Raw genomic sequence first — 60,948 nt, 5'->3', positions numbered from 1 at the left:
TGAGACACTTTGAAAAACAACCCCCTATCGCTAGCATTTCTAGCAGCATCCATCTAGAGTAAGGGTAGAGTCATGTATCATTTACTTCCTGGAATCCATCTACCCTTAGCTCAGGCAGGAGGGTGTGCTTAGCTGAGAAAGCCCCCTTCTCCAAATTAAGTAAACAAAAATGTTCTTGAAGAGTTCCGGGATGTAGGACACCATTTTAAAAGTTGAAAACAAGTAAATATAAAATATACCTTACTATCTATTTACTAAGGCTAGCTGCATAAGGATTAAAAATAGTTCACATTGATGGATGAAGAGTAAAGTTCCGCTTTAAAAGCTATTCATTGCCTTACCTTGGAATACAAATTTACAAGACAAAGAAAAAAAACAAACTCTTTTCCACTGAAAATATTAAATAATGACAACGTTGATTTGATTATTCAAGTTTTTAATTATTAGTTACTATGGGAGCCATCAACATACTGCATTAGCATTGGGCTTCCTCCAGCTACTCAGAAACCACCAGTGTTATAACATATGTTGCACCCTGATGTTTAGGCAGGGTTGCTATTAAATTTATTTGCCAAGCGATAGTTGCCTTGGCCAATTGTTAGGAGATCAATTGATTTCAACATAATTCTGGAATTGCTGCACTTCTCACTTCTGTCGCTAGATGGCCAGGTATCTGGTGACATTAGATAAGACAAGGGCATAGCAAGGACAGATTAGGAATGCATGGGGTGTCTCAGTCAATGGGCAGGGGTTTTCTTGGGTCCCTTGGCCTGCTGGGAGAACTTATTTATTTGGGTGGAATCAGGTGATTGGGGTTCGGTGCCACCTGGACGGCTGTCTGGGTGGACGTGTGTCGTATTGCCCCGGGCTGCTAGGCCAGAAATCCAAGGCCTATCCCAGGGACATCTGGCTGCTAGGCTATCTGAGAGCATATCCAGAAGTAGTTCAGTGTTGGGACTGCAGAGTTGTAGTCCAACCAGAAGTAACGGTTCCACCGGCCGGGGAACCAGTCGTGGTCGGAGGTAGAGGGGAAGCTGTCACCACAAAGGGACCATCCACCTTGCTACCGGAGAGAATTGTGAGTAAGCTGAGGGCCGTACCATAGCAGACTTCTCGCCAGCCGGGGACGGTGAAGAAGTGGGAAAATTTCAGCCAAGTGCCAAGTCAGCGACCCAGCGGGACAGCAGAGGTGACGCTTGTGGAGTGCCAAGTCAGGGACCTAATGTGTCAGCAGGGGTGAAGCTTGAGGAGTATCTGTGAGTGCCAAGCCAGGGACCCAGTAGTGAAGCGGGGGTGCTGCTGGTTGATCTCTGAATAACTGAGCGTGTGAGATACACTTAGGCCAATACCATAATCACTGATCTTGTGATTTGTGCGATTCACATGTGTCTGATCATAATTATCAATGTACATTTCCCATTTTTTTCTGACCACCCATTTTTGTCTTTTAGATGTCTTTACTTAAAGGTCAGCCACCTTTTGGGATTCTCCAGTAGAATCTTGTCTACACTTTCCTGGGATATGCCTCTCAGCAACATTTTAGGAACAATGTTATTGAGGATATGCGAGTAGCCATGACCGCCATATTTCACCAGTCGGTTCTTAGTGTGTATGTCATGGGAAATAACAATTCTGTCTTCGTAACCGTGATTGATCAGAGACCTCAACCTGGGAAAAAAATTGAACAATTTCATTAAAAAAAATAAAAATAAATTAGGTTAAAATGAAAAAAATATTTTATAGAATTTTTTTTAAATGTAAAGTTCTACTCCAGGAAAAGTAAAACTCCTACCTTGCAGTGGGGTTGGAACCCACCACAAGTACAGGGAGAACATTGACACTTCATGCAGAGACCCATAAATACACAACTTTAAATAAAAGCAAAACTAAACTTTATCTGAGCACCACAAATGGAAAAAACTATTTAATTCATTTTTTAATATTCAAAAGAAAACACACCCATCCATGTCTCAATGCTTTATTTTGTTGAGAAATCACTCCTACCATTTCTAGCCAGGGCCATCTTGAGTAAGGACAGATGATTAATGTAGCATTTACTTCATGGAATCAGTCTGCCCTTAGCTCAGGCATGCAGGCAAGAGGGTGGGCTTGGCTGAGAAAGCCCCTCCTCCCAGTGAAGACCAGAAGCAGTCGTGGTTGATTCTAAAAAATTTTTTTGGGGGGGACACAAACAGAAAAGCCCCCCCCATCACCGGCTGTGCTGAGAAGGAATGAGGCTCACACAGCCCGGAGCTGTACACATCTCCCCATTCCATTCCAAGACAGCTTTCCCCTGCCTGCCCTGTATAACCACATCCTCCGTACAACCCCCGACCTCCCGAGACCCCCCTTACCCGCCCCACACCTGGACACTCACCATGCTCCCAGCCCATAAATAATCATCTTCCAGGGGATGGAGGAGGGTGGGGCTGGGCTGGCTCTGGAGCTATGGGGCTGAGGATGACGTCACAGCCTGAGGAGGAGGCGTCCACTACTGGGGGGGTGGGGGGGGAACGAGCTTCATCACTATCAACGGGGCCCCGGGAGACTGGAGATCAGCCGGATACATGGCGGAGGAGACCGCCACCATACACACCCAACAGCTCTACTGCCATCTCTATCATACAATTCACCGGGAGGAGAGCTGGGGCTTCTCCTCCTGCCCGAAAAGGAAATGGGTCCTAAGACTCCCTGGCCAATAGGGTCTCAGGACCCGCTTCCCGATTGGCCAGGAGGAGAATCAGGAAGACGATAGCGAATATTAATGTACTTAATAAAAATAAATAAATGCGTCTGAAGTCCTGCATGTAGATTAGGGGCTGGGTGCATGGAGTGGGGTGGGGGGGGGGGGGGGGCGGCCGCCACTGACAAGAAGGCCAGAAATCAGGAAGCAACTGAAGAAATGTAAAAAACAAAAAAAACTTTTACACCATATAGTATATTGTGCCTTTCTATCTATTTTCTAATGCCAACAGCATAAGGATTAAAAAAAAGTTCATGTTGATTGAGAGAGTTTAGTTCCGCTTTGAGAAATACAAAAAAAAAAAAAAAGGAACTTTTTTTGTTTCTCAGAAATTTCACCTAAGCAGCTCATTGAGTTAAAGTAAGAGTTTACACTTTGACAACATTTCATGGGGAAATCAATATCACCGAGATCATTCTCTAGCTGCTACACATAATGGAAGCACTTTTCTTTGTAACACTTTCACACATAAGGGCCGCTGTGTTCATAAATACCAGTAACTACGCTACAAGATAATACCAATGGGCAGGAGAACAGAGTATCAATAGGAGACTTTACCATTAATCAAGTTAATTAGCAGAATAAGTACCGCTATCGACTGTCATGCAATGTGTAATTGATCAACATCACGCGACCGTCTTCAATTAACTGAGGGACTCAATACAGCTAAACGGCACACAATCCTGTTGTGTTATTAAGGTTCCAGCACGCAATATTAGATCAGCAGCTGGGTAGTGAGAGCTGCATCCAGCTTTATAATGGTAATGTACGGTATAAGGTTTGTGGCAGAATGCTATCTGTGCTCAGCTCCGGAAAAGGCAAAGGAAAAGGTCAAGCCACCTAAAACTGATATTCTGGTTATACAAGACATAAAAGTATCAAAAATAGTTACCATATGCTAAACTTTGAAATGGACAGTGAAAAGAGAACCAAAAACGAATGAAATCACTGCAGCCCAACTGATTGGCTCCTTGTGCTGCTTATGGCCATAATTAATCAATGATGTCACCACTATCCCTGCCCCATCCCTTATATAGCTAATGAGAACTTGAAGAAGCCAACGTTACAATCGGGATTCATCGGGTGCGCCAAGTCTGGGTTTTTTCTGAGTCAGCGGATGGCAGCCATTATGATTGACTATGGAGGAACAGGTTTTGGAGGTATTTAATTTTTTAAATAAAGTACATGTCAAAAGTTTGGGTCCCTCTACTTTTAGGTTAGAACTCTTTCTTGTGGATGAGTTGGGGTATTACTACCCCATAGTAATCGATGATGGAATCGTGGCCCATCATTGGTGTCATTGGGAGGAATTGTGCCCCATCATTGATGTCATTGGGCCCCATCACTGGTGTCATTGGGAGGAACTGTGTCCCATCGTTGGTGTCATTGGGAGGAATTGTGCCCCATCATTGATGTCATTTGGCCCCATCTCTGGTGTCATTGGAAGGAACTGTGCCTCATCATTGGTGTCATTGGGAGGAATTGTGCCACATCATTGATGTCATTGGGCCCTATCGTTGGTGTCATTGGGAGGAACTGTGCCCCATCTGTGTCATTGGGAGGAATTAAGCACCATCATTGATGTCATTTGGCCCCATCTCTGGTGTCATTGGGAGGAACTGTGCCCCATCATTGGTGTCATTGGGAGGAATTGTGCCACATCATTGATGTCATTGGGCCCCATCATTGGTGTCATTGGGAGGAACTGTGCTGCATCATTGGTGTCATTGGGAGGAATAGTGCCCCATCATTGGTGTCATTGGGCCCCATCGTTGGTGTCATTGGGAGGAACTGTGCCCCATCGTTGGTGTCATTGGGAGGAATTGTGCTCCATCATTGATGCCATTGGGCCCCATCGCTGGTGTCATTGGGCGGAACTGTGCCCCATCATTGGTGTCATTGGGAGGAATAGTGCCTCGTCATTGGTGTCATTGGGTCCCATCATTGGTGTCATTGGGAGGAACTGTGCCCCATCGTTGGTGTCATTAGGAGGGATTGTGCCCTTCATTGGTGTCAGTGAATAAAGTAGCACCCCAATGGCCGGATAAATGCAAGCAAAGGGCCACATCTGGCCCCCAGACCACATTTTGGAGACCACTGCCTTAAAAGGTGAAAAAAAATGTTTTAACTTTAGAACCACTTTAACTGTAATATTATAAAGATTAAAATCATGTCAAAATGGACATACAATTATCTGATATTGCATCAAAATCTCACAACCAAATTCACATTGTCCAAAAATAAATGCCAACGTGTTCAATGGCATCTGTGTTCCCTTTACTGCAAATAGATGAAGGAATTGTAACATTATGAGTGGAGGTGAAGACTTAGGGGGGTCTCACCACCTCTAGTTCATCAACAAAAATGCATTAAAAAATTGGGCAAAAAATGGCTAAACCTTTTTATAGCTCATGATGCAACCTAAAGCCTCCCAACCGATAATGGAATAATTGTGGCATAAGAGAATAAGCACATATTTGCAATAAAAATTAACTATTATACTGCTCCTCATACCCGATCGATTCTCAGCAACTTCTAGTCCTAAAATAAACATTTTTCTAGTTCAGCTCTTCCTTAGCAGTAGATGACTGTGCAGTTAATCAGAAAATAATCCTTAGGGAAGGGCGGGCAGATATTCTGTGTGTCATTGCTAGAAATGCTATAGACCCCGTTCACACTTGTACCCTTCTGGTCTAATATTGTTAATTACCCCACAAACTAATGCAGCCACCCCATCTGATCGGTAAGCTGCAATATATTACATTTTTGGGTTTAATACCAATTTTTAAAGTGTATTCCGTGTACTTTTTCTCTTCTCTGGTAACTACAAGTCAGGAGACCCCATTCCAAAGTTCTGATAGGGCCTCCTTGCAACCTTTCTCTGTGACACCTGGCAGTGTCAAGTAAGACAATAATCTAATTGATTTAGTCATTAAGTATGCCTAAATCCAGGGCAGGTATCGGGGTAACTGTCATCATAGTCCGTACAGTATTAGGAATGAGTTCTGGGGATAGAAGTTACTAGAGAAGAGAAAAAGTACACGGAATGCACTTTAAAAATTGGTATTAAACCCAAAAATGTAATATATTGCAGCTTACCAATCAGATGGGGTGGCTGCATTAGTTTTCTTTTCTTTGGCTTTTTTACCTCTGTTTTCACCTAATGATCTAACCAGTAACACACCACCTGCATTAGTGAGCCAACTGTGGATGAATGAACACGGGAGGCCCAGCAGACAGCAGCAATGTCAGTCTGTGGGGATGGTAGTGTTAAATGTATTAGCAGATTTAAATACACTAAACAGATTAAAGTAAAACTCCAGCTCACACTTTATAATCCATTACAGCAAACAGTGTTTTTTTCCCTTTTGGGATACATTTTTTAGGTGAATATATAAAAGCTGATCATTTGGCTCACCCCTGGCAGTGTCAAAGTGGTTGCAAAGGCAGAAGGCTTTATCTTAATGCATTCTATGTATTAAGATACAAAAAACCTGTGTGCAGCAGCCCCCCTAATACTTACCAGAGCCCCATCTAGATCCAGCGATGTTGCACGAGAGACTCAGCTGTCCATAACTCCCCTCCTCATTGGCCGAGATAGCAGCGCGACGCCATTGGCTCCCACTGCTGTCAAAGTCAGTGAGCCAATGAGGAGAGAAAGGGGGCTGGGCCGAGTCACGCCTCCCTGTCTGAATGGACACAGGGAGCTGTGGCATGGCTCGGTGCCCCCATAGCAAGCTGCTTGCTGTGGGGGCACTCAACGGGAGGGAGGGGCCAGGAGAGCAGAAGAGGGACCCGGGAAGAGGAGGATCTGGGCTGCTCTGTGCAAAACCATTACACGGAGCAGGTAAGTATGGAAATGCTTGTTTTTAAAAAAAAAAAAGACTTTAGTATCACTTTAAAGGATCACTAAAGATTATTATTTTTTTTTTTTTAAATAACAAACATGTTATACTTACCTCCACTGTGCAGCTCGTTTTGCACAGAGTGGCCCCGAACCTGGTCTTCTGGAGTCCCTCGGCAGCTGTCTCGCCCCCCTCCGCAAGGACTGAACACCTTCATGCGAGCTCCCTCGATGGTGTTGAGTGCTTGCGGGCGCGCTCCCATGATACATCCGGCGGCCGTAGCTCACTGTATCACTCGGCCCCACCCCCCGACGCGCCGCATCATTGGATGATGATTGACAGCAGCGCGAGCCAATGATGCTCATGGGAAATGTAGTTCCAAAAGATCTGGGGTGCCAAGGTTTGCCATCACTGTTCTAGGGGCTTATACGATGCAAGGAGGAGCTGATGGCGCTGCATGGGGACCCCAGAAGAGGATGTTCAGGGCTACTCTGTGCAAAACGAACTGCACAGTGGAGGTAAGTATGACATGTTTTTTTTTTTTTTTTTTTTAAATAACAGAGCCTTTACAAGTCACTTTTAAATGAAAAAATGGCTTTATAGCTATTTTATGTTATGACACTATAACAGGGGTTCGCCAAACTTTATAAACAAAGGACCAGTTTACTGTCCTTCAAACTTTAGCGGGGGCCAGACTATGGCCAGTGGGAGAAGTAAATGTGCTGCCGTCTGTGGGAATAAACAATGCCCCATCATTGGTATTGGGGGGAGTAATCGTGCCCCATCGTTGGCATCAATGGGAAGAATAGTGCACTATCACTAGTGTCACTGGGAGGAATAAGATCCCATTGTCGGTGTCAGTGGCAGGAATTATGCCCCACTGTTGCTGATGGTAGGGGAAAAAAAAAATGAACCAAGGGCTGGATAAAGGCAAGCAAAGGGCTGCATCTGACCCCCCAGGGCGCAGTTTAAAGACCACTGCCCTATAACTAAAGAGCTTTTCTTTTAAAGTGCTGTCATAGGTCAGAGAAATTACAGTACCTTGACATTTTTCACATTTTGTCATGTTAGAACCAAAAACGTAAATGTATTTTATTGGGATTTTATGTCATAGACCAACACAAAGTGCACATACTTGTGAAGTGGAAGGAATATAATAAATGGTTTTCAAAATTTTCGACAAAATGTGAAACATTTTAAAGGGGTATGAATACTTTTTCAAGGCACTGTACATCTCAAATAGAGGCATTTTAATGAGTGGTGTTCACATGCACACAAATGAATAGTCAATCCTTAACTACTTTTCATGTAACTTTAGAAATGAACCTCAAGCAAAATTATCGGCACTGTGTTGGCATTATTCTGCTAGGTACCAATAAACACAAATGAGTGCTGATGGAACTGACACGATAAAAATACCACATATCGATTGGTTAGCAGAACTCCAGCCAGCAGCACTTCTCACTTAAAATACTTCAGAAGTTCCAAACCTGACAAACTTTTTTTTTAACTTTCTTCTGTCTGCCAAAAAGATTGGAACCAAAGCTAGGACTTACTGTACTAAGAAACACAGAGGCAGGAGAGTAGTTCTTGTATGAATCAGATTACGTGAGAATAAAAAATGAAAGCATTTTGTCTGCTATAGGCGACAGTTCCAGCTTTCATACAGTGTAAAAACCCAAAAAGCATCAAATCATGGGCAGCCAGTTGCCTAGAGAACTCAATGAGGATTATGTAATCTCACTGGATGAGGTTTATTTTGCTAAAAGCACTGTGTATTAAAAATTGATATGTTCCTTTTTTATACACACAGCGGGTAAAAAAAGGAATTGAACACGTCACCATTTTTTTGGCTGAATATATTTCTAAAGGTGCTATTGACATGAAATGTTCACCACATATCAGTAACAACCCATGCAATCCATACATACAAAGAAACCAAAACCAATACACTCAGAAATTAAGTTATGTGTGATAAAATGGAATGACACAGGGAAAAAAAGTATTGAACACATGAAGAAACAGAGGTGCAAAAAGGTGCGGAAAGCCAAGACACCAGCAGAAATCTATCAGTAATTAGGAAGCAATCCTGCCCTTTGTCATTGCAAATTAATATCAGACGGTTCAGTCTCAACTGATAGCCCAATAAAAAGGTGTCTCATTACCAAGATGTCACAAAAAAAAAATCTCATGATAGGTAAACGCAAAAAGGTCAAGACCTTCGCAACCTTATTCTTGCAAAACATACTGATGGCATTGGTTACAGAAAGATTTCTAAACTTCTGACTGTTCCAGTGAGTACCTTTGGGGCCATAATCTGGAAGTGGAAAAAACATCATAAACCGGCCACAACCAGGTACTCCTCGCAAGATTTCTGACAGAGGAGTGAAAAGAATTAATCGGGAGAGTAGTCCAAGAGCCAAGGACCACTTGTGGAGAGCTTCAGAAAGACCTGGAATTAGCAGGTACAATTGTTTCAAAGAAAACAATAAGTAATGCACTCATCTGCCATGACCTGTATGCACACTCACCATGCAAGACTCCATTGCTGAAGAGAAAGCATGTTGAAGCTCATTTAAAGTTTGCTGCACAACATTTAGACAAGCCTGTGAAATCCTGGGAGAATGTAGTCTGGTCAGATGAGACCAACATTTAACTCTTTGGATGCCAAAATACACATCATGTTTGGAGGTCAAATGGCACTGCACATCACCCCAAAAACAACCCCCATACCAACAGTGAAGTTTGGAGGTGGGAACAGCATGGTGTGGGGCTGTTTTTCAGCATTCGATACTGGAAAACTTCATATCATTGATGGAGGGATGAATGGAAAAATGTACCAAGACTTTATAAAAATCTGCTGTCATCTACCAGGATGATGAAGATGAAACGAGGGTGGACATTTCAGGAAGACAATGATCCCAAACACAAAGCCAAGGAAACTCTCAACTGGTTTCAAAAAAAGAAAATAAAGCTGCTAGAATGGCCCAGCCGATCACTTGACTTGAATCCAATAAAACATTTATGGAAAGAATTAAAGATCAGAGTTCATAGAAGAGGCCCATGGAACCTTCAAGATTTGAAGACGGTTTGTGTGGAAGAATGGGCCAAAATCACCCCTTGAGCAATGCATGCAACTAGTTTCTCTATACAGGAGCCTGCATCTTGAAGCTATCATTACCAACACAGGATTTTGTATGAAGTATAGAAATAAATTTCAGTTAGGGTGTTTTTTCCCTGTGTCATTCCATTTTATTACACATAACTTAATTTCTGAACGTATTTGTTTTAGTTTCTTTGTATGTATAAATTGCATGGGTTGTTACCTACATGTGGTTAAAATTTAGCACCTTTAGAAATATATTTACCTAGAAAAATGATGACGTGTTCAATACTTATTTTACCTGCTGTGTGTATATATGTGGTGCTCATAAGTTTACATACCCTGGCAGAATTTGTGATTTCTTGGTCATATTTCAGAGAATATGAATGATAACACAAAAACATCTTTCACTCATGGTTAGGGTTTGACTGAAGCCATTTATTATCAATCAACTGTGTTTACTCTTTTTAAGTCATAATGGCAACAGAAACGACACAAATGACCCTGATCAAAAGTTTACATACCCTGGTGATTTTGGTCTGATAACATGCACACAAGTTGACACAAAGGGGTTTGAATGGCTATTAAAGGTAACCATCCTCACCTGTGATCTGTTTGCTTGTAATTAGTGTGTGTGTATAAAAGGTCAACGAGTTTCTGGACTCCTGACAGACCCTTGCATCTTTCATCCAGCGCTACAGTGAAATTTCTGGATTCTGAGTCATGGGGAAAGCAAAATAATTGTCAAAGGATCTGTGGGAAAAGATAGTTGAACTGTATAAAACAGGAAAGGGATATAAAAAGGTATCCAAAGAATTGAGAATGCCAATCAGCAGTGTTCAAACTCTAATCAAGAATGAATATGTTGAAACCAAACCACGGTCAGGTAGACAAACTAAAATTTCAGCCACAACTGCCAGGAAAATTGTTTGGGATAGAAAGAAAAATCCACAAATAACTTCAGGTGAAATACAGGACTCTCTGAAAATATATGGTGTGGCTGTTTCAAGATGCACAATAAGGAGGCACTTGAAGAAAGATGGGCTGCATGGTCGAGTCGCCAGAAGAAAGTCATTACTACGCAAATACCACAAAGTATCCCACTTACAATACGCCTAACAGCACAGAGACAAGCCTCAAACCTTCTGTCACAAAATCATTTGGACTGATGAGACAAAAATTTAGCTTTTTGGCCACAGCCATAAACGCTACATTTGGAGAGGAGTCTACAAAACCTATGATGAAAAGTACACCATTCCTACTGTGAAACACGGAGGTGGATCGCTGATGTTTTGGGGATGGGTGAGCTACAAAAGCACAGGAAATTTGGTTAAAATTGATGGCAAGATGAATGCAGTATGTTATCAAAAAAATACTGGAGGAACATTTGCATTCATCAGCCAGGAAGCTGAACATGGGACGTACTTGGACATTCCAACATGACAATGATCCAAAACACAAGGCCAAGTCGACCTGTCATTGGCTACAGCAGAATAAAGTGAAGGTTCTGGAGTGGCTATCTCAGTCTCCTGACCTCAATAACATTGAGCCACTCTGGGGAGATCTCAAACGTGCAGTTCATGCAAGACAGCCCAAGAATTTACAGGAACTGGAGGCTTTTTTGCCAATAGGAATGGGCAGCTTTACCATCTGAGAAGATAAAGAGCCTCATCCACAAATACCATAAAAGACTTCAAGCTGTCATTGATGTTAAAGGGGGCAATACACGGTATTAAGAACTGGGGTATGTAAACTTTTGATCAGGGTCATTTGGGTATTTTGATTGATGATAAATGGCTTCAGCCAAGCACTAACTGTGAGTGAAAGAAAAGTGTTTGTGTTATCATTCATGTTCTCTGAAAAATGGCCAAGAAATCATAAAATTCTGCCAGGGTATGTAAACATATGAGCACAACTGTATATTATATATATATATATCTTAGTACTGCTGATCTCCTGCAGCCTCTTTCAGACACTTCCTAACTGCATGCACTCGCTCCAGAATCAGCTGCACATTATTGATATGGACCTGCTTCCTGATAGTGACAATGGTGGAATATGCCTGTGCAATGTGGGTTGAAACGGTCACTTGTAGTTCTCGCCAGTGGTGCTTGTAGTACATTATTGATGCACAAGCATAATTAGGAGGCTGTTGTAGAACAGAGTTGTAAGTCAGTCTTTTTAAAAAAAATAAAATTCGTACGGTTGGGGGCACTTACAAAATACAAGTCTTGCACGAAGCATTCCTACATGGATGGATTAAATACATAAATATTATGCATACCAAACTGACATGTAGAGCTACCCCACGTAGAAGCCGGTGGCTAAGGCGGGTTCTTTGCCTCAACCTCCATAAGAACTTCAGCCCCTCTAACACACTAAGTTAAGTGTACAAAGCATGCAATACCACAGAAAATCAGTGAAAGTAATATCTAGTAACCAGTAATAATACCATATCCAAGAAACAAGCATTGAACCAATTAGTTAAAGCGGAGATCCACCCAAAAATGTAACTTCTGCTTTTCGGATTCCTCCCCCCGTCCGGTGTCACATTTGGCACCTTGCAGGGGGGGAGGAGGGGAACAGATACCTGTCTAATACAGGTATTTTGCTCCCACTTCCTGGCATAGATACCCAAGCCACCCGCAGGTATCTACGCCACTTCCTGTCCCTCCCCGCTGTCTTCTGGGAGACATACAGGTCCCAGGAGACAGCAGGGACCAGTAGAATAGCGCAGCACGAGTCGCGCATGCTTCACTTCCTGATTCCCTTACCGAAGATGGCGGCGGCAGCACCCGAGGGCCGAGGGACAGATTGGCTTCGGGTGCGACATCGCGGGCGCCCCGGACAGGTAAGTGTCCTTATTTTAAAAGTCAGCAGCTGCAGTCTTTGTAGCTGCTGACTAAAAAAATAAAAATAAAAAAAATGGCGGAACTCCGCTTTAAGCCAAACGTAATATATTGTCAACAGATGTGGTCGGTAAAGAGGTAAGCATGAAAATGGATTAACAAAGGCAGTAACAAAATTTAGCATACGGAGTGATTATTAATGGGAGCCAAGCATAAGATGACACTTGACATCTGGTTCGGCATAAACAATAGCAATGTCACCTAAAGTGCAGCAGTGGGCAGTAATAAAGCTTAATTTAGGAATACAGGAGGCTATGATGCTGAAGTGGATGAATCCAACTATACTAGGCCTGCACCAACAAGCTGAGTACTGTCCGTAAAAATGAAAAAAAGGGGAGAAGGGATCAGAAGGCACTGGCAGGATGGTTTTTCTGGAAGGACAGTCCTTTATGTTGTTCTTATGCCGTGTCACGTAACTGGTTGGAGGCCGAAGTGCTGAGAAGGGTCTCATTGTGGGCGGCTAAGTGCAGAACACCCCTGGAGGTGGTACAGGGAATGCAGTACCCAAAAAAGCATAGGTTGCCAGTAGTAGTAGTCTGCAGAGCTGATCACCGAATGGCAGCAGGAACAGGCAGGATGCGCTGGAGGGCAGGTGTCCTTAGCAGTTCCGGGCGTACTTGGCAGCAGGGCAAAGCAGGAAGCAGAACCAGAAGCCAGGCCAAGGGTCATACACGATGAATCAGTCAGTAGCACAGGCAGGTAGCATAAACTGGAAGCCAAGGTCATACACGGGTAAACGGGTAATAGAGTCGGTGAGCCAAGCCGAGGTCAAACACAGTGGATTAAGCAGATACAAGTCAGAAATTCAAGCCAGGGGGTCAGAGCCAGGAATCAAGGTGAATCAGGTCAAAAGGCAAGTCAGGTTTGTAACAGGAGGTCCAAGATCAGGATACATAAGGCACAGGAACATGGGGGGGGGGGGCTTACAATCATCCAGCAATTAGTGGTTGCTGCTGCTGGCCTTAAATAAGCCACTGGGCACCACAACCTGTCATGCATTGCGTGCACACTGGCACATATATCTTCTTGACCCTTTCTGACCGTGTGCGCATGCGCATTAGCAAATTTCTATTTACCAATCCGCGATTCTGCTGGCCGTTGACAGATATGCCAGTTCTTCTGCAGATTTTTCTCTGACAGTGGCCCCCCCCCCCCCCAAAAGGGGCAGCCTCTGGATGCCCAAGTATGCTTGCTTCTCAGGGAACTTATTGAAAAACTCACAAAGAAGTCTGGGGGCATGTACATTACTTGCAGGTTCCCAAGAGCTCTCTTCAAGCGAGTAACCTTTCTATTTTATTAGGTACTAAAACTGTCTTCCCCTTTTTGGGCAATCCAGGATGGCTTCCACCTCAAAACACTGTTTCTTCACCTACCATGATTGGAGGGTGAGGTTGATCTTCTCTTCCAGAAAAAGGGGCCAGACGTGGCTGGTTTAAACAGAAAAACATGGAAGACCAGGTGAATCTTTTAAGTACTTGGCAGGGACAATTTGAAGGCCAAAGGGTTACTCTCTTTCTTGATCGCAAAGGGGGCGATGAACCTTCCACTCACCTTCGGAGAAGGGCAAGACAGTTTAAGGTTAGCTGTGGAGAGCCACACTTTGTCCTTTGACCTTCAAAACTGGATTTCTTTTCTTCCTTTTGTCGTAATGTTTCTGGTAGTCCTCCTGCATTTTTTGCATGGTTTCCTGTAGAACCTGAAAATTTTCCTGGATGAAGGTAATTCTATTCTGTACGGCAGGTACTACTGCTGCCGGAATGGTATTAGGCAAAAATTACAGATAGAATCCATAGTTTGCCAAGAATGTATGCAAATTCAGCACACAGGTGTAAGGCTACCCAGTTATCTTGAGCAAAGGTAGAAGAACAATGGAGATGTTGCTCTAAAGTCTGATTTGTCCTCTCCGCTTAGCCATTACTCTGCGAATGATAGGCGGAAAACAAGAAGACTTCAATGTTCAAAGCTTTGCAGAGAGCCCTCCAGAACCTGGAGGTGAATTGCACCCCTCTGTCAGACACATTGCTGTTCGGCAGACCGTGCAACCTTACAATCTCTTATAGAGATTAAAGAAATTTAAGATAGATATTTTTTTTTTTTTTTTTTTTTTTTTGATATAGTAAGTAAGAAGCTCAGGAACAGGACTCAGGAGGTAAAGAAATTAGAATGGGTGACACACACATGAAATTACTCTCACAGTGACACTGCCAGCAGTGTGCAGCAGCACAGATGACGACACCTCACCGACACGTCCCCTCCTGAGTCACAGTGACAGTCTCTCTCCACGCCAGGTGGTCTCTTCAGTCCACTCTAGTCCAAACAGTCCAGACAGTCCTGTTCCCGGCTTGCCTTGCTCCCACCCTGCAGACTCGCACATGAGGCTCTGGCCGGTCCGATCGGCTCCCTTGCACCATGACATCACATGACACACTCAGGCACTGCCTCCACCAGACCCGCCCCCTGCCAGCACCACCTGAACACACTGTAGCAGGCACTCGATAGGTCTTAGCCAGATGGTCAGCATCACCATATTGTTTTACTGGCAACCTTTTCCTTTCACTGGCATTCACTGGCAGGAGAATGTTTGCAAAAGGGGCCAGCCTGAAGTGATCTAGAAGGACGTCAAGTATAACTAAAAGGAAAACTTTTTTTTTAGTTTTGGATAGAGTGGAGATTAATTAGAACATTAGGTTCTTATTGGTATCTGTGCCCCCGTTAGGGGATTAACCCTATTTGTCCTGTTTACCATTATCATTGAATGAGAATGGGGGAACTTTAAAATTTATTTACATTTATATATATATATATATATATTTTTTTTTAACACGGTTTTTAATTTTATTTTTGGATCAAATATATTGTTGTTACAAGGGATGTACGACATCCCTTGTGATAGCTGGGCAGTGACAGGTACTCTATTGAGAGATCAGGGGTCTATGAGACCCCTGATCCCTCCTCTGCCCGCTAAGGCATCTTAGAAAACTGAGACTGGTTTGATCAGATGCTTGTCTTTCCCTGAATGGCCAAAGCCAGAGAACCAAAGCAAGAAGTGACGTAGGGGGAGGGACAGACGTCCCTCTTTCTCCTCTGTCTGCAGCCGAGAGAGAGAGAGAGAGAGAGAGAGAGAGAGAGAGAGAGAGAGAGAGAGAGAGAGAGAGAGAGAGAAGTCACAAAGGGGTAAGCTACTATTGTGCTTTTTTCAGAAAACCCAGAATGCTTTGCAAAACCAGTATCATGGCTGAACTAAATGCATAAATAAATTTAAAAACGTATAAAACTAACCAAAAAAAAAAGGATTCTACATAAGTAAATTTATTTTCCATCTACTTGGCATGACTTGTGGTATCTGTAGTTCCTTGGCAGTATGGAGGCTATCCATGCTTGACCTAGACATGCCATAGACTTACATTTTGATCCTGTCATTATCACTGGGCATATCGACAGCGGTGTTAAACTGATAATTCAGCAGCTCCGTTCCAAACAAATCATATTCCACATACGATCCGAGCTCCGCAAACTCCAGCAGTTTTTTCTCATCAAAGATGGTCCTAGAACAGAAAGACGATTGTTTTATTGCATAAATGTTGACATTAGAGGTTTTCTATTAAAAGGGATTAAGGAGCTCAGTGTCATCTGATTACACAAAGTAGTTGCTTTCCTAACACATTTTTTATTAGACCCAGATTAATTATGGAGATATCTTTACTCAGACAGATCAAGCCTCATCCGAGCTCCTAAGGGTCTGAAATGTCCTTACAGTGACCACATACAGTAAGTATTGAGATATTGGGTTCAAATCCCATTAGGACTCTGTGTATGAAATTGGTATGCTCTCCCTATGATTGTGTGGTTTTCCCCTAGAGCATACCCACACTTATACCTGCCTGCAATTCTCCTCCACGTCACTGCAACAGTGATACAAAAAGCATGCATATATCTTGTGATCTTGACACTCCAGGTGATCTAAAATAAATGAGTATAACAGGTTGCCTGTAATCTTAAGATCGCTTGCGACAATTATCACTGTTGCAGTTACAATCTTTCAGAGAAGTGCTAGTCATAGTACAGATGAAAAAAAACTATAAAATAAGGTATATTCAGTGCAATAAAACAAAACTTGGTGCAAAAAGAAAAATCCTGTGTAAATAGAAAATCAATCGCCTTATATAAGGCTAATTGTGATTGCTACCAACACCTTTCAGAGTGTGTCCAAATGTGACTCTGAAACAAAATTCAATAAAATGCAATATAACATAACCATAAAAAGTGGAGGCAACAAGTGGGAGGAGCAGTGTTTCAGGATGTTTTTTCCTTGTGTGTCAGCGTAGAGAGCTGATGATGATGTGCTTGTTTTACACATATTTATGTGAGCATTTTAAATCCCTGTACATAGTTTTATAATACATTTTGATAGCAGAGAGCACTATGGTCTCCCCTTATTATTTTTTGGTTATATACGACTGATTGAGATCCCAAGATGGAGATCTCAATCAGTAATGGGGATCATAGTTTGGAGGTGAGCAGACATTTCAGCTAGATTTGGTGGTCAATGAAGTCACTGCATTATATGAACCATTTCAAATATTTACTTTGAGTCACACCACGGTGGAAATTTTACTAAAAACTGGGACTTTATATTTAATACATCATGGATTGTATAACTACACTGGTTATGTTATATTGCATAGTACAGATGAAGCTCCAAAATGCAGGTGTGGGTCTGTGAGGGCTCGTTTTGCTGTGCATAGCTGTGCACATGCGCACCTGTCTCTGAAACTGGTGCCGAATTGACTGTTTAAGCTCAGCAGCTGTACTAGTCAGTGTTCGTACTAGTCAGTGTTGTCTGATTTATAGCGTTTTCTGTGTTCCTGTACTTTACTCTGGGGACAAACTTGGCTTGTCTTGACCATACTTCAACGCTACCTGCCCTGACCTCAGCTTGTCTCTGGACCCTGCTCTGCCATCTACTCATCTGCCTGCTCTTATGACACTTACCTTGGCCTGTACTTTCACCACTCTCCTGCCTGCTCTGACCGTCTGTTACTGACCCGGCTTGCCTGACCACACATCCTGTCTGCTTAGCATCCCCTTGATAGCATGCTACCTACCTGGTCCTTGCTGCCAGCAAGTTGCTGGTCATCTGACAATATGTGCTCACCAGCCTGCCTTGCACCAGTGGCCAGTCAATTGCCAGCCAAGCAACTGCCAATCTGCCATTTGCCAGCTCAGGGTCTGCTGCACCTGTTGCCATCCTCAGTCCTGGCCATCTGATCCATCCCTGGCGAAGCACCACCCACTTACCTGTGGAGTCTGCTGAACACCTCACAGGCACTCGTACCTCACCACACTCTAACGATCACTGTCTTACTACCAGTGATCCCTGAGCTGGAGCTGTAAGAGGCCTCCCTCTTTCTTTATGTCAGGCTCTACAATCAGGTACATGACAATCCTTGCTATCTCTTTAACTGTTGGGGAGTTTAATATTGTGTTATAGACAACAAAGACTGTGCTGTCATAAGGGAGACAGTCTTACATACCCCACACTTTCAGGCTTTGCCTGCTCCTGGTTTATTTTAATGTTTAATATTGCATTCCTTGTATTAATGTTGGGGTTTCCTCCGGTGGTAGAAGTGTCACGAGACCGTGTGCCTGATTAACTTTAAACTTTAGAAGGGACAGGGATTGACTGGAACATTTGTTTCCTGTTTACGATTTTCATGTTACTTATGTGTACCTACACTGAAGGGTTAATAAAACGAATTGCATTATATGTGATAAGCATCGTCCTCGTGTAGCGCTACCCTCGTAGGAGCCGCTAATTTTAACTGGTTCTTCCCCTAACAGTGAAGAGGCAACCAGACACACAAAAACAGTCCATCCACGCCGAGTCCAATAAACAGTCTAGGGGTTGTCTTTTTAGGATTGTTGGTAGAACTTGTAACAAGAACGGGTTTGGGGTGGTATGGGATAGTCCAAAAATGCTGACTTGTGACAGGAGGACACACTTCCCTAGATGAAACGTCTCTGAGCGGTCCTTAAGCCAGAAACAAACTGGAAGGCCAGAACCGAGGCCCTGTAAGAGCTGTCTAGCGGGGGCAACCGCTGGCACCCTGAAAGCAGAACGCAGCCACTAGGCCCCTGAGCTCAGGTCAGTACTCACAATGTCCCAGGGCAGCTACGCACCTTCCAGCCTCCACCAGGCTCCACCCTGAGTCCTCCAGAGCAGTTTCTTACTTGACACTGCTTCGTTAGCTACAAAGGTAATTAGGATTATAGCTCTGCTATAGTTGGGACCTTGATAAACATCAGAAGACTCCATCAGAACCACCCCCCCAGGATTGGCTGCACTACATTATTCAAGCTGCCCATTTGACTCTCCCAGCCCTCTATGTTCTAAAAGCCTCCAGAATGCAGGGAGGAGCAATCAAACCTGCAGCCTGTGAAATTTAGAACAGGCCAAAGAAATCAATAGTTGCTCCAATGATTCCAGAGGAGCCAAAGACAACTAAATTTACCTATCATCCTAGCAAGCTATCTGGGAGGGTGCTACACTTGGATTACTCCATTCAACCATCATGGACCTGTTCTTGTGCCAAAAAATACTAACCTAACAGTAAGCCTGGCCATAGTGCTAACTAGTGGCTGCTCGTGCTCCATTTTTTTTGGAGGGGGGGGTCCACACTTATCCCATCCAGGTCGCGGGCTTTTCCTTCCGGCCAATCTGGTCTTAAGACCCGCTTCCTGTCCTGATTTGCCGGGAGGAGAAGCAGGAAGACAATAGCCAATGTTGGTTCACCTAAGTCACAAGTGTGAGGGCTCGGGGAGCAGTGCTATGCGCCCCGAGCCCAACCTTTTTGAAGCCAATTTGAGCCTCAGGCTGTAATCATGTGCTTCAAAAAAAAAAAAAAAAAAAAAAAAACTTGTAGAAATCTATGCGTCTGACGCCACCCCGCATAGAGATTAGGGGCCGGCACATGGAGATTAGAGGGGTGGCCCTTTTGGACCGGCCACTGCTGTTGCTAACCCGAATGACCAAAAAAAACAAAACTTAACCATTTCTTTAGCAACAAAGCCATGTGATCACCATGTCAGTGCCTTGAATATAAACAAAGCCATGCTACAAAGCAACACAGTCCTACAGTTAGGAGCACTGTATTTTCCTAGCTTTAAACAGGAACATTTTTTTTTAAATCCAATTTTTCCTAGCAGTGTTGTATGACAAAATTAGAGGCTAATTTGAGTCAAAATCAAGTTCAAGATTGCCCTCCCATCCTAATATCTATCTATACACACACTAGAAAAAGATGGCGGGGTCACAGTAAGATAAAAAGTTCTCTGTTTTCTCCTAAAGTGTTTATTTATAATGCTGAGTTCGTTTTTCTGTGTCAAATCATTTGGAAAATTGTTTGTATTTTTCAAAGAGTAGATTTCAAAGTGTACATTGGCTTGTGAAGTGCAGGAAAGCCGCCAGTTTGCTTATTAAAATGTAAAACAAGTAAAAGTGTTAATTAGCTGTATTCTGTGATTTCAACAGCTCCGGGTCTTGGAATAACATCTTGAGGTTTAATTGGAGTTAAAGGGAACGCATAATGCTTTTTCCATCAGTACATATTATGAGTGGTCAACTCAGTGTTCTTTTTTTACATGACTATTAACATTTTACTTGCTTTTTTTTTTCGTGTTTTCTTAATTGTTTATTGAACCTAGAGATTTGTAGTTTCACCCCTGGAGGGAGCTCTCAGTGGCTCAGTGCTCTTATTTTGTTTCTCTCAGTGCTGCTATGGTTATCGTGTTGCTTTGTTAGAAAACTAAGCCACGTGATTATTTTTTTTCAAACAACTTCTGTGTTATATTTGCTTACTTTGAATGAACCTGATACTTTAGTTGTATTGTTAGGGGCTCGTCTGAAATGTAAAAGTTGCTGATTTTCAACTGTCTGACCTAACATACTGCACTTTCAGAAGATAGGAAACCTGATTACCTCAGCAAAAGTAGCTGTCAGATGGTGAGCACTAGACATGTGCATTCGTTTTCGTTCGAATGCATATTCGTCCGAATTTCAGGTATTTTCGTTATCGTTTTAACAAACGATAACGAAAGTGCAGAATCCGAAAAACGAAAGATCCGACATATGCAAATGCTTTATTTTCGTTGCTAAAACAGTTTGATATAGATAGGAGATTGGACATGATGATAATAACAACAATCTGTGTCCATCAAACCTGTGGTGAAATGTGCCTAACCTTAACTCTATTAGTCCAAGATTATTCTACATAGAGAGAAAAGATTCGACGTCGGGGAGAAAAGATTCGACGTCGGGGAGAAAAGATTCGACGTCGGGGAGAAAAGATAAATAAAAATAATGATGATGATGAATGTTATTGGCTGACTGTAACCAAAGAGGAGGAGCAGTAAAATAGCTAGAACTAAGTACACACGTACTTTGGCTTATGGTGTCTGTTGAAAGTTCTAAGAAGATTCAACGGAGCAGGTAAACTATACGGCGTCGTACAGTTTAGCTGCTCCGTCGAATCTTCTTTGAACATTCGACAGACACCATAAGCCTTCAATGACAAATTCGACCTTAATTTGGATTTTCGGACGAATGCAATTTTTAACGAAAAACGAAATAAATAAAAATGAATTTCGGGAGTAACTAAATAAATGTATTTTTCGGACGAAAACTAAATTCCGAAACAAAATATTTCAGTGTGCACATGTCTAGTGAGCACTTCATTCTGCGCCACTTCTAATAACCGTGACCTGAATATCCTAACATATGACAGCTGCAGGCAGATTAGGGTGTGAAATGGTTTGGGGTCACAGTGATGTTCTGGGTTGCTGAAAAGTCTGGCCACACTGAAATCTGAAATTGTATTTAATGTTTTTCTTACATGTGTTTTTGCACATTTTTATGCATGCCAGTACAATGTATTAGGTCTTAATCTGGTTGCTATCAGGGCCAGATCCAGGGGGGTGCTGTGGGCTATGCGCCCCTAGATTTTAACTAAGTCCCGCCAGGTCTCAGAGTATATACACTGATCCCTCAGCCAGTCTTATGCAGACATTTGATGTAAGGGGGCATGGTGATGGGGGCACCTAACGTAAGAGGGCATGGTGATGGGGAGAACAGATCATATGTAATGGGCATTCTTATTGTGACACAGATTTAAGGGGGCGCTCTGATGGGGACACCGATGTATGGGGGGTGCCCTGATGGGGACACCAATGTAAGGGATAATCCATATTCAGATTGAACATATTCCTGGGGAAAGCTCTAGGATACTGGGCGCTGTAGCAACCACCAGCTGAAGACTGGATCATGAAAGCCGCAATTAATATATTTGCCAACACACAAAGGATCTTCAGTCCAAACATGTTTTATTTCAGCATGATCACAGTCTCTAACAGCCTGTCACAGTGTCACACAACCTGGGAAATACTTGTATGTATTAGGTGGTCATTAGATTAGGGTGATCAAACAGAACCTGTGCCCCCTTATATCAGATGTCCCTATCAGAGTCCCACTTTATATCAGGGTTCCCACCCGAGTGTCTGTTTACATCAGGGTCCCCAGAGTGTCCTTTTACATCAGATGTCCCCATCAGAGTATCCCCCTACTTTAGATGTCCCCTTACATCAGGTGTCCCCATCAGTGTCCCCTTACATCAAGTAAGCCACAATGAATATATTTGGCAGCACACCCCGGATCTTCAGTCCAAACCCACGGATCTTCAGTCCAAACGTTTTTTATTTTATCATGATCACATCACAAGCAAGAGTGCAACGTTTCGGCATCTCGCAGGACCCCTTAGCCACACATCACTTGCCTGATGAAGGGGTCCTGCGTGCAGTTGCCCCCTTCTGTGAACTTGCACAATGTGCTGTACCACAATGGTAGGTTCCCAGTCGTTACTACTTTTCAAGTAAGGCCGTTCCATCCCTCTATCATCACATGGAAGGGAATGTTCTGGCATCGTTGGGCAAGGCTGTCAGCTGTAAAATCCACCTTACTGCTGACATGTGGTCCAGAAAGCATGGGCAGGGACGATATATTTCATTAACAGCACACTGGGTATCGCTACTTGCAACTCAAAAGGATGCAGGACAGGGCTCGGTGCTGCAGCTGGTTGTGCCCCCACATCTCTATACAGCTGGTAGTGATGATGCCAGACCTGTGAGCTCTACCCCCTCCTCTGCGACCTCCATGCCCTCCTCTGCAGAATTGTTCTATGAACATCAGGTACCCCCTAAGCGTTCAAAGGGCTATTCCTAGAGTCAGGCTAAAAGGTGCCATGCAGTTCTTCAGCTGGTGTGTTTAGGGGACAGGAACCACACCAGAGCAGAGATTCTTGCAGGTCTCCAGGGACAGGCTCAGAGGTGGTTCACACCACGCCAGCTGGAGCCAGGAATGGTGGTGTCCAATAATGGCTCAAAACTCCTGTCTGCCCTTAGACAAGGAAAGTTGACACATGGGCCATGCCTGGCACATGTCCTCAATTTGGTGGCGTAGCATTTCCTAAGTACGTACCCAGGGTTGCAAGATGTACTAAAGCAGGCCAGAAGAGTCTGTAGCCATTTCAGGCGGTCATACACAGCCAGTGCTCGGTTGGCTGAAATTCAGAGGGAATTCCACCTGTCCGTAAACCGCCTGATTTGTGACATGCAGCGGCTATAAATGCAGCAGAGGGCCGTCAATGAGTACCTGCGCCAGTAAGGCATGAAGACAGGCTCAGGCCGCCTTGACTTTTTTTTATCCACGCCAATGGCTGATCATTCCAGATGCTGTCATCCTGAGTGACCCCGAGGAGTCTGCTTCTCAAGCCTCTGCAAATTTTAAGCGCATGGGCAATCTCATGCTTTAAAGCCTGCGAAAGGACCCAAGAATACGTGGCATAAAGGAGAAGGATGATTACTGGTTGGCAACCCTCCTCAGAACTCATTCCATCCCAACAGAGTGCAGAAGATAAAATCTCTTGAGGACATGTTAAAAAGGATTTTATTGAACGTTCATCTTGACTCCAGTAGGTTACAGTGTAGTGGAAAACTTAGTCTTCTGTTGGTCAAGAGGGGAGCGTTGCAGAAGGCGTCCGCCTAAGTGAGGCATTTCGGAATTTTTTTAGTCCTCAAAGCCCAGGGCTGTCAGCTTCCACATCCCATCGGCTGTGCCTGCATCACATGTTGGATGATTACCTCAGGGCAAAACAGAGATGGAGAGCTTTCCACTGACTTACTGGGTCATGAGAATAGACCACTGGCCAGAACTTGCCCAGTATGCTATTGAGTTGTTGGGCTGCCCTGCATCCAGCGTGCTTTCAGAACGAGCATTCAGTGCTGCAGGAGGTTTCGTAACTGATAGTTACATAGTAAGTCAGGTTGAAAAAAGACACAAGTCCATCTAGTTCAACCATAAAAATAAATACAATAAAAAAAATATATCATACAATCCCATATACCCAATCCTATACCCACAGTTGATCCCCCCCCCCCGAAAAGCAGGATCCAATTTGCTTATGTTAGGCCTTAAAGCAAGCTACTGAGCTGGCCAGAACCACCTCTGGAGGGAGTCTATTCTACATTTTCAAAGCTCTTACTGTGAAGAAACCTTTCCGTATTTGGAGATGAAATCTCTTTTCCTCTAGACATAAAGAGTGCCCCCTTGTCCTCAGTGTTGACCGATGGAGCCTTATATAGTTATACAAGGTGCATATCAATGCAGTGTTTTACAGCAAGGCCAATTCTTGCTTTCATCAAGAGTACCTCTATAGGGTTACGGTGGGAAGGCGCCACCGACCCCCAAAGACCAATTTTTCTGCTCCTGTTACTTCTATCCAAAGTTAACTTGACACCAGAATGTATCCAAATAATCTCTAATCTTGTTCCCAGTGCACAACATTGTGGCCTCATCATACACACTGGCTCCGCAACTGTTGCTGACCAAAATAAAGGCAGCTTGCAGGGAAAATTTCATTTTTTGGCTTTATAAATGCAATTATTGCTGCAGCAGATTCTAGACATGGTACAGATCTGCCACTTTACAGGTAGACTAAGGGGACCCCCCAGGCACTACATTGGAAGGAATTTTTCATTTTTATGCTTTCACTTTAAAAATCAAAAACTCACTGCTCATTTAACAATGATGTTTTTCACAAACTTTTTTGTTATTGATACATGTCCCCCCAGGGCAGGACCCCTATAACCATTGTATGCCCAATTACTTGCATATAAGCCTTCAAAATGGGCACTTTTGATTTTATGACGTTCGGGGACCACTGACTTTATTGGGGTTCGTTATTCCGGTCCGAACTTTCGCAGTGTTCGAAAGTTCTGTTGCGAACCGCACAGGGGTCCGTTCGGCCCATCCCTAATAGGGACACAGTCAGCAAAAAAAAAAAAACCTGAAAGAGGCTCTATCCCTACACTGGTTCTACTCAAAACTAATAAATATGTTTTGAATCTAGTTGTCCTTCAAACTAATGTGCTTCTAACATCCTGCAATGCTGAAATACAGGTGCTCTTGAAGTGGAGAGAATCAATGGAAAATTTCTGCTCTGGGCTGGTAGCAGTACCTATCAAGGTGAGACATCACAGTTTTGGACACATCGGCTCCAGCCTCCTGCAAAATTTGCACAATCTGGAAGGGAGCATCACTATTTCTGCCAGGATGGATATTGACTGGGCATCCGAGCTGTTTCTGAGCCTCAGCTGTTGCTTGAAGAACTCGCTTTTCACTATCAGTCAATGGCCATGAGCATCCAATCTCTCCAATGATCCCACATTTTATGTCTGTTCCATCTGCCCCTTGGAGAACTTCATCCATCAGAACCTGGGTCAGCTAACAAGGAGAGAAGGATAAAGACAAGTGTGTATTAATCAACACTCTATTGTTAAAACCCAATTCCAGGAATTTTACAAATGCTACCCTTCCAGTGCCCCCCCCCCCCCCGCACTGCAAAGGTTTACTGCTTGTTCAGAATTATATCTTGTTTACCTTATTCCGTGTTTCAACAGGGTCCCTCCAGTGGTGCACCAGGTCCTGCGAAGAACCCTCTCTAAGAAGCTCCTGCCTGCAGTCACACTCCTGCCTTCTCAACATATAATGCAGGATTAATAGCCCTGCGTTGAGCATGATGATGCTGAGGGACTGACCATAGAATGGAGTTCTGGAGGCAAAGAAGAAGAGCGCTGGAGCCCTTTGGAACAAGAGTAGGCTATGCTATTGTGGTCAGACAGTGCACTCCGGTCAGCGCTCTCAGCTTTTGGCTGATAGTGCAGATCAGGAGCCGGTCGGCAGGGCCGGATTAACATAGGGGCTATTGGAGCTGCAGCTCCAGGCCCCTCCCTCAATATAGGCCCATGCCAGTGGCTTATCTGTGTTCTGTCCTGAAGGAAGAGGAGCCCTCTGTGCACTGCACACATGGAGGAGACAAGTGTCAGCCGCTGTAGACGAGTCTGCTCTCTGCCGATACCTCCTATCACAGGATCTGTTCCACTCACACAGATCCTCAGTGTCCCGGAGCTGCAGGCAGCTGTCTGGGGGTGGGGCGCTGATATCATCCTAACCAGCAGGAGGAAGGACATCTGCCATGCTGTTGAGATGAGATCAGTAAACTTATTAGGGAGGATTGTGTAGGAACTGACCTGGGGGGGTGTAATGATTGTGCTAGGGCACAGACTGCCGCTCCCCCCATGTAATGTGCTCTCTTGTGCCCACTATGTTATGTGCTGTGTCATGCAGTGCCCACCATGTCATGTGCAGTGCCCACCGTGTCATGTGCAGTGCCCACCGTGTCATGTGCAGTGCCCACCGTGTCATGTGCAGTGCCCACTGTGTCATGTGCAGTGCCATGAAGTGCCCACCAAGTCATGTGCTGTGCCATGCAGTGCCCACTATGTAATGTGTCGTGCAGTGCCCACCATGTGATGTGCTATGAAGTGCCCACCAAGTCATGTGCTGGGCCATGCAGTGCCCACTATGTAATGTGTCGTGCAGTGCCCACCATGTAATGTGCCATGCAGTGCCCACCATGTAATGTTCAGTACCCACCATGTCATGTGCTATGCCCACTATGTCGTGCTGTGCCTTGCAGTGCCCACCATGTAATGTGCAGTGTCCACCATGTTGTGCGGTGCCTTGCAGTGCCAACCATGTCATGTGCCATGCAGTGCCCACCATGTAATGTGTCGCGCAGTGCCCACCATGTAATGTGTCGCGCAGTGCCCACCATGTAATGTTCAGTGCCCATGTCATGTGCTATGCCCACTATGTCGTGCTGTGTCTTGCAGTGCCCACCATGTAATGTGCAGTGTCCACCATGTTGTGCTGTGCCTTGCAGTGCCAACCATGTCATGTTTTGTGTCATGCAGTTCCCAAAATGCCATGTGTAGTGCCCACAATGTCACGTGCTGTGCCTTGCAGTGCCCACTATGTAATATGCAGTGCCCACCATGTCATGTAGTGTGCCTTGCAGTGCCCACTATGTAATGTGCAGTGCCCACCATGTCATGTACTGTGCCATGCAGTGCCCACCATGTTATGTGCTGTGCCCACCATATCATGTGCAGTGCCCAGCATGTCATGTGCTGTGCTTACCGTGTAATGTGCTGTGCCCTGCAGCAGTGCCCACCATGTCATGTGCAGTTCCTACCATGTAATGTGCAGCGCCCCATTGCCATGTGCATTGCCCACCATGTTATGTACTGTACCATGAAGTGCCCACTATGTCATGTGCAGTGCCCACCATGTCATGTGCAGGGCCCACCATGTCATGTGCAGTGCCATGAAAAGCCCACCATGTCATGTGCTGTGCCATGCAGTGCCCACTATGTAATGTGCAGTGCCCACCAGGTCATGTCCAGTGCCCACCATGTCATGCTGTGCCATGCAGTGCCCACCATGTGATGTGCTGTGCCATGCAGTGCCCACCATGTAATGTGTCGTGCAGTGCCCACCATGTAATGTGCAATGCAGTGCCCACCATGTCGTGCTGTGCCTTGCAGTGCCCACCATGTAATGTGCAGTGTCCACCATGTTGTGCTGTGTCATGCAGTTCCCAACATGCCATGTGTAGTGCCCACCCACAATGTCACGTGCTGTGCCATGCAGTGCCCACTATGTAATGTGCAGTGCCCACCAGGTCATGTCCAGTGCCCACCATGTCATGCTGTGCCATGCAGTGCCCACCATGTGATGTGCTGTGCCATGCAGTGCCCACCATGTAATGTGTCGTGCAGTGCCCACCATGTAATGTGCAATGCAGTGCCCACCATGTCGTGCTGTGCCTTGCAGTGCCCACCATGTAATGTGCAGTGTCCACCATGTTGTGCTGTGTCATGCAGTTCCCAACATGCCATGTGTAGTGCCCACCCACAATGTCACGTGCTGTGCCTTGCAGTGCCCATTATGTAATATGCAGTGCCCACCATGTCATGTGGTGTGCCTTGCAGTGCCCACTATGTCATGTACCGTGCCATGCAGTGCCCACCATGTCATGTGCTGTGCCCAGCATGTCACGTGCTGTGCTTACCGTGTAATGTGCTGTGCCCTGCAGCAGTGCCCACCATGTCATGTGCTATGCCCACTATGTCGTGCTGTGCCTTGCAGTGCCCACCATGTAATGTGCAGTGCCAACCATGTCATGTGCTGTGTCATGCAGTTCCCACAATGTCATGTGCTGTGCCTTGCAGTGCCCACTATGTAATATGCAGTGCCCACCATGTCATGTGGTGTGCCTTGCAGTGCCCACTATGTAATGTGCAGTGCCCACCATGTCATGTACTGTGCCATGCAGTGCTCACCATGTTATGTGCTGTGCAGTGCCCACCATATCATGTGCAGTGCCCAGCATGTCATGTGCTGTGCTTACTGTGTAATGTGCTGTGCCCTGCAGCAGTGCCCACCATGTCATGTGCAGTTCCTACCATGTAATGTGCAGTGCCCCGATGTCATGTGCCTTGCCCACCATGTTATGTGTTGTGCCATGCAGTGCTCACCATGTCATGTGCTGTGCACACCATGTAATGTACTGTCCCATGCAGTGCTCACCATGTCGTGCAGTGCCCACCATGTAAATTGCTGTGCAGTGCCCACCATGTCATGTGCAGTGCATGGCCCACAATGGAACATGCTGTGCAGTGCTCACCATGTCATGTGCTGTGCCGTGTCCACCATGTCATGTGCAGTGCCCACCATGTCATGTGCTGTGCCCACCATGTCATGTGGTGTCATGCAGTGCCCACCATGTCATGTGCAGTACCCACCATATAATATGCTGTGCTGTGTAGTGCCAACTTGTAATGTGCTCAGCTGTGCCCGCCATGTCACGTGCTGTGCCCACCATTCAAAGTGATGTGCCCACCGTGTGCATGTGCTGTGTTGTGCCCACGATGTATTGTGCCATGTTGTGCAGTACCAACCATGTCATGTGCTATGCCCACCATGTAATGTGCTATGCTTTGCCCACCGTGTAAGGTGTTGTATCCACCATGTAATGTGCTGTGCCCACCATGTAATGTACTCTGCTTTGCCCCCCCACCCCCATGTAAAATACTCTGGCTATTACCCCCGCCCCCCCATGTAATGTACTATGCTGTGCCCCCCACAGACTCACCCTCTTTCTTTCACCCCTCCAGTTTTTATTGAACTGGCCGATGTCACCCTAGGCCCGTGTGTACTAGGCTTAAAGAGGAAGTAAACCCTGGTGGGTTTTACTTCCTCTTTATTCCCCTGCAAAGGTAAAGCATAATGGGCTACTATGCATTGCATAGTAGCCTATTATGTGTCACTTACCTGAAACTGAAGCGCGCAATGTCACCGCTGTCCCCACTAGCAGCGAGCGTCCATCTTCCCCCCTCTTCCTTCCGGGGGCCGCGAACTCTGGCTCTGACTGGCCGGAGTCTCGTGACGTCACTCCCGCGCATGCACATGGAAGCCGCCAGTCACAGCATGACCCCTATTAGAAACGGCACGATGTGCCCTTTCTAAAGTGTGCTTGCGCCGTAGACATCGGCGCTCGGCTTTTTTGTAAATATTGACGGTTTAGGAGATATTTCTTGCACCTACAGGTAAGCCTTAATATAGGCTTACCTGTAGGTAAAAGTGGTTGTACAGGGTGTACAACCACTTTAAGTGTTAAAGCCTTTTCACCTCCAACTAGACTTAATGAGCATTTAACCCTTGTAGTGTGAGGCACCCCACTGCAAGGGTAGTTTCTGACATAATCCTGGAATTGGGCTTTAAAGTAGGTATAAACTCTAACTGAATGATCTCTTTACCTTTCTAAAGCACTGTGTATCACTAACATTTGTAACTTTCTGAAATAAAATACAATTTTAACCTTTTTTAACACTTGTTGCAGCTTAGTGTTGCTTGTGTCCTTCAACATCTACAGGCACTACAGTGAATGAATGAGTCTGGGCATTTCCCAAGGTAGGTTTCCTTACAGTAAGAGCCGTGGACCATGTCTGTGTAATGAGTTTTGAAATAGACACTTGTAGTCTTCATTGGACATCCAGGTGACAGAGTGACAACATAGGAGCACAAATGGGAGACTGGGACAAAGTACTGTCACCAGGACGTCCCTGAACAAAGGTCCTGTGGGTCGAAAACTATGCTGTTCTTTCCCTAGGAATGCCGGAGCACATCAGAGCAGTTCAGATTCATCAGAGCCAGCACGTGACTGCGCTAACCAATCAGAATCTCTCTGATCCATCCTGGCATTCTTAGGGAAAGAATACAGGTTGTAAGGTCATCTTATCTCCTGTCTAAGGTTTGTAACGGCTGATAACAGACACTCAAAACACATAAAACTGCAGGAATGGGTTTCTGGACAGGTCTGCCGTGTCTTGTTTTGCATTTTTCTAGGTTGTCTTGCAAAACAGTGCACTCAGGGATGATGTGTTACATCACCTGATATTCAATCTGTTGAGAAGGCTCCCAAGTCCTGTGTCATGGGTGGGTACAATGAGTCTGTTTTGTCAGCTGTCCAGTCCCTGGTAAGCTTGTCACCAGTGGGTTAGTCCTAGCTTTGACAAAACAGGAGGGCAACATTCTAAAAATGGTCCTTTAGATAGAGGCTCGCCCCTTCTGGGGAGAGGAAGTCTTCTGCCTGCTCTCCTATCTTGCCAGAGGAAGTCCTCTGTTAGTTTTCCTTCTTCAGGTTTGTGTGGGTAGAGTTTCTCATGGAGTGGGCTGTCTGCCTGGTTTGAGGCCCTAGGACTGAAGCTTGGACCTGCAGGACACTATGTCTCTCTCTAAGCAGGCTGTATGCCTGGAGGCCAAGAATTTTCTGCTACAGTCATCAATGGAGCAGAGATACACACTCGAGCCTCTTGTTTTGTGATGATACTGGAATGCCGAGACTCACCCAATGATTACTAGCCAAGAAGTTGTAGGAGCCCCTTGTGAGTTTTGGGTATTCAAACTTGTCCTTCTGTCAAGTTCAAGTACCCTTATATGTAGACCTACTGTCCTTCAAGGAAATGTTACCTGTCCTGGGAAACATCCTATGAGTGAGTACCTCTTGTATTCACAAGACCTCTTTAGGCTTGGTTCACACTGCCGTGACCTGAAAGTCACGCAACTTACGGTGCGCAATCTTCCTGGCGATTTGCGTGCTACTTTGAGGAGACTTGATGCGACTTTCGGGAATGCCTGGGAAATCTTCCTGTAACGTTGGATCCAAATCACATCAAAATAGATGAGGATCTGAATTGGAGGCGACTTCCATTAATGTCTATGGGCACAAGTCAGATAAAAGTCGCCTTGAAGTAGTACAGCAAACTTTTCTGATGTCGGAGCGACTTCAGTAGTGCCAATTAAGAAAGCTCTCGTTGACTTACATGGGATTTCACATGACTTGAGGTTTCACAAGTCAGATCCTAAGTCGCAGCAGTGTGAACCGAGTCTAAGGTGGAGACACCAAAGCTCTAAGAACTCCCACTTTGTGAAGGCACATAATGCCCTGTTATTGAGGTTCTGTTACAGCATTAGGATGTAATTGTCCAAAACACTGAACTAAAGGTACTGCTGGGATTGTCAATTAATAATTCTACCCTTCTGCATTAACTTGAACAGAGTGTCAGTGCTCAGGCAGTAAACAGGTTAGCCTCTGTGTGGGTTTTACAGCCTGCTATGGCACTGATGTGTGCTCCAACAGGGATAAAAAAAAAAAAAAAAAAAACACATCCCCCTCTGGGTAATCAATGTACATTGCAGGGGTTTTAACAAACATTGTTGCAGATTCCGGTCTTTTGTTTTTCTGAAGAAATAGTGGTTTGTGTCTATGTGCAAAGTGAATCTATATGGGACTTAATTATCAATCGGGTGCTGCACCTGCAGGGCTCTAATGAGATACGTGTCAGGGTCTGCATCCCTTTGGATGCAATTTCCCTTTGGGAGTGTCTTATCAAAAATGTTTTTGTTGCAGGGGATGCTCAAAATCTGATCTGTATCTTAGTGCAGACATCTAGACATGTGCACACTGAAATATTATGTTTCGGAATTTCGTTTTCGTCCGAAAAATACATTTAGTTACTCCCGAAATTTGTTTTTATTCATTTCGTTTCATTAAAAAATGCATTCGCCCGAAAATCCGAATTAAGGTCGAATCTGTCATTGAAGGCTTATGGTGTCCGTCGAATGTTTCAAGAAGATTCGACGAAACAGCTAAACTGTACGACGCTGCAATTGTACAGTTCCGGTTGAATGCTCCGCACACAAGCTATAGTAGAATTCTAATGCTGTATGACTAGTAATAATTATATTTATTAATTATTACTAGTCAACCAACATTAGAATTCTTCTATAGCCTATGGGCGGAGCATTTGACCATAAAATCTCCGTTTGTGGCAATCGTATGTTTTTAGCTGCTTCATTGAATCTTCATGCCTCTATACTGTTGAACCTTTTCTCTCTATGTAGAATAATCTTGGACTAATAGAGTTAGGTTAGGCACATTCGACCACAGGTTCGATAAACACAGATCGTTATTGTCACCGTCATGTCGAATCTTCTATCTCTATTGAACTGTTGTCGGAACGAAGCGAAAATAAAGCAATTTTTATGTCGGATCTTTGGGATTTCGGATTCTGCATGTTCGTTATCGTTTGTTAAAACGAACACGAAAATCCCTGAAATTCGGACGAAAACGAATGCACATGTCTACAGACTTCTAGGAAAATCAGTAAGCCAGTCACACAAGTAGGAAAGGACATTTCTGGGGGGCGCTCTGTACACCATCTGTGTACAGAACAACTGGGAGCCATATTGCACTTTACAGAAATTTACAGTGCTGCAGATTGAAAAGGAAAGTTCATTTTTAAGAACGTTCAATTAAAATACAACTTGTATTGCAATTGTATACGCTATATTTTTATTTTTTTTGTAAATTTTTTCCCACACAAGTGGAGTAACCCTTTAAGAGTGGAGATACAGATGCCTACAAATCAGGGGCGGAACTACCACCATAGCGACCCATGCGGGCGCTATGGGGCCCGCAGCCGAGTGGGGCCCAGTGAGGATAAGAGCACCGCCGGCACAGTCTCCCAGCCAGGGGAAGAGAGAGGAAAGGAAGAGGCGAGCTGTCCGTATCAGCAGAAAGCTGAATTGCCCGATGTAAGAGCTTTCCTTAGAACTTCCAGTGTTCCCGGGGCTCACGTCACATAGCTCCACCTTTTGGCCCGGTGCCTTTGATAGACAGAACGCCGATCCAATGCGGTACATGTGACGTCATCAAAGGCGTTGGGCCAAGAGGTGGGGCTATGTGACGATGAGCCCCGGGAAGACAGGAAATTCAAATGAAAGTTATTACAGTGGGCAATCCCGCACTCTGCTGATCCGGGTGGCTTGCCTCTTCCTCTGCATAGGTGAGGCTGTATGGGGCACAGGCAGACCAGGCTGTATGGGGCACAGGTCACGCTGTATGGGGCACAGGTCATGCTGTATTGGGCACAGGTCACGCTGTATGTGGCACAGGTCACGCTGCATTGACAGGGCAGCTGTGGGGGGGGGGGCTGTTTGCAGGGGGGCCCCATACAACATTTTGCTATGGGGCCCTGCTATTTCTAGTTACGCCCCTGCTACAAATTCTGATTCCTTAGTGGTCCTCTAATATAAGTGTTAGCTCAATGCTCAATATATGAAAGCATGCCAATATACAATCCAGAATGGGTCCAGATAGGTAATATTTTACAAAATCACTGAAAACAGTTTTAATCACTGCTTTCCTATGAGAGCTGCACATCTATTTTTATATTAATGCGAACACTAATCGGTTCACATATCGTTATAGCGAATAGGATCTGTCATCAAAATACATACGGTAGCTAGAGTTTTGTTTAACGGCCCGCACATTACAGGCTAGAAAAGATGATTGCTTAATGTCTATAACATGAGACGTGCGCGCTTCCTTTCAGTATGCCATTGTATTCCCACTAATAAGGCAAGCATTGTATATTTGAATGAACTGCAGAAGAAAGGGCAGCCTGACACTCTGAATAAATGTCTGAAGACAGAGTGATAAGTGCTGAAAAATACAGAATACATAAATCTGTCGGAATTAAAAGAAACCAAAAATAGTTTTAATGAATGTAGCCAAGCATCAGAATCCTGGATTTAAGCAAAACCTGCATGGAAAAAAAAATGCAACACTCTATCTGTAGAATCGACATCACCACTAAAGATTTAGAAAAGAAGGTAAAGAAATATGTTGTCGGGGGGGCAGCACGATTCCCTAATCCGCTCCGCACTTTCCATCCCCTTCAGTTATGAAAACACATTTTTCGTGAAGTCCTATGGGGCTGCACAGATTGGGAGGCAACAGGAAATACACCGTCCCTCTGCAGGGTAATCAAAACATGACAGCTCCAGAATATAATTTACACAGGGATTGCCGACCATGTGTGGTTCAGATGATGGCACAAGCAGCCCTAGAATGGATTTTTTTTTTCTGCTCTCAATCTGTATCAGGTGTGCACAGCCTATTGCATTGGAGTGTGCAGCTTAATACTCAAACACATATGTGTATGTGCATTTATACTGATGGTGTCGGTAGGGCAGGGATTGGTGTCAGTTTTTTTTTTTTACTATTTATTTTAATTCGCTTTTAAAAAAAAAAAAAAAAAATTTAGGAGCTTTGGTGAAATATCGGGGGTTTTATCAGGGGGAATCTGCACCACACAGGGTGATTACGGTGTGCCCTGGCGCACCCGGCACACCCTGTGCACATGCCTATGATCTGTATATTACTGTTGCTGTGGATATGTTAACCACTTAAGCCCCGGACCATTTGGCTGGCCAAAGACCAGAGCACATTTTGCGATTCGGCACTGCGTCGCTTTAACTGACATTTGCGCGGTCGTGCGACGTGGCTCCCAAACAAAATTGACGTCCTTTTTTTCCCACAAATAGAGCTTTCTTTTGGTGGTATTTGATCACCTCTGCGGTTTTTATTTTTTGCGCTATAAACAAAAGTAGAGCGACAATTTTGAAAAAAAAAAGCATTATTTTTTTACTTTTTGCTATAATAAATATCCCCCAAAAAATATAACTATTTTTTTCCTCAGTTTCTTCTACATATTTTTTGGTAAAAAAAAAAAAAAAAAAAATCGCAATAAGCATTTATTGATTGGTTTGCGCAAAAGTTATAGCGTCTACAAAATAGGGGATAGTTTTATGGCATTTTTATAAATTTTTTTTTAACAAGTAATGGCGGCGATCTGCAATTTTTATCGTGACTGACATTATGGCGGACACATCGGACAATTTTGACACATTTTTGGGACCATTGTCATTTTTACATCGATCAGTGCTATAAAATTGCACTGATTACTGAAAAAATGACACTGGCAGTGAAGGGGTTAACCACTAGGGGGCTAGGGAGGGGTTAAGTGTGTCCTAGGGAGTGATTCTAACTGGGGGGGGGCTGTGTGTGACACATCACTGATCATAGCTCCTGATCACAGGGGAGATGCTTGTTTACATTCAGCTCCATGAGACGATCGCGGGTATCCCCGCGGACATCGACTCCGCGGGACACGCGATCCTACTCACGGAGCTCGCGGCAGGGTCGCGTGCGCGCCGCCACACAGCGGCAAATTCAAAGGGACGTACCTGTACGCCCATTTGCCCAGCCGTACCATTCTGCCGATGTAAATGTACATGCGGCGGTCAGCAAGTGGTTAATAATGAGCCACCAGCCAACATTTTGCACAGCTGGTGGCTAAATCTCAACTTTCTTACAACTGGGCCCCCAACAGTGTTGCCAACCTACCAGATTGAAATTTACTGACATGACACTCAAAATGGATTGGCACAGCCAAGTTTTCACTGGCATTTCCAAAAGTTACAAAATTACAGTTTTAAAGGGTAACTCCACTTTCATGGGAAAAAAATAGCAAGTAAAAAAATAATAATATAGCAAAAAAAAAAAAAAAATTGCGACACAAGTCATACTGTAATTGAATGTTATTAAAGAATTATTTATTTTCTCCCACTTATCCACAAGATGTCCTTAGTCTGGTCAGCCTGGTGCAGTGGCGTAGCGTGGGGGGTGCCGAGGCCCCGGGTGTGACATTTAGGGGGGCGCAATTTCGTGCCAGTAGTGTCACTACTGGCTGCCTCCTCCTAATTTTAATTTCCTGTGTTCCCCACGTTCTGGCCGCCATGTCTGGTGCCCTGTGATTGGGTGTATGGGGGTCATGTGCGGTGTGGGTCTGGCCTATCCGCGATCACGGTTGCTCCTGAAGTCCCGCCTCCGCACATGACCCCCAATCACAGTGCGCCGGGAAACAATGAATATGGCAGCCAGAGCGCGGGGGAGACAAGCACTGGAAAGTGTGAGCCGCCGGAGCCACTGTCTTCTCCTCCTCCTTCTATCCTCCGGACCGATGCAGGACAAGGTGGGGAATGGATAAACATGGGGGACGGGGGGGGTGGGGGGAAGACAAGAGAGAGGCGCCGTATATGTAGTGTCAGTATAGGAAGACTAGGCAAGACAGTATAGTGTACAGTGTAGTATTGTGGTCAGTATAGTGTAGTGGTCAGTATAGTGTAGTGGACAGTATAGTGTAGAGGACAGTATAGTGGTCAGTGTAGTATAGTGGTCAGTGTAGTGTAGTGGACAGTATATTGGTCAGTGTAGTATAGTGGACAGTATAGTATAGTGGACAGTGTAGTGGACAGTGTAGTAGTGGTCAGTATAGTGTAGTGGACAGTATAGTGGTCAGTGTAGTGGTCAGTATAGTGGACAGTAGTTCTCAGTATATAGCGGACAGTATAGTGTAGTGGTCAGTATAGCAGTTAGTGTAGTGGACAGTATAGTGGACAGTGTAGTGGTCAGTATAGTGTAGTGGACAGTATATTGGTTAGTGTAGTGGACAGTGTAGTGGTCAGTATAGTGTAGTGGACAGTATAGTATAGTGGACAGTATAGTGGTCAGTATAGTATAGTAGTCAGTGTAGTGGACAGTGTAGTACAGTGGCCAGTATAGTGTAGTGGACAGTATAGTGGTCAGTGTAGTGTAGTGGACAGTGTAGTGGTCAGTGTAGTGGACAGTGTAGTATAGTGGTCAGTGTAGTGGACAGTATATTGGTCAGTGTAGTATAGTGGACAGTATAGTATAGTGGACAGTGTAGTGGACAGTGTAGTACAGTGGTCAGTATAGTGTAGTGGACAGTATAGTGGTCAGTGTAGTGGTCAGTATAGTGGACAGTAGTTCTCAGTATATAGTGGACAGTAGAGTGTAGTGGTCAGTATAGCAGTCAGTGTAGTGGACAGTATAGTGGACAAAGTAGTGGTCAGTATAGTGGTTAGTGTAGTGGACAGTGTAGTGGTCAGTATAGTGTAGTGGACAGTATAGTATAGTGGACAGTATAGTGGTCAGTATAGTATAGTAGTCAGTGTAGTGGACAGTGTAGTACAGTGGTCAGTATAGTGTAGTGGACAGTATAGTGGTCAGTGTAGTGTAGTGGACAGTGTAGTGGTCAGTGTAGTGTAGTGGACAGTGTAGTGGTCAGTATAGTAGGCAGTGTAGTTCTCAGTATAGTGGACAGTATAGTGTAGTGGTCAGTGTAGTGTAGTGGACAGTATAGCGGTCAGTGTAGTGCACAGTATAGTGGACAGTGTAGTAGTCAGTATAGTGTAGTGGACAGTATAGAGTAGTGGTCAGTAGTATAGTATAGTAGACAGTATAGTGGTCAGTGTAGTGGACAGTGTAGTGGTCAGTGTAGCGTAGTTCTCAGTGTAGTATAGTGGACAGTGTAATTCTCAGTGTAGTGGTTAGTATAGTGGACAGTGTAGTGTAGCGGTCAGTAAAGTGGACAGTATAGTGTAGTGGTCAGTGTAGTGTAGTGGACAATATAGTGGTCAGTGTAGTGTAGTGGACAGTATAGTGTAGTGGTCAGTGTAGTGGTGTGGAGAGTATAGTGGACAGTATAGTGTAGTGAACAGTATAGTGGTCAGTGTAGTGTAGTGGACAGTATAGTGGTCAGTGTAGTGTAGTGGACAGTATAGTGGTCAGTGTAGTGGACAGTATAGTATAGTGGTCAGTGTAGTGTGTAATGGTCAGTAAAGGAATCAGGTTGGTCAGTGTTGAAATCAAGCATGTTAGTGTAGTGGTCAGTACTATTGTATTTGAAGGGACTCTGGGAGTGCTAAAAGTCTGCAGGTTAGGGGGCGCAAATTACTTGCCTTGCCCCGGGTGCTGACAACCCACACTACGCCACTGGCCTGGTGCATTAAGTTTTGAGGGATTTTTGTTCATGTATTTTACCCTTTAGATGGTGCTATTGTCATATTACTGATTCAGTTGTAACACATGTCTTCTCCCATTTTTCCACAAGATGTTGCTTGTCTGGCTAACTATTTTGTGACGCCAACATGGCAGCATACATAGGATATAGCTCCTCCCCTATATCCACCCACAGGATCTGTTTAGCTCTATAAAAGTCTGACTGAAAGCTACCTCCCCCATTCTCAGGTCTCAAAGACCCCCATACACACTGTGCAGCTTTTGTTGTCCGATTTCCTTTGGATTTGCCAGGACCTAGACGTGCAGGGGCCTGCCTGATTGCATACAAATTGAGGCTCTCAAGGTTTGGCCTCGTATTGTGTGGTTTTGGTAAATCTGAAGGAGAAAATCTGTAGAGGGTTGTATAGTGTGTATCCAGCTTAAGGGTGTCCTTTTGTGTGGATGGGCGTTGGCTTCCCTCCAATTGTACCGGCCCTCTTTTGAATAGAGCAGAGGCGGGGGAGGGCTGAGTCTCTCTCTCAGGTGCTCTTTTTAAAGGGCACAAATGGCCAGATAATGGATGGCTTGTGATTCAAGCATCCAGAGAGTCAGCATCTCATTCTGAGAAATAGTCCATGACAGGTAAGTCTTGCTATTCTGGTGATGGGGATAGAAAGGGGGGGAGCAAGGAAGAGTGTATTACTAGGGCATGGGGGTTGCCCAGATTTCTTTTATTTAAATTTGTTTCTCTTTGCCAAAAAAAGGGGGTACATATGTATTTTTTTCCCTCTCTCTTCCCTTATTTTTTTCTCTCTGCCATGCACTCCGCTTTGCACCTTTTGATTCTTCAGCATGAGCATAACACCACATAACCAAGATCACCGCACTATCAGTTAAGGGCCACTTTTGGGTAAGAAGATGAGGGAGAAAATAGTGTGTTGTGCCCTGACAAGTGTACCTCCTTGTCTATTTCAGCCCCCGCCGCTCACACTCTCGCTCTAGGAGGTCCAGAGACCTCTGGAGCGTCAAGATTTTTCCAGGGCAGAGTGTGACTCCTTCAGTCCTGGCAGACCCCAGTACAAAGGGCACAAATGCACGCTTAAGAGAAAGCGCACTGCTTCTCCTCCAAGGGCTCAGCGGCCAAAAGACCAGGAAGTGTCAACCTTACTCAAGTAGTCCGCGACTCCCTGGCAGAATTTTTCGGTCATCTCGGACAACCAGGGACAGAGGCGGACGAACAGAGTATGGCCCCTTTACCAGGTCTAAGCCAAGCCATTCAACCTTTTCTTGTTAGAGAGGGGCCAGGCACTTTAGGGGTGACTCCAGCCCAGCGGATTAGGCAAGCTGATTCCCCAGGCCCAGCATTACAGCCAACCATCCAGGCAGAGGAAGAAGATACTGCCTGTTCCTCGGCAGAGGATCCTGAAGTTTCAGGCTTTGAATTTGCAATGGTGTAACCATTCATTAAGGCAGTAAAAGCTGCACTGGAATGGGAAGACCCGGAACCTCCTCCAAAGAAGGAGAAAACTTATTATCCCCGCCTAAAGAAACAGCTAGCTACCTTTCCTCTTATGACAGAAATAAGAGGCCTGTTTCAGGAGAAATGGGAGAAAAGGAGAGAGAAAATAGTTTTTAACCAACAGGTTGCAGAAATTGTATCCACTCACGGAAGAGGTTGCAGCGCCTTTATCTAACCCACCAACGGTGGATGCGGCAGGTACTAGACTGGCCAAGAATGTGACACTTCAAATGTAAGACTTCTTCCTTTCAGGATGTATTGGATAGGTGCTTCGACTGACTTAAGAAAGTCCTACCTTGCGGCAGGTGGTGGCTGTAAGCCCACCGTGGCTTTAACATCAGCGCTATGCGAATATGGGCGCAGAACTTGGAGTATGCGATCAAAAACCAGCTGCCAAAAGAGAAAATCATCAAGGCTCTTGATGAGATAAAGCTCGGCGGACTTTGTAGGAAAAGCAGCTATAGACATCATTCAATGCTCTTCCAGAGCTATGCGTAGCTGTCACAGCCAAAAGAGCTTTGTGGTTAAAACCCTGGGCGGCCGACCCATCCTCAAAGCAGAACTGCTGCAAGCTGCCCTTTGATGGAAAGGTGCTGTTCGGCCAAAAACTGGAGACTGCCATCTCCAGGGTTACAAGAGGAAAATCAGGCCTTTTACCCCAAGATCGAAGGTCCAGACGCCAGAGGAAGCGACCAACCAGAGGGGAGCCAAACAGATACCGGGATTTCGGAGGGTTTCGCCCATCCATGGACTCCAGAAGGAATTGGAGGGGTACACAATCAACCTTCTTTAGATCACAGAGAGCTAAAGCCCCTGCTGCACCCTCAGGAATCCAGAAGCCCTTTTGACGCCAGACCCTCCCAGAGGGAGGCGGTTGGAGCCAGGCTGCTAAAATTTGCCCAGGTCTGGCAAGACCACAGCCAAGATCTGTGGGTTTGGTCCACAGTGGCACAAGGCCATTATTGGCTGTTCAAGCGGCAGAATTCTCCTTCACCCCTACCAACACAACCCAATTGGTTCAACCAAGAAGTTGAGCCAATTGATCCAGATAGAGAGATTTAAAATGGAGTCTCTTCATACCATAATCCACAGAATAGTTAACCAACTGCCTAAAAAGCACTGGAGAGTATTAAAAAGTGTGCAAGTATGCAAATTTGTGGGTCCAAATTCCATCAGGACCACAATGTTTTCATCTAAAGTAACAGGTAAATCATACCAGATTGAAAAATTCATATCTTGTAACACAAAGAATGTGGTTTATCTACTGGAATGTAGTTGTGGCAAACAATATGTTGGGAGGACCAAGAGGGAGCTACAAGTTAGAGTGGGTGAGCATCTAGCCAATATCAATAAGGGATTTCCAAAACACAATCTTTCCAGGCATTTTGCGTTAAAACATAATAAGGACCCATCACAACTGAAGGTGGTGGGTATCGAGGTGGGCATACCACATTGGAGGGGCATGAACATGGTCCAATATATATCCAGGCGAGAAACTCGCTGGATATACGAACTCCAATCCCATCAGCCAAAGGGGTTAAATGTTGAGTGGGACATCAATAGTTTATTAATAATAGCTAAAGAATTTATTAGGGGACTACATTTATTTAATATTTTATTCAATTTTATTTACGTATTTTATTGTATAATATTTACCATTTACCATATAAGGTACTAATATTGATATGCCATTAGATTAATTGGAATATTATATGAGGGGATTGAATGTATGCTAAGGTAAGGATAGCAATACGTTTGGTCAATTGTTGCTGGATTAGGGGGCAGTAGATCACTTGGAACATGGCCGCCATAGGAGGAATCTCTGGCTACAGTAACATGGTGATGCGGTCCATGTTGGTTAACGGACACACTGCCCTCTAATGTCTGGCACTAATATTGCTTTTGGTTATAAGTAAGTGATGATATGGTTATGTTAAGATTAATCGTATTTTGGATAACCAAATATAGGATTTGTATATTCAAATGAGTGCATGATTAAAACAGCAATATGTTTGGTTATATGTTGCTGAAATAGAGTGCAGTGGATCTCTTGGAACATGGCCGCCATGTCAATAGTCTTGGACTACGGAAATATGGCGGTGCAGTTAATGCTGGTTTTGAATACTAGCAACACTGCTCTCCAGTGTTCGGCAACAGAAATTTCTCTGAATATAAGTGATGTGAGCACCGCTGACACTTACTGCCTCACAGAAGAAGTCCCATTGGACGAAACGTACGTCAGCAGCAGTGATGTCCGAACACTCATGGAGGGTGCTGGACAAATGAATGTTTCCATTTTGAGCCTAATTTTATCGTTTTTGTTGTAAGTACAACTTTTAATAAACTCCTGTGTGCTTGTAAAAGAATGTTGCGCAATGAGTTTATCTTCTTTCATATGATGAATGTGTGACTGGACTCTGAAGTTTCCTTAACTGATGATAACTGTGGAAAGATACAGCCTATTCATGTTTTTTGATCTCATCACCAGTATTCATTTATACATAGTTAAATGAATTTGTAAATTCAAGCAGTGTAGGCACCTGAATAGGATTTGGAATCAGCCTCTTGCGAAAGTGAAAAGCAGCACGCCGGTCAATCAGCTGTGCAGCAGTGCTCATGTACCAACTAATAACATGCTGATAGGAAAGTGCAAAGTGACAGAGAGATGACCTCATCAGTATGCTGCTTCATTCACTGTCCAATCACAGGCTGCGGGAGAGACACGGCCTGTAAGTGTTACTTAACTGAAGCAGTAAAAAAAATAGGTTAGACATGTCTATGGGGTGTGATGGAGTTGTGTAAATCTCAGGACTACATGGGAAAAAAACTACACATTTTTTGGCAAGTACAATGTAAAATTCTCATATGTGCATATTTTGTCAATGTATTTAGCCATTTAGCAGGAGTTTAGATTTAAAAGACCCATTTATATATGTATAAACACACACAAAAAATTAACTAAAATATGAGTGATCAAAAACCATGATAGCTCTCATTTAAACAACAGCCTGGAATCAGGTATTTACTTTACCTGCTCTACAGACATTGTCCGGGTTTCAGGTGTATGAGTCGCATCTACATAAAACCCAGCTCCAGCCACAATGTGAACCCCGGTTTCTTCTGCCAGTTTTTTCAATGTCTTTACATCCCTGCTAATGCCAGTTGTAGTATTTTCCACTATGCAGCCGCCACCTACTGCCTTAAAGGTGATTAATTCTTCTTTTACAGTCTCCACCTCTTGGTTCAGGAGCAGGTTCTCTTTATTACTGTAGGGGTTTTGTTTCAGCCAGTACAAGTTCTTCATAAGGATGGGTCCATCAGACAGGGCCGACTGGTGTGCCGGAGGGGGGCAGTAACAGCAGTTAAAGGTCATCGTTAAATGTTCATGTGTCAAGGTTCTGCCAAGCTGATCAGGGTGGATGAGTCCCAACACAGTCTGTACATTGCCACTCAAAGACGTCATGGTCTAATCCTAAAGTAAAAGAGGAACAAGGTCCATTATTATAGGTGGTATTCTGATCAGTGCTCACAATCAACTTGAGTAAAACTAAAGCAGGCTGGGAGAATGCAAACAACTTTTAAAAGGGGCCTGACTTCCTCTGTTCATTAAGGGCCCATTCAGACTATGAGTTGCATTAAACAAGTTACCCCAACATATCCCTGATATGTGTCTGTTGTACTACATACTTGTGTTAAAAAGTATCCTGTCCTCTTTGTATTTCTTCCTTTGTGTGAAATACATGGTGTTCCTGCCAGTCCCACTGCTTTCTTATTAAAAACTGACCAAGCTAGCCATGGAAACACATCCATCCAAGTGTGGGCAGGTTTTTGGCTGTGCTGGGAGCTCAGCCTGCCTGCCCTCCAATGGCTAGACCAGTGCTGACATGCCCCCCCCCCCCCTCCACACGGCAATTTACCTAAGCACTGCCTATGGATGAGCAAGATTGGGGTGGAGGAACTTGACTGGCCTGCATGGGGTCCTCACCTCAACCCACTAGAACACCTTTGGGATGAATTAGAGCGGAGACTGCAAGCCAGGCCTTCTCATCCAACATCGGTGCGTGACCTCACAAATGCTCTTCAGGAAGAATGGTCAAACATGCCCATAGACACACTCCTAAGCCTTGTGGACAGCCTTCCCAGAAGAGTTGAAGCTGTTATAGCTGCAAAGGGTGGGCCAACTTAATATTGATCCCTACGGACTAAAACTGGGATGCCATTAAAGTTCATGTGTGTGTGTGTAAAGGCAGTCTTCCCAATACTTTTGATTTAAAAGTTTAAAAACAGAGGAAAGGTCACTTAAAGGATAAGTGTACAGTAAAGGAAACCTCTACTTTGGCAAAATAGTTTTTTTTTGTATAAACCTGACAGCAAGGCAATAAACAGTAATATTGTGCAATATAATAACAAAAAAATAAATTTTTTCATTGATCTATTTACAGTAAACTGGAATCTGGTTGTTCCACGGGTCCTATGTACTTTAGCACTCTTTCATGTATAAACAAAAAAAAAAAAAAAAAAAAAAGAAGATCAGTTTGTGGCCCTAGACTTATAAATGCACAATTCATACATTTTTGGGACTCTACAGTCACCACGCTTATTCTGAAAAAACAGGCTGTATCACACTAGGAATATTTCACCCCTCATTCCAGCCATCAATGTTTACGATTCGGAATAAGGTTTTATAACTGTACCAGAGGACTTCATTCTGCCAGGGAAAGATTTTACCGTCGGAGATGAATGCGTTTATAGCTATAGCTATGCGGCTTGTCCCCAAAACTACAAAATAAATTGTTCAACTTTTTTTTTTCCCCATTGCAAGTTTTAAAATAGGTACATTTAAAGTCACCTATCTCAATACATATTTGTTGTTTGATCCATCTTGGCCAGCAAAGAGATCATCTTTTCTCACCTAAATGTAGAATGTGAAGTTTGTGAAGGCTGGCATCCCTAACCCTTTCGGTACTAGAAGTGTTTGATGCCTGGATGTTCAGGTCAAATTTAGCAGCAACACAAAGGCCTGTTTCACCCGGGCTTTAGTTTGTATACAGTGCATCTGGAAAGTAGTCACAGCGCTTCACTTTCCTCATTTTGTTATGTTACAGCCTTATTCCAAAATGGATTGAATTCATTATTTTCCTCAAAATTCTACAAACAATACCCCATAATTGCAACGTGAAAGAAGTTGGTTTGAAATCTTTGCAGATTTATTAAAAATAAAAAAGGAAAAAATCCCATGTACATAAGTATTCACAGCCTTTGCTCAATACTTTGTTGAAGCACCTTTGGCACCAATTACATTCTCAAGACTTTTTGAGTATGATGCTAGAAGCTTGGCACACCTATTTTTGGGCAGTTTTTCCCATTCTTCTTTGCAGGACCCCTCAAGCTCCATCAGGTTGGATGGGAAGCATCGCTGCACAGCCATTTTCAGATCCCTCCAGAGATGTTCAATCGGGTTCAAGTCTGGGCTCTGGCTGGGCCACTCAAGGGCATTCACAAAGTTGTCTCATAGCCTCTCCTTTGTTATCTTGGCTTTGTGCTTAGGGTTGTTGTCCTGTTGGAAGATAAACTTTCACCCCAGTTTGAGGTCCAGAGTGCTCTGGAGCAGGTTTTCATCAAGGATGTCTGTGTACATTGCTGCATTCATCTTTCCCTCAATCCTGACTAGTCTCCCAGTTCCTGCCGCTGAAAAACATCCCCACAGTATGATGCTGCCACCACCATGTTTCACTGTAGGGATGGTATTGGCCAGGTGATGCCTGGTTTCCTCCGGACATGACGCTTGCCATTCAGGCCAAAGAATTCAATCTTTGTTTCATCAGACCAGATAAATTTTGTTTCTCATGGTCTGAGAGTACTTCAAGTGCCTTTTGGCAAACTCCAGTTAGGCTATCATGTGCCTTTTACTGAGGTGTGGCTTCCGTCTGGCCACTCTACCATACAGGCCTGATTGGTGGAGTGCTGCAGAGATGGTTGTTCTTTTGGAAGGTTTTCCTCTCTGCACAGAGAAATGCTGGAGCTCTGTCAGAGTGACCATCAGGTTCTTGGTCACCTCCCTGGACTTAGGCTCTGCCCGATCGCTCAGTTTGGCTGGGCAGCCAGCTCTAGGAAGAGTCCTGATGATTCCAAACTTCTTCCATTAACAGATGGAGGCCACTGTGATCATTGGGACCTTCAATGCTGCAGAAACTTTTCTGTACCCTTCCCCAGATCTGTGCCTCCATACAATCCTGTCTCGGAGGTCTACAGAAAATTCCTTTGACTTCATGGCTTGGTTTGTGTTCTGACATGCACTGTTATTTGTGGTACCTTATATAGACAGATGTGTGCCTTTCCAACTCATGTCCAATCAACTGAATTTACTACAGGTGGACGCCAATCAAGTTGTAGAAACATCTCAAGGATGATCAGTGGAAACAGGAGGCACCTGAGCTCAAATTTAAGTGTCATGGCACAGGCTGTCAATACTTATGTACATGGAATTTTTTCCTTTTTTCATTATTAATAAATTTGCAAAGATTTCAAACAAACGTCTTTCATGTTGTCATTATGGGATATTGTTTGTAGACTTTTGAGGAAAATAATGAATTGAATCTGTTTTGGAATAAGGCTGTAATATAACAAAATGTGGAAAAGGTGAAGCACTGAATACTTTCCGGATGCACTGTAAGAGCAGTGTAAATAGTGAGCTTTGACAAAGCATTAGCAGAGCTGTCGGCAAGCTTTGTTGAAGCTTTTAAAGTACCATTTAATTCTAGTATGTAAATGTTGAACACAGATCCTATTGGGAGTGTTGATTGTCACTTTAAGCACACTGCTAGAAGGTTTTCAAAAAGCTTCAAGAGGTTCTGAAGCCTGCTAGCAGCTTGTTTAAAGTGGCAATCAACACTTACATTAGGATCTATGTTTAACATTTACAAACTGGAGCTGGAAGGTACTTTAAAAGCTTGCTGAAAGCTCTGCAAATGTGTGGGCAGCTTTAAATAGTTAGATAGTCGCTGTCCAGGCCGGGAAGGTAAGAGTTTACACCTTTACCGGTACTTTGGGACTTTTGGCGGGTTCTGCTCTGAGTCCGGCCCACTTGTCCTGTGACATATAAATTGGGTCAGATGTTCAGCATTGGGGGTAGTTGCAATAGAGTTTGGGGAGTAGTCCAGAGCAGGGGTCTCAAACTGGCGGCCCTCCAGCTGTTGCGAAACTACAAGACCCATCATGCCTCTGCCTATGGGATTCATGCTTGTAACTGTCAGCCTTGCAATGCCTCATGGGACTTGTAGTTTTGCAACAGCTGGAAGGCCACCAGTTTGAGACCCCTGGTCCAGAGGGTTAAGCTGTGAGGTCTGTATGGGATGGAGACGGACGAAGAAACCTATTGTAGGAGTAGGAGGATGTCTCTTATGGCCTGCTCTTAGAGGCTCTAACTTGGGGTGTACCCTGAAGACACCAGTTCTGGTTAATGCCTCTGAAGGACTGTAATTACTGGACTATGCTTTTGCAGGTATGCCAGGCAGCGCACAAGCCTGTAGCCATAGTTAGGGATGGCATTCTCTCATTTGCAGCACTTCCCCAGAGGGATCATCTAATGCCCTGATGTTGGGACTATGTGCCTCTTGATCCTTTGGGGGTGCAAACCAAGCAACCAACTATTAATTACAAGCTGGTGAGCAGAGCAGCCATGTTGTGAAGGAGCTTTTTGTCTGTGCAGGTGTAGTCCTGGTTGGGCGCATGCATGTAGGGATGGCTACACTGGGAGACCCTGCAAGGCAGTGTAACAGCCTTGTAAAAGGAAATGTCCCTTATCCGATCTTGAATTTGTTCTGCTAGAGGATATATTGCCCTAAAACAGTGGTTCTCAACCTGGGGGTTGGGACCAACTTGGGGGTCGAATGATTATTTGGCAAGGGTCACCGTATCCTGGGCTGTTCCTGAATCCCACACCGCTCTCCCAACCTTTATGCAAGCCGCCCAGCTGAGCTGTTCCAGGAGCCCACAGCCACCCACTCAGCCTCTTCGCAGCTACCCATTCAATTCACTGCATGGCTGGGGGCAGAGACTAGAGGTCAGCTGAGTGGTGAGGAATGTGAAGTGGGAGGGGCTGGAGGAAACCCTATCTCCTGATTTCGGCATAGGAGTCTGTAACGAGCCCCTTGCTCGCTTGGTTCCACTCTCCCGACACTCCTCTGCTGCTATAGAATCAGATTGTAGATCGCAACATCTGATTGCTCAGTCATCCAATGTTCCAGGATTAGAACCACAGCTATGTGCCGTTCCAACCCAGTTGTGATAGCTCAGAACAAACACCAGGCATGCTGTATGTAAGTTCAACCAGGAATCTCTTTTATTGCAATATACAGGCTCTTTTATACACTAAAAGAGGAGGCGCAGACCTCCTGCTCATATTACTCTAACAATACAGCTGTAACCTAATTAACATGAGCTAATTAACTAATCCCTTTAGACAGCCTAGATGACTCAGACATGACCGTTAGGCCAGACTGGCCATCTTGTAGTTCAGAAAATCCAATCAACATTATCAAAATAGCAGAGTTAAACACAAACAACAATGGCGATCTAATGACTCTTAAATCCCATACTAGAGACTTATTTACAATACACATTTTAGCAGACAACAGACAGGTAGCTGGAATTGATGACATTAGCATTTAACAGTAGGAGTCCCAACGGTATGAATCAGTCACTATTCCAATATGGCAAATCCAGGGTCCCCAGAGTCTGTGTGTCCTGGGGGACCAGGACCCGAATCCACAGTAATACCACCTCAAGGGTCCCCAGGCATACAGCTCACAAAGAGCACGTTCCCCCAAATGCCAGGGCCCACGATCGATCGGCAAGAGGCTAGCATACAGTCCCCTCCAAAAGTCTCTCTCCCGGCTAGGTCTGTCACAGTGTCACTGCTACGAGACACCACAAAGTCGGAGACAGTGAGTAACACTACCTGTAATTATAGTTGCCATTAAAGGTCCCCACTACAGTTCTCATATCAGCAGATGAGCTTGATCAAGAGCACCTAAATTAGTTGATTTAGAACTCCCTGCCAGCACCGCCACTGATCCCAACTCCCCGCCAGCAGCGCCACTGATCCCAACTCCACGCCAGCAGCGCCACTGATCCCAACTCCACGCCAGCAGCGCCACTGATCCCAACTCCACGCCAGCAGCGCCACTGATCCCAACTCCCCGCCAGCAGCGCCACTGATCCCAACTCCCCGCCAGCAGCGCCACTGATCCCAACTCCTCCCCCCACCAAGGAGTAAGGGAAGGAATAAAAATAGAGAATACATGGAAGGGAGAGGAAAAAAGGGGGAGGAACAAAGAAAAGGGAGAGAAGAAAACAAGAGAGAGAACAAGAAAGACGGCTAGAGAGGGATAGGAAAAAAAACTGAAATTAGGATAGAGAGAGATAAAAGGGAAAGAAAGGAGAACAAAGAGTGGTACATCCTAAAATGTATCATAAGGGGTTTTAATACTGTACGAGTGGAAGGGACTCAGGGAGCACTAAATGTCCTTGGGTTAGTGGTGTAAATTACTTTTTTTGCCTTGGGTGCTGACAACCCACGCTACGAAAATAATTTTACTGTTAGGGGTCCCCACAACTTGGGAAATTTTATCAAGGGGTCATGGCACTAGAAGGGTTGAGAACCACTGCCCTAAAAAGAAAGATATGCAGCATTTATTACAGTTTATAAGTGTGACTTATAGATTACAAACTGTAAGTAATGAAGGAAATTTCAACAATAATTCTTTAGGGTAAATATTTATAAAGCATTACAAGTAACATTGGCCAAACATTTACTGTGCATCTTCTTGCATGTGCTTTAAATTACAGGGAGTCAAGTGCAGTAATTTTTCTTTTCTTTTTTTAATTGTAGTATTTTTAAATAATGGTATTGTACCTGACAATCACACTATTAAACAAAGTGGCAAAGCGGATCCCTCTGCATCCTGAAGGTGGCAGGTTTCTTCTGCAGGCTGGAGGACTCATTGTGCAGGACCAGCCATTACTCTCCATGAAAAAAAGCCTTAGCGCATGTGCCCAGTTTCAAAGACTGCTGGTCAACAGTGGAAATGCTATTACTGTACATCAGCCCTGAGAAAGCTAGATACCTTGACCTGAACTTTCTTTTATAAAAGATTTTATTATTGGTCAGTAAAACAGACTGAGCCATCAATTGAACAGTTACATTCAACAATGAATAGGTGTGAGCAAGAAAACATAACCAGTTTACTGAGCCATACAGTATAAAGACAGAAGATTTGGGTTAACATAGATTTTAGCAACATCAGCATCAAAGAGTATATTAAATGATAAATATGCATAGACTTTGAAGTGCAAAGTTAAAGGCTTGTTTCAGTGCCAAAAGTGAGGATTTTACACATTGTAACAGTCTAAGCCAGGCTGATGCCTGGTGGGCCGGCAATCTTAATAACTGATCAAAAAACAAACAGAGAAAAAGAAGAGTAGGAGCTAGAAAGAAGAGAGAAAAAGAGAAGCCCCAGTGATTCGCAAGCGCAGGGCTGTTAGAGCAACAAAAGATCATTGTCAAACCGAGAAGGCTGAGCATGGACAATCCAGGGTTGCCACACCCAGAGAAATTTCTCATGGGTGTCCGACAATGTGGCTGTTAATTTTTCGTTGAACATAATGTCATTTATGCGGTTTTTAACAGCTTCAAAACTAAGAATTGGGGTTTCCCAAGCCCTTGCTATGGTCAATTTAGTTGCAATTTAATGCCAATTGTCGCTCTGGGTGAAGTAATTTTTCAGTTTACAGAGAGGGACTTCGTATGGATTCCGCCTGAGGTCAGTATGAAGCAAGAAGTGGAGTAGAGTATAAACCCTGACCCAAAGTATGCACACCTTCGAACAAGACCACCAGATATTTATCATCGTTCCAACCTGTGAGGATCCTTGGAAACAACTTGGCGGGTAGCAGTGGTGGCTGGTGAAGTCTTAGGATGGGGGTCCGCCAGACCCTGCCCTTCCTTTTTGACACCTCCCACTTGGTGAAGATGGGCGTGGTTTCAGCGAAATAGTGGGCGTGGCTCTAAGGTGGTGTGGTTAGCGTCTGAGGGGAGAGAGGGAGAGAGGGAGAGAGGGAGAGAGGGAGAGCAGGCCCAGATCCTACACAACAAAAGAAATATGTGTATTCTAGAAAGTTTAACAATCAGCAGATAAAGATACTCCTAACACCTGGTGTTAGCACTTCAACCATCCCGGCACCATAGTTGTTATGGTGTCAGGATGATTGAAGCGCATTATTTTATTATTACATTGTAATATAAAATGAAATCATTCAACTCACCATAATGCACAATCAGTGGGAGACCTGAGCGTGTCACTTGCCACATGCCATCAGGTGCCCCCAGCGGAGTCCGTCCTCACATCAGGTGCCCCCAGCGGAGCCCCTCCTCACATCTGCGTCACCGTCAGCGGAGCCCCTCCTCACATCTGCGTCACCGTCAGCGGAGCCCCTCCTCACATCTGCGTCACCGTCAGCGGAGCCCCTCCTCACATCTGCGTCACCGTCAGCGGAGCCCCTCCTCACATCTGCGTCACCGTCAGCGGAGCCCCTCCTCACATCTGCGTCACCGTCAGCGGAGCCCCTCCTCACATCTGCGTCACCGTCAGCGGAGCCCCTCCTCACATCTGCGTCACCGTCAGCGGAGCCCCTCCTCACATCTGCGTCACCGTCAGCGGAGCCCCTCCTCACATCTGCGTCACCGTCAGCGGAGCCCCTCCTCACATCTGCGTCACCGTCAGCGGAGCCCCTCCTCACATCTGCGTCACCGTCAGCGGAGCCCCTCCTCACATCTGCGTCACCGTCAGCGGAGCCCCTCCTCACATCTGCGTCACCGTCAGCGGAGCCCCTCCTCACATCTGCGTCACCGTCAGCGGAGCCCCTCCTCACATCTGCGTCACCGTCAGCGGAGCCCCTCCTCACATCTGCGTCACCGTCAGCGGAGCCCCTCCTCACATCTGCGTCACCGTCAGCGGAGCCCCTCCTCACATCTGCGTCACCGTCAGCGGAGCCCCTCCTCACATCTGCGTCACCGTCAGCGGAGCCCCTCCTCACATCTGCGTCACCGTCAGCGGAGCCCCTCCTCACATCTGCGTCACCGTCAGCGGAGCCCCTCCTCACATCTGCGTCACCGTCAGCGGAGCCCCTCCTCACATCTGCGTCACCGTCAGCGGAGCCCCTCCTCACATCTGCGTCCCCAGCGGAGCCCCTCCTCACATCTGCGTCCCCAGCGGAGCCCCTCCTCACATCTGCGTCCCCAGCGGAGCCCCTCCTCACATCTGCGTCCCCAGCGGAGCCCCTCCTCACATCTGCGTCCCCAGCGGAGCCCCCTCCTCACATCTGCGTCCCCAGCGGAGCCCCTCCTCACATCTGCGTCCCCAGCGGAGCCCCTCCTCACATCTGCGTCCCCAGCGGAGCCCCTCCTCACATCTGCGTCCCCAGCGGAGCCCCTCCTCACATCTGCGTCCCCAGCGGAGCCCCTCCTCACATCTGCGTCCCCAGCGGAGCCCCCTCCTCACATCTGCGTCCCCAGCGGAGCCCCTCCTCACATCTGCGTCCCCAGCGGAGCCCCTCCTCACATCTGCGTCCCCAGCGGAGCCCCTCCTCACATCTGCGTCCCCAGCGGAGCCCCTCCTCACATCTGCGTCCCCAGCGGAGCCCCTCCTCACATCTGCGTCCCCAGCGGAGCCCCTCCTCACATCTGCGTCCCCAGCGGAGCCCTTCCTCACATCTGCGTCCCCAGTGGAGCCCTTCCTCACATCTGCGTCCCCAGTGGAGTCCCTCCTCACATCTGTTTCCCCAGCGGAGCAGCAGGGTCCTCCTCACATCTGTGTCCCCAGCAGCACAGCCCTCCTTCAAGCCGCGTCTGTCTCTCTTCAGCTAGTTCCTGGCTTTCTCCGTGTGTTCAGTGGAGAGGGGAGGGGCCTCCTATGGACAGGCCGCCACTGGCGAGTAGGCAATAATAAAACGTGCTAGCCTAGCTGGCATGTAGTACCAAATATACAGAATCTTGTAGGCATTTTCCAAGATAATTACATTCTTGGAACTCTTAGACAGTGTCAAGGTCATGATATGCTAGTCCTCCAGGTCTAGTCGCATTCCCAGTTTGCTTTCCCATTGGAGACGATAATGTCGTAGTGGGGGCTTTCTGGAAGTTATTATTGAGGAATAAATAAATTAAATAAGGCCAGGGTAATGGGCCATATAAAGACTTTCAAATGCAGTCAATGTATAGGAGTTGGGCTGAGATCTAAGAAGTCAGGGAATAAAATGACGAATTTCGAGATACCTATAATGCGCTCATAATGGAATATCATGTGAGGACATAAGGGCATCAAATGTCAAAATCCTATCAGGAGTGAGAAGGGAGTGAATATCAAAAATCCCCAAGAAAGCGGCCTAGGGTTATCAAGTCCTTGAGGGAACAGTTGGCACTGAAGGAAGCGTAACAATGAGAGATAGGTGAGATCAGGCCTGTAGAGAACTTGACCGAGTCCCACATTCAGAGAGTATGAAGTAAAATTGGGTTAAGTGTTGCTCGGCGAAGGACAGTGGGAAGCCAAGGTAGAGGATAAGGGTGTGGGTTGAGAGTCTACAAGATCCATGGTGGCCCACAGCTGAAGGTGAGGAGCATCATGAAAATGAGACAAAGGAGCGATATTAGCTAAGTAATATGCATATATTATGAGAGATCATCATCGATCTTACGAGCGAATAGGACCTGCTTATTGATTCTGGGTCTAGAAGATCCCTAGATAAATTTCAGAAGTTTGCATAGGTGTATGCATAGGATATGTGAAGGTAAGACACGGAAGACATATAACAGTTTTGAAAGAGAAGTCATATGAACTGCAGCAATCAAGCCAAACCAGGACAACAAAAAATGGGTCCAAGAGGACAACAGCTCATTTAAGTGTCTAAATAGAGGAGAAAAATTAGCTTCCCTTATATGACGAGGAGAGCTGAATTCCTAGGTATGGCAAATGTACTAGACTTTCTACACATCTCATGTGATCCAGTTGACAAAGTTTTTTTTGGGAAGAAAGGGGATTAATACTTGGGGGATGTTGGGGCATCCATTAAAAGGTGGCCTCTAAAATGCAAATAGTCACTTTATTTGCATTTAATAAAAACTTTAAAATAGTATACTGCCAACCCACATATGCACGATTGCTTCTGTAGTTTATGTATAGGCATAGCATTTTTTTGTTTTGTTTTGGATAGAGTTGGGAAGAATTAGGACAACTTTTTTTTTTTTTTTTAAATTATAATTTTTTTATTGCTATTTTAGGAAAAAAACTATTGGAAAGAAAAAAATAATACAATGTCATATATGTCAGATCGCTTAAATACTAGCAGAGCAGCCATTAAATCATATTTTCCTATTACTAGCAAAATTGTTCCCTGCAACAGGTGTAGTTAAAATTTCCACATGTTCCAATCAGAAGTATAACTTACATTGACTTAAAACACATACCATGTAATTTAAATAGTTAATTTCCATCCTCTCCGCTTCAAGGAAAAATAAAGGGAGGAGGGCGGGAACAACAAAGAGAAAAACATAAAAAAGGGAAGCAAAAGAAAAGTTCCAGGGGGATAGGTTTGGGGGAGAGGACGCCTCGTTTACTGAGGTCTGTATTCTCAATGATTTACACTTTCTACCTGTCATGGTGACTCTTTTCACCGACACAGACAGCAAAGGGAAATCTAAAGTGTTGTTGTCCCCAGAGCACAGGGAACATCCGTTGCACAATCTCTTCTGCAACTAATGATCCTGGAAGTGACGGTCATAGTTGCCCCACTTGTGTTAGTAATCAATTTATATATAAAAAAAATAGATAAAAACTATTTAAAATATGTTAAAAATAAGTTATAATAAAATAAATAAAATTACCAAAAAATGTAAAAGCAACCACATCTCCCTGTGCACACCCAGGTTTACATACACTTCTGCACCTAAATACAGGTATAACGTGACAGTGCAAAAGTTGGAGTTAGCCTTTGAAAGCGAACCATCTTTGCCATGTTTCCCCAAAAATAAGACCTAGTGCCTGCAAAATAAGCCCTACCCTGAAAAATAAGCCCTAGTTTAAAATGCTTGTAAAATCCTATAATCAACTCTATTACAGTAGTATATAATGTACAATGTGTGTGTTTCTGTAATATCATTGCTGGGAAGAGAACTCTGGTGGGTCACAGAAGAGCAGAGCGGCACTAAAACAAAAGTATTTTGCATAATTATTTTACAGAAACACACATTGTACATTATATACTGTAATAGAGTGGATTTTAGGATTTTACAAGCATTTTAACTCAGTTCACACTGGGGATTTCTGACAGGCAGGGAGAGAGAGTGAGAGAGAAGACAGCACATTACATGGTAAGACCTACCCTGAAAATAAGACCCTTTGTTGCCAAAATTATTAAAAGACCCGGGCTTATTTTCAGGGAAACACGGTACAAATGGGGACCCCTCCCCATCACACCGCCACAGCAGCTGTCATTTTTGAGAACTCTGTGCCTGTGCGGGGACCCCACCAGCACGGCTGCATCATTTATTGACCCGAGATTTGTGAATGAATGAGCTGCAGGTCCCGTCTGCAACCACTGCGGATGGACTTGTAGTTCTCAATGGAACACAAGTGCACTTGTAGTTCATTACCACTTCTTCCAGCTCTCCAACTGAAGGTCCATAAGAGCCCTTGCACACTGGGGCGGGGGGCGGCGTCGGCGGTATGCGGCCGAGAAAGGGTTAAATACCACAGCAAAGCGCCTCTGCAGAGGCGCATTGCCGGCGGTATAGCCGCGCCGTCCCATTGATTTCAATGGGCAGGAGCGGTAAAGGAGCGGTATACACACCGCTCCTTCACCGCTCCGAAGATGCTGCTTGCAGGACTTTTTTTACCGTCCTGCCAGCGCATCGCTCCAGTGTGCAAGCCCTCGGGGCTTGCACACTGGGATGACAGCAGCGGCACTTTCGGGGCGGTTTGCAGGCGCTATTATTAGCGCAATAGCGCCTGCAAACCGCCCCAGTGTGCAAGGGCTCTTACTCAGTACAGACAGAGGAGAAAGAGTCTGTAGAAGCCTGGCAGTGCACCCAATCCACTGATCACAGGTGCAAGGCTTTGCAGACTCCTATGCAAAACAAATAATGCTTTTTTTTTCCCGGAACATATAAGTGCACTTTTTTTTTTTTTTTTTTTTTTTTTAAGGTGTATAGACCTAAACCAGCAAGTAACTCTTGCAGTGCAAGGCAGCCCCGCTACAAGGAAGGAAGTTTAGTTTTCCTGGAGTTCAGCCATAAGTTACAGCATGACCAGCTGCATACTGGCCAGTTACAACATTAGCCAGCCCCTTTTGTTTTTTTTTTCCCAGCAAACCAGCTGATACAACAAAGCGAACATTTTTAAGTACAACAGACTTACCAAACTACACGGTGAGTGCTATAAGAGGATCTCAGTTGTGCCTGACCGCTATGGAATAATATAACCTTCCCCAATGCAAATCAGAAAGGGATTGGCTGATAGAAGCTGTCCAGTGATTGGTCAGGGGGGCCATTCCTGTTGTACTTTGCTCACATTGCAGTCTTCTAAGCTGGTTGCTGCTGAGTGTTGTAGGAGTACATTGACTGCACAGCAACTGACACATAACAGAAGTGCACTGTCACTGCTCTGCGCACTGTGATAGAGAACAACTCCATGGATCAGACTGTGCAGAGAAATATAGACTTCATAACTGCACGGCACGACTGCTGAGCGCAGAGTCTGCTGAGTCAAATCCTTCCCCTGATTTATGTTGTACAAGTGTAATTACGTCTGCCAGTGTGCAGTAAAGTCCCATACACACTATTAGATTTCCTGCAGATTTTCGTCTTCAGATTTACCAAAACCATATAGTGTTAGGGCCTGCCTGATTACATACAAATTGAAACTCTTAAGGTTTGACCTCATATTATATGGTTTTGGTAAATTTGAAGACAAAAATCTGCAGAAAATCTAATAGTGTGTATGGGGCTTTACATGTAGTTACCTTGCAGCACATCGTGATACGTATGTAGTCTGTCAGGGGGTTTAATTATTGCTATTCATTAGTGTTCATTAGCACTGGTCTGCGAACTATGAATTGCAGGCTAAACATAAAATAAACAAAAAAAAAAAAAAAAAAAAATGTGATTTTTGTACCATTTGCAAGGACTAATTCTCACTAGTGTATTGATCTGCCTTTTAGTGCACTTGTAAAATGCAGATCAACACATACGACAAAAAAAAAACCAATTGTTTTCTGTGTCCTATTCACACTACAATGCTGCGTTGACCTGTGCTGCGTTGCATTATAACGCAACGTATGCATTTATATGCAACGCAACACATGTAAATGCTGCAAAACACATGTCAACGCAACACAATTAAGATAAAAAAAACTTTGCCTTGCAAAGTTGCCCAAAAGTGGAAGCTCTGCTTATCTGTCTCCTCCCCCCCCTCCGGTGCCACATTAGGCACCTTTCCGAGGGGGGGGGGGACGGGTACCTGTTTTTGACAGGTACCCGCCCCCGCTTCCATCAGACCTCGCCGCGGCGAGGTACGTTAGAGGTTCGGCCCTCCTTCCTCCTCCTTCTCCGGCCACTGGGCCAGTTAGAGAGCACGGCGCAGCTGTGAAGCAGCAAGGTTTCCCTTACAGGCTATGGCGGCGGCAGCACCCATGAACCGATGGAAACATCGGCTGGGGTGCTGGCATTGCTGTATTCCAGGACAGGTAAGTGTCCTATTATTACAGTGTGTAGCTCCTGACTTTTAATTTTTCATGTGGGGGGAGGAACTCCGCTTTAATTTTATCTCTACCCCGCAAACAGAAACCGGATGTGATGTCATAGGAAACATGTAAAATGCACTTCAACACCCACATCAATGCAGGTTAACATGCGTTAAAATGCACATAAAATGGATGGAAATATACATCCATTTTACTGCAAGTCAATGTGAATTCAGCCTAGGCTCAAATCGCATCTATGCAGTTTGCAATTGGTCCGTTCTGTGGTGCATTTTGCTGTGCATTTTTGTACATGCAATTTTGATGCGATTTGCGTTTTTTTTTGCTTTTTTTTTGTCCAATTTGTTGTTGGCAGATTAAAAAACGCAAATTGCGACAAAATTGAGACATGTTTTGTAATGCAGCTTCTCCAAGACTATGGAATCAAAAAAAAATTGTCCCTGACCCTTTCCAAAAACGCAGCAGCTGAAAAAAGCATAGATGTGAATGTGTCCCAGAGGAAACCATATTAAATATACTGTAGTTTGTTTCTGCAAAAATAAAAAAGCACCAAAAAAGGCAAAGGTGTGAACCGAGCCCCTAGCAGAACCGATCGGGTCCACCTGTTCCCCATCCATCTACTCACTGTGCAGAGCAATATCATCCAGGAGCCATCCACAGAGGAGGGATGGGAGGGTCAGAATGCAGCACATGGGGGAAGAGACTCAGACTCAGCTAAGGGGGAGGGATGGGGACGTGACTTAACCCATGCCGAGCTGGATAGAATGGAGGAGAAAACAAATCCACTTGATTTATCAGTGTTTGGGGCCCTACAACAATGAATGGGCCCTGGGCAGATGCCCCATTTGCCCTGCGTTAAAGATGGCCCTGCCTGCAGTCGCTGTGACTGTACTTGGTCAAGTCATTCCCTGTCCTGCTCACACTTTTATACAAAGGTCGGGTATAAATGCAGCTGCTAGGTGGGGAATGCCTCAGTCACTTATGAATGGACGAGTACAGCGACAGCTTCCTGGCGGGATCACTCAGGTGGGTGTGGACTAGGATCTGAACATGTCTCCGGCGTGTTCGCACACTCCACGTGCAGAGCCCGCCAGGAAATCCTGTGTAGGCCTCATCGGACTTTTTTTTTTCGAAAAGTCTGACGGACCTAGAAATGGAACATGTTCTAAATATTTCCGACAGACCCAATTCCTATTGGGAAAACCGCTCGTCTGTATGCTGGTCCGGACCGACCAAAAAAGATGCATGCTCTGAAGCAAGTACGAGACGGAAGCTATTGACTACTGGCTACTGAACTTCCTTTTTCTAGTCCCGTCGTACGTGTTGTATGTCACCGCGTTCTGGATGGTCGAACTTTGGGTTTACTGTATGTAGGCAAGACCGCTTGAATGGAATTCCATCGGAGAAACCTTCGGAGTTTATTATGATGGCTAAACCGGTCATGTGTACACAGCAAAAGGGCTTATTCACAGTAGAAGTAAGTAGCTGAGCCACAGTTTTACCATCCACTTGAACTAAGAAGTGCATTCTCTCAGGGCTGTATCCATGCCATGGCATGCAGTACAGTGCAGGTGGTACAGCTGTGGAATGTAACTTATTAAAGTGAATGAGGCTGAGCCACAAATGCCCTGCAACTGTGTACAATGCACTCATTTGCGGTGGGTGCTCATTTTTAGGGTTATAGCAGGCAGTGAGGATGAGACATAGGGTTAGTTCACCTTTACCGAAAAAACTGTCTATGCAGGACTGTAGTTAAAAAGGAAACTGTGCAGCTCTGACTAAAGATGAATAATGCCCTTGCTATAGGTGTAGGCCATTTATGTACCTCCTGAAGCCTGACTGGAATACTCCCAGGACGTTGCTAGGGCATTCCTTATGCCCTGTACACATGACCGGTTTTCCCGTCGGAATAAACTCTGAAGGTTTTTCCGACAGAATTCCGCTCAAGCTGTCGTGCATACACACGGTCACACCAAATTCCGACCATCCAGAACGCGGTGACGTACAACACGTACGATGGGGCTAGAAAACGGAAGTTCAGTAGCCAATAGCTTCCGTCTCGTACTTGCTTCAGAGCATGCGTCGTTTTTGCTACGTCGGAACAGCATACAGACGAGCGTTTTTTCCAATAGTAATTTGTTCCTTCGGAAAAATATAGAACATGTTCTCTATTTAAGTCTGTCTGAATTTTCGACAGAAAAAGTCCGATGGGGCATACAGACGGTCGGAATATACGATGAAGAGCTGCCATCGGACTCTTTCTGTCGAACATTCCACTCGTGTGTACACAGTATTAGAAGAAGAGCCATAATTCTAGCACCAGACCTCCTTGGTAACTCTAATGCCCCGTACACACGGTCGGACTTTGTTCGGACATTCCGACAACAAAATCCTAGGATTTTTTCCGACGAATGTTGGCTCAAACTTGTCTTGCATACACACGGTCACACAAAGTTGTCGGAAAATCCGATCGTTCTAAACGCGGTGACGTAAAACACGTACGCCGGGACTATAAACGGGGCAGTGGCCAATAGCTTTCATCTCTTTATTTATTCTGAGCATGCGTGGCACTTTGTCCGTCGGATTTGTGTACACACGATCGGAATTTCTGACAACGGATTTTGTTGTCGGGAAATTTTATCTCCTGCTCTCCAACTTTGTGTGTCGGAAAATCCGATGGAAAATGTCCGATGGAGCCCACACACGGTCGGAATTTCCGACAACACGCTCCGATCGGACATTTTCCATCGGAAAATCCGACCGTGTGTACGGGGCATTAAATCAGTAACCTGTTAAGGCTTTTTAAAGCGTTGCCTATGGAGATTTTTAAATACCATAGATTGTCGCCATTCCACGAGCGTGTGCAATTTTAAAGCGTGACATCTTAGTTATCTATTTACTCTGCATAATGCCATTTTTATATTTTGGCAGGTTGCTTTAAAATGACTTCATCTGCAGACCAAGTTCATCCCTTTGATCTGTAAATGAATAAACAGAAAGATAGACGTTTTAGTGGCTGAACAATGTTGTTGATAAACATATCATGGTAAACCACACATGCGAGAGTCAAAGGAGCTGCACACCCCAAAAAACTGAAAACATAGAAAAGTTCCCCACTGGGTTTTTTTTAGCAGCAAAAATAAACAAATATCTATTTATAAAAAACTGATTATTTTATTTAATGGAAAAAAGTTCAAATGTACAAAGAGTTTAAAATTGAAAAATGTAAGTTTGCTCCTGGTATAAGTGATAAGCCCCTGAAGTCAGATGATATACTGTACTATCATGATTGGAGTG

The 60,948-nt window shown here is 44.9% G+C and overlaps 1 protein-coding gene across 1 annotated transcript; it reads right to left on the bottom strand.

The window, feature by feature from the left end:
* Positions 1-419: 419 nt before the first annotated feature.
* On the bottom strand, positions 420-56,457 carry PTER (phosphotriesterase related). Its single transcript, XM_073629708.1, has 5 exons — positions 56,310-56,457; positions 42,875-43,315; positions 25,167-25,432; positions 16,005-16,145; positions 420-1,668 (listed from the first exon to the last, which is right to left on the bottom strand). The coding sequence occupies exons 2-5, from the start codon at positions 43,304-43,306 to the stop codon at positions 1,458-1,460; spliced, it is 1,050 nt and encodes a 349-aa protein (XP_073485809.1). The 5' UTR covers positions 43,307-43,315; positions 56,310-56,457; the 3' UTR covers positions 420-1,457.
* Between the last annotated feature and the right edge of the window lie 4,491 nt (positions 56,458-60,948).

This window comes from Aquarana catesbeiana, linkage group LG05 (assembly GCF_042186555.1).
Source record: "Aquarana catesbeiana isolate 2022-GZ linkage group LG05, ASM4218655v1, whole genome shotgun sequence".
Taxonomy (NCBI): Eukaryota; Metazoa; Chordata; class Amphibia; order Anura; family Ranidae; genus Aquarana; species Aquarana catesbeiana.
Note: the sequence above shows the minus strand (reverse complement) of the source record. Positions and strands in the feature narration are given on the sequence as shown.

Bases quoted from the DNA above. Each gene is read 5' to 3' on its own strand.
- PTER (XM_073629708.1), bottom strand. From the start codon at position 43,306: ATGACGTCTTTGAGTGGCAATGTACAGACTGTGTTGGGACTCATCCAC. The intron at 25,433-42,874 runs GTAAAGTAAATA...TCTCCTTGTTAG, and splicing joins GGACAATGTCTGTAGAGCAG to CTGACCCAGGTTCTGATGGA. The intron at 16,146-25,166 runs GTACTGCTACCA...TTTCTGTTCTAG, and splicing joins GTGATGTCTCACCTTGATAG to GACCATCTTTGATGAGAAAA.